Below are 72089 nucleotides of genomic sequence, written 5' to 3'. Positions count from 1 at the left end.
AGGATTGGTTTATTTCTAGCCTACCTTGCCTATCGATATCTCATCTTATGTAAAGAATTGTGATGAATGCCAATAAATGGGGAGAATAATTCTAAATATCGAGATGCTATTATAGTGTCAAATGGCTTTAGAGCCATTTGAGCAATGGGGTATTGAATTTATTGGGAAATGGATCCACCTTCTAGAGGTAATAATTAAGTTTTGGTGATTATAGAATATGTAACTAAATATTTAGATGTCAATGCATTGTAGTAGCTCGTGAAGATAAAGTTACAGATTTTCTCTATAGGAATATCTTTCAAAGGTTTGGAGTACCTAGAATTATAGCATCTCACAAAGGGCCTCAATTTATGTCTAACATGATATAATTATTCATGATGAAATATAAAATAACTCATAGAAAGTAATCTCCGTACCATCCTCAAGTGAATGGTTAGGTAAAACTTACAAACAAGGAACTTGAAAATATCCTAACCAAAAAAGTATCATCAAACTAACATGATTGGTTAGATCTATTAGAGGAAGCAATTTGAGAAGATAAAAAACATGAAAAAAAACTACTAATTTTTCTCCTTATGAATTAGTTAATGGAAAAACACCACTGATGTCTATTGAATTTTAATATCAAATTCTAAGAATGGAAAAGGACATTGGCATTCCTTTGTCTAGAGAAGAGAAAGAAAGTGTTCAACACTTAAAAATATTGGATGAAATAAGGTATGAAACATCACTTCACACATACAATATTCAATAGAAAAGAAGAATATGGCATGACAAGCATATTAAGAGCAAAAATTTCAAGTAGGGAGATTGGGCATTGTTATATGATTCAAAGTTTCATGAATTGAAAGAAAAATTTCATACATGGTGGTTAGGGTCATACTAAATTGATATAGTATATTCTAATCCTGTAGTACAATTGATCCCTATTGATGGTGAAAATAAAAAAATGCTAGTTAATGACCGCTGATTGAAACTCTAACATAAATTGTTCATAAAAGAAGAGTTTTTAGAAGAATTGTAGTCTTCTATAGAATTATTTATACCATGGAAGATATTTCTTCCATGATGATGGGTTTAGTATCAATTTTATAGGGGGGGAAATAAATAGAACAAATTAAAAACCAACAATGGTGATCCATTCTCCAAAAAAAAAACTTGGGGTGATTTGAAAACTAGAAATGGTGATTCATTCCCCTAGCAAGTTGAAAACTAGAAATAGTGATTTACTGGAAGCACTAGATTGTTCCTGATACCTCTGTATTGGAAAAGAGGAAATTGAGTAATAGGGATACCATGTTGTCAATCTCCAAGGTCACATGTGTTAACTAACTTATTTTTCATTTTTTAGAATAAGAGAACCTCCTGACGACATCTGTCAATATTTTTGCCACATGGAATGAACAAAAGGAAAAGAAAAATATCCCTAATATTTCAAAAGGTATGAATTTATTAAGTCAAGTTAGGAATTCATTGCTTATTGTTTATTATTAACTTTTAGCTCATTAACTAAGGAAATGCAAATATTACTATGATTAGTTGTAAAAATTTAATCATTCATAAGTGTACTTTAGGGAATTCAAAACCAACATAAACTATAATTATTATTCAAAATATTATGAAAGTGCATTGGAAAAGATAGACATGACATCATCAAGTACTCTCATATTTCAAGTGCTACCAAATTCTAAGTATATTTGATAATGTGATGTCAAGATTTATTTCATGCATGAATGATAACTTATTTAAGAAAATTCTCTAATTGATTAAAAGAAGTCATGATGGCAAGTATAGGGTTTGAAAGAGTAAAACCAATTCATTCTCTAGTACACTAAATTTCTTCAAACAAAAGTTTCCCATTTCTTGGTGTCTAGGTTGTGTTCTTAGAATTGTTTGTTTATACTATTGATCAAATGGGTAGAAAGAGGAAAGTAGAGCCAGAGAGATTGGAGTTGGATAAGGATTCAGAAAAATGGTTATAGAGAACTAGATAGTTAGATTTCATCTGCAAGTACAAGGGATTTTATGAAGAGCTAGTGGATGATTTTGTTCAAAATTTCCATGCCAATATTACTCTAGTTCGTGGAAAAAAATTTCATGTTATCATGAAGATAATAAACCAACTCTTAGGAATTCTAGCAAAAGGTGAAATAATTACAAAGAAGACATCAAATCTAGAAGAATTGGTTGAACAATTTAATAATGCTCAGGAACATAAAACATAACCAAAATTGATTTAAAGTAATTTTAATACAAAAGGAACTAACACGATTTCACTTTCTAAGCCTGCAAAACCTTGGAAGTCTAGTTGATGAAGCATATTAGTTACAATGGATAGTATGTGATGATACTCAGCCCTGGTTTGTAAATGTTGTGTCATATCAGTTATGGGAAACAAAGGCTAGAGATGAGAGTTAACATACCATAATTTTTATTCCATCAATTATCAACATTAATTCATAATGCAAGGGAAAAATTTAAGGTATTTTTATCTCTAACCATTTTTTTCTATTAGTGTAAACCACTTAGTAATTTACAAGGTAGAGTCAGAAGGTCATCACTATGACCAAGCTACTCTACATAGTGCGAGACATGTACATAAGATAGTATGTACAAAAAAAGTTTTGGAAATATAATAGGAGTAACTGAGAGGGGAGGATTGAATCAATTACTACAAAAATATTTCCTAGATCCCTTAGATATTAGTATAAAACAAGCTCTAAAAATTGAATACTGTTGAAGCTCGATAAACACACATAAAATGTTGTAACTTGGTAAGTACTGAATATGCTTAGTAAGTACTTAACATGCAAATATTTAAATGTTATCTATGACTACACTTACTTTAACTTAGTTTTAAACACATAAAATAAAATAGCATGAACACATTTGATAGTAGGATTTAACGTGAAAACCCAATTTGGGAAAAACCATCAATTGCAACTAGTTACAATTTTCAATCTTCTGAAGTGAGCCTTGTTAGGAGCTAACCCTATTAGAAGTGGCCTTCTTAGAGGTCTTAAGAAAATTTAGTATAACTACCACCTTGTTAGAGTATTTACAAATAGCTATTATGCCAACTCTATTAAGAGATTTAGATCACTGCTACAATGGTAGAGAGAACCAATGAGATGACCTAATTTGAATGCAACTAAATTTTTGATAAAAAATCTCTATTCCATCTTGTACTTGATCCTTCTTGATCAAATATAGATTTTTCACTTCATAAGGATATTCAACTTATCCTTCAGATTTGCTTCCTCTCTTCATCATTAAATCTTCAATACATTCATTACATCTTCACACTTTCACACTTTCAAATTCACAACTTGACCTTATACTTATATCCTTCATATTGTCAAGTTAGCTCATATACAACTTAGAATAATTAATATTCATCACCTCAGTCGGCTAGAACCAATAGATAAATAAATAAAGCTTAATATGCAAAAATAAGAAAATCCTTTGTTAGTTGACCTAGCTTAGTAGACACTAACATAGAAATGATTTCCTATGATAACCAATAGAAGCCCAATGAACACTACAAACTTTCAAAGATCCTTTGAAAATTGAGTGAGATCAGTTAACACTAGTTCTGTCCAACTTTTTTTCTTTAATTGAGTGAAATTTTTTAACACTAATCTTCTGCAAGTTTTCCTTTGATGCCCAAGTGAGCTTAGTAGACACTACCTTTTGAACTAGGTAAACACAAGAATGCAAGGTAGACATAGAAAATTGTCTTCACTGCTCAAGTGAACTTGGAATACACTAAATGATAATTATATGACATTTTTGTAACATCAAAGACAATACATAATTAATCAATTGTATTCAAAAATCTCCCTCTTTGGCATTGATGGCAACACAACATGTCATAACATAATACAATTTTGGAAAGTAAGGAGCATATCCTTAGTTATATTCATGAGAACTTCATCTATCAGTATGAGCTCTTTCTTTCATTGGATTCTCCCTCTGTTCACAAAAACTTTTTCCAAGTTCATTCACAAAACTTTCTACCTCTTACATTAAACTTGTCCTTCTTTGGAATGACAAAAATTTCTCAAAGATATGATAGTAAACTTCTCCCTCTTTGATAACATATGCCAAAGAAAATAACTCTATCATTATCAATATACCTTAAGTACTAATTCATTTGCAATATGCCCATGTCAATTCTATATCAACTAATTGATCTTCAATTATGCTCTTGTTGATGCATCACTAAATTTTATTTAGTGACCTTCAAATTGGGGAATGACCCCTAGCTTACCTCTTAGATACAAAAATGCATCCTTAGGTAATGATTTGGTGAATATGTCTACAATATGTTCTTTTGTATTAACATATTCCAATATAACTTCTTTATCCTACTCTAACTCTCTTAAGAAGTGATATTTTATAGCAATGTGCTTTGTTTTGGTATGAATCACTAGATTCTTTGATATGTTGATTGCACTAGTGTTATCATAGTATATGACTATTAGATCCTTTATCTCTATCTTCATTCCTTCCAACAATTGTTTGAACCAAACAATGTTAGAACAATTAACTGCTATTGCCACGCATTCTACCTCTGCTATGGATTGAGAGATGCAATTTTGTTTCTTGCTTGTAGAAGATACTAGTATTTTACCAAGAAAGAATGCTCCACCACTAGTGTTTTCTCTTTCATCAAGACTTCTTGCCCAATTAGCATTAGTAAATACTTTTAAGTCTAAATTGCCTCAAATTTTATACCATAAGCCATAGTCTTCAGTACCTTTCAAATATCTCATGATTCTTTTGATTTCCAACATGTGATTTTCTCTAAGATTTGTTGAGAACCTTGCCACCATTCCAACTACTAGAGAAATATCAGGCCTTTTCTGTATTACATACTACAATTTTCCAATCATTGATCCATATGTGGTCTGATCTACTTCTCTAGAATCATCATTCTTGGAAAGCTTGTGTCTAGTAGACATAGGGGTTCCAACTAGTCTTGAATCTTCTATTCCAAACTTCTTTAATATCTCCTTGATATATTTAGATTGAGTGATGTAGATACCATTATTGTTCTACTATATCTACAACCTAACAAAGAATTTTATCTCACCAAAGATGGATATCTCAAATTCTTTACTCATTTCTTCTAAAAATGCTTTGCACAAGTCATCATTTCCTGTAAATAGAGTATCATCAAAAAATATTTCTTCCAACACAATCTTCTTGTCTAGTCCTTCTTTGATATATAGACTACTATTATCATTTGTTCTTTGAAAACCAATTTGTACCAAGAAATTATGAAGTCTCTCATGCCAGGCTCTGGGAGCTTGCTTGAGACCATATAATGCTTTGTGTAACTTGAAAACCATGTTTCTTTTACTAGGATCTACAAAAACTTCTAGTTGTTCAATGTATACTTCTTCATTAAGAATTTCAATTAAGATTGCAGATTTAACATCTATTTGATATACTTTAAATCCTCTATGTGCTACATATGCTAGTAAAGTTCTAACACCTTCCAATCTTGTGACAGGAGCAAAAGTCTCACCATACCTTCTTATTGAGAATAACCTTTACATACTAGTCTTGCCTTGTTTCTTGAAACTTTCCCATCTTCATTTAGCTTATTTATGAATACCCACTTTGTGCCAATTACATTCTTATCTTTGGGTCTAGGAACAATAGACCAAGTTTTGTTCTTTTCTATCTATTCTATCTCTTCATTCATTTCTTCAATCCAACTTTCATTTTATAGAGCATCTTTGATATTTCTAGGTTTGAATTCAACAAGTAAAAAATTTAGCTTTTAATTTGCTTCATTTTACTGTTCCATTAGATTTTCTCCAATGATCTGATCAAGTGCATGATGCCTTCTGACATATCTTGCTAACATAGGTTCTTTGTATTTTGAATGAGTTCCATTGTCTTCATCATAGATTTTGGTATCAAGTGTGGGTCCTTCTATCTGTGACCTGAGTCCATAAGACTTGGTTCGAACTAACTCGATAGCATCTAACTGTGACTCAGGTCCTTTAGACTGTAACTCGGGTTGCACCATCTACAACTCAATAAATGTTGGAGATTTTGGGGACTCAAGAGATGATGTATCCTTTATTTTAGAAGATTTGGTAGGGCATCAAGTTCATATAAAAAAATCTTCTATAATCCTCTAGCTCCTTGTTGCTTTCTTCTTCACCATTTTCTGCAAACTCATCAGTTCTAACATATGCAGTTTTTATTATTTGAGTAGAAAAATTAAAACATTTGTATGCTTTACTTCTATAGGAGTATCCTAGAAATATGCCTCCATTTTGTTTTATATCAAATTTTCTTTTTCTTGACTTAGACATAACATTTTTTGCCAAATACTTTCAAGTAACTTACATTAGGTTTCTCGCCATACCATAGTTGATAAGGAATTTTGTTTGAATCTTTCTTCAACTGTACTCTATTCAAGGTATGAACTGTAGTGCTGATAGCTTCCTTCTAGTATTTGAGAGCAACATTCTTTTCAATCATTAGGGTTCTTGTACAATCCATGATAGATCTATTTTTTCTTTCAGCTATACCATTATGTTGTGGTGCACTAGGGGCTGATACTTGTCTTTTGATTCCTCTTTGAATATAGAAATTATTGAATTCATTGGAGATGAATTCACTACCTATCTTCGATCTTAAAAATTTCAAACTCTTTCTAGTTTCTTTTTCTACTCTTGCTAGATACCATTTTAACTTTTGAAAGACTTCTAAATTTTCTTTTAGATACATTACAGTCATCATTCTAGAATAGTCATCAACAAAAAGAATGATTTTTTTTCTCCATCATAACTATCTATTCCAATAGGTCCACATAAGTCTATATGAATAATTTCTAAGACTTTTTTTGACTGATAGTTTTTTCTTTTGAAACTAGTCTTTCCCAACTTACCAATTTGGCAATTCTTGCATAAACCCATATCAAGTTTCTTCAAACTAGGAATACCTCTTACACTTTTATGTTATCTTGACTAGATTATCAAAATTTACATGACATAATCTTTTATGCCATAGCCAACTTTCTTCTACTTGAGAAATAAAACATGAACAATCACTAAGATCTAGATAGAATAGACTATCTTTTATTTTTTTCTAGATCCAACCAGATTTTTTTTCTATCTAGTAGCTTAGCCTGTACATTCATGAATTCTATCTCAAATCCAATGTTATTCAACTGTGCCACACTTACTAGATTATGCTTTAGTCCTTCAACCCAATAAGCATTGTCACATACAAGTTCTTTAGTCAATGAAATACATTCTTTTCCTTTTATGTTATAAGGTTCATTGTTTTCAAATCTCACACTACCTCCATTATGATATTTTGTGTGTTCAAATTTTGTTTTATCTCTAATTATATGATGTGAATAACCACTCTCAATAATTTACATATCATTTTTGCTAACATGGGAGATAAGTGCGATCTTATCTCCTTCATCATGAGATTCATTTTTTATAGCAATGTATACCATTTCATCTTCACTTTTATTAGAATCTTTAGCTATAAAATAAGATTTCTTACCTTTGTCCTTGAAACTCTCTACAAAATTTTCTCTATTCAGCTTGGGAATCTCTCTTCTATAAGACATCCTAATCTTTAGCTTAGGTCCTTGAAACCTTCTCTACAATATCAATTGTTGGAAATATAACAGGAGTAACTAAAAAGAGAAGGGGTGAATCAATTAGTACAAAAATATTTCCTAGATCCCTTAGATGTCAGTACAAAACAAATTCTAAAAATTTAATTCTATTGATGCTTAGTAAACACACATAAAATTGTGTACCTTAGTAATTACTGAACATGATTGGTATATACTTAACATGCAAATCTTGAAATTTATCTATGATTACATTTACTTTAACTTAGTTGCAAACACAAAAAAGAAAATAGCATGAACACATTTGACACCAAGATTTAATGTGGAAACCCATTTTGGGAAAAACCACCAATTACAATTAGTTACTATTTTCACTCTTCCAAAGTGAGCCTAGTTAGGAGTCAACACTATTAAAGGTTATACAACACACTGTTAGGTGTGACCCTTTTAAAGGATTTAATCGCCCTATTAGAAGTGGCCATGTTAGAGGTCTTAAGACAATTCACTAAAACTACCACCTTGTTCGAGGATTTACAAATAGCTACTAAGCCAACTTTGTTAAGAGATTTAGATCACTACTACAATGGTTAGAGAGTAACAATGAAATGACCTAATTTAAATGCAACTAAATTGCTGATTAAAAATCAATATTCTAGATTGTACTTGATCCTTCCTAATGGAATATAGATTTTTTTCTCCATAAGGATATTTATCTTATCCTTAAAATTTGCTTCCTCTCTTCATCTTTAAATATTCAATACATTCATTACATCTTCACACTTTCACACTTTCAAATTCACAACTTGACCTTATATTTATATCTTTCATATTATCAATTCATCTCATATACAACTTAGAATAACTAATATTCATCACCTCAGTTGGCTAGAACCAATAGATAAATCAATTAAGCTTAATATTCCAAAATAAGAAAATCCATCATTAGCTAACCCAGCTTGGTAGACACTAACTCAAAATTTTTTTCCTATGTTAACCAACAGAAGCTTGGTTAACACTACGAAATTGTAAAGATCCTTTAGCAATTGAGTAAGCTTTGTTAACATTGGTTCCATCCAACTTTTCTTCTTTAATTGAGTGAGCTCAGTTAACAGTCATCTTCTACATACTTTCCTTCAATTCCCAAGTGAGCTTGGTAGACACTGCCTTCTGAACTAGGCAAACATAGGAACACTTGGTAGACATAGAAAATTGTCTTCACTACTTGAGTGAGCTTGGCACACACAAATTGATAATGATATGACATTTGTGTAGCATCAAAGACAATACACAATTAATCAATTGTATTCAACATAAATCTCTATAGAAGATGAGCAAGTAATCAGTGTCTGAGTAAATTCCATGTATATAAGAACCAAATGATATATATGTTCCAAGAAAAATATATGCCAAGCATTAGATGTTAACAAAGGCCGAGCATCAAAAATAGTAAAGGCTAATTGATGCAGAGTTTACATAAAAGTTAGGAATGGAACTGAGTTTTAGGTAAAATTGTTATTAGGATGAATTTGAAATTTTATTAAGTTTTGAAGAGGTTGTTACATAAAATTTACATGGCTGGATCATGTGTATTTATGTGTATGTTCAATGATCAGGATGAAGAGGCAAAATATGGAACCATCTAGAAGAGTTTTCATGAAATCTTTAAATAGAGATTATCTTAATGTAGATTAGAGACATGATGAAGGAGAAGAGTATATGTATGAACATGAAGCATTATACTATGATGGATTGAGAAGATAAAAAATCATTCAAGGATTCTTTTATCATCCAATAGAGCAAGTGGCCTATTCATAAGCAGTGAATATGAAAGGGAAAGACAAGCATTATCAGATTAGAGGACATGATATGTTAATAAGGAGAAGACTTAGAATCAGCTTACAGAGAAAAATAAGAGTTAGGGAAGAATCCTTATAGGATAGATAATATTTTATGTTCAAACATTATAACCTTAATTGATTAAATTTATTACTATAGTAGCAAATACTTTTGGGTGTCATCCCCACCACAATTTTACCTTCACCTTGTGATTGAATTGATTTACATGTTAGAAAAAGTTTACATTTATATTTTTACATGCACAAGTTATTGAAAGATGTGGATGATTTTGTGAAATGTATAAATTGTTATAGATTTTGGTTCCCCACCCACACCCACAACCCCCCCCCCCCTTAGTATCTAGTTTACTCATCCATAAATAAATAGAAGTAAGATACCAAGCACTTATCCATTCAATTTTGAAACACCATTTTATGCAAAATGAAGAAGGGGCAGAGTCATGGTATAATTTATTAACTGGGATATGAAGCAATAATAGTCATAAGGTTGAGAAAATAAAATGGAAACTTGAAAATAAGAAGAAGCAAAAGCCTACAGCTCAAGTGAAGTAAAAACCTAAGGTTCAAGGGAAGAAAAAATATAAATTGAAAGAAAATGCAACCATTGTCACTAGACATTCCCTTGATTTATTAAAACAATTTTAAAACCTAATGACCCATCTACTTCTTTGAAAAAGAAAACTAAGACCTTTGGCAAAATAAGGAAGAAATTTCTATAGCCTATTCCTAAGGAAGAACATGAAGAAAATTTTTTTCAAGGTGGAATAGAGCTAATTCAAGAAGTTTCCTTTGGACATGAACAACATGTGTAGAACCCATAATAATTTGATAACTCACTAGGAGTAACACAAGAAACTCCTATTGAGGAAATATTTCTAAAATAACATACCCTATAAGGAATCTAAAAGAACCCTTAGGGTAAGAGTCATGGTATAATTTATTAATTGGGGTAGGAAGTAGTAATATTCCTAAGGTTGAGAAAAGTAAATGGAAACTTGAGAATAAGAAGAAACAAAATCCCACAGTTCAAGTAAACCAAAAACATAACATTCAAGGGAAAAAAAAACATAAATTGAAAGAAAATGTAACCATGACCACTAGACATTCCCTTCATTTCTTAAAACTAGTTTAAAACCTAATAACCCATCTACTTCTTCTAAAAAGAAAAATAATACCTCTGGCTAAATAAGGAAGAAATTTATATAGGTTATTCCTAGGGAAGAACATGAAGAAAATGTTGTTTAAGGTGAAATAGAGCCAATTCAAGAAGTTTCCTTTGGACATGAACAACATGTGTAGGACCCCAAACAATTTGATGACTCACTAGGGGTAACACAAGAACCTCTTGTTGAGGAAAATATTTCTTAAATAGAACAACTTATAAGGAATCTACAAGAACCCTTACAAGAAGCTCTAAATGTAGCTGAAAGCCCTTTGAGAAATCCACAAGAACCCCCATATATGGAAGCTAGTCAAGTTCATGTTGATGTCAATGAGAAAAAATATGATACTTTGTATGACATTCCAAAGTATTCTGGCTCTATCCATGGTTCCCCTATATAAAGAGAGGTAATTGAAGTTTTTCATGATAGTAGTTCTAGTTCAGAAGAAGAATTTAAGGAAACAACCTCTTTTGAGCATTGAAATGTGGAAGACAATGTATTTTAGAGAAGAGAAGGAAAGGATATTTTAGAAGAAGATATAGTGGAAAGACTAGTAAGAAAAATTCTTACTAAAGAAGAGATGTTGTTGAGACAATCTCTTCTTCTCTCTTGAAAAGAGAAAGAACTTGAAGAAGAGAACAAGATAAGAAATGAGATATATGTCCAAATGTTTGAAAAAGAGAAACAACTCCAACAAGAATTAGAAAATTTAGAAGCTAAAAATAAGTCTAAGGAAAAACAATTGAACATGATGAAACAAGGAGTAACCCTCATTAGATAATAAATTGTAGAAGTTAAAAATGGGTGTGAAGAACAAATAGAGATGTTAAGGAAACAACTACAAGATACTAGGGCATAAATAGAATAAAAACCTTCCACTTCAGTAGCTCCACCAAGGTGTATGTTTCTTGTGGCTCAAAAAAAACCTTCTAGGTTATCAAAGAAAAGAATGAAGTTGAAGAAAGGGTAAATCAAGTTATAAAAATTGATGTACATTTGAATTTCTCAAAGAAACCTTCTAGAATTTATTTTGTTTTTCTAAGAGAAAATTTTTTCTATGAAACATTAATCAAATCATCTAAAAAAGAAAATTGGATTATGAAGATGATTTTGAATTCATGGCTGATTACACAACCACTATTCTTATAGTTCACAATTCAATGTGTAAATTTTATCTGCATGGAATTTTATTATAGTGCCATATTTAGTCTTTTCTCATCTTATATGTTTGAGATGTTCAACTTAGGGAATATCTCACTTATTAAAAATTAAATTGAATGGGAAGAAAGAAATGACAGGTTCCTGGAAATGTAGGAACGAATAGGTTTTCTTATAAGAGATTAATATCCTAAGACCAATCCATTCATATGAGATTTCAATGAACTTTCCCAAATTAGTACAATAGTTGAGGTTTATCAACAAAATTTACAATAAGTCTTATCAAGGATCCTTATAGTAGATAGCCTTGTACACACCCTAGTTGAAATTTGATATAATCTAAATGGTGTAATTTGAAAAAGAAATGACATTGCACATCATCTTCTCGAAAGGAAAAATTGTATCGTATAAAAAGCCATCATTTTATTTATAGTAAAATGATAGTGGTTATATTAGTCCTACTATAGTTTTGATCCTCTCATTGAGGGTTTCTATGTGAAATACTCATGTGTTATTTGTGTATGCGTATTTTTGGGATATTATTTGGTTTTACAATGTTTATTTTTTTGTTTGACTACTTCTTGGATCACTAGTGTTAAATCTTATTTAGTTTGGAGCTAAGGTCACTAGTTTCAAACTTTGTATAGATTCAATTTGGGATGATAATTGGTATTAGATCATATTCAATAAGAATAGTTAAGAAGCTCTTTCCACTAATGATGATTCAAAGGAAAAACTATGGGCATCCTTGACCAAGAGAAAGAAATTGGTATAGCAACTCAGTGAGCATGAAGCACTCATTGAACAAATAGTAGATAAAAGTGACCTAGATAAATGTGAAAGAGTCATCACTAATATCATGTCTACAAATGAGAATATTAAAAAAAAAAGTATTTTCCTAGTGAAGAAAGCTAAGGAAGAGACAACAACAAGAATGAGAAAAATGCAAGAAGAGATAGATAATGCATTTTGAGTAAAATTTGTAGCTGGGGAAGAGCTAAAAATAGATATAGACACTAAAATATAACTAAGGAAGTAGGAATAAATAAAGATTCACAAAGAGTATAAATGGAAGAGGATAAAAAACACCACCAAAAGGATAAGTTGATATAACTAACTAAACAAGTACTCAAGCTAACTAAGGAAATGAAGAGTGAAAATTAGAGGAATGAAAAACTAAGGAAGTTTAATGAGATTTTAGAGAAGATATATGAATAACTACAAGCTTAGAGGAGAAATAAAATTACCACCAATCTTGGATAGGAAGGTTAAACTAGGACTAATGTAGGTGAGTCCTATGAAGGAAACTACCTAGAGTTCAAGAAGAAAGGAAGGGCATTGCCAAAAGGTAAGAAACCTAGAAAACCCATGTTGTAATGCCCTAATAGGAAAACACAAAAGGATAAGACAAATTGATACAAATTTTGGAAAATATTTTTTCTTTAATAAATTTTTCTTGCTAAGTTCACTTAATCAAAGATGTGAAGTCTTAACAGGTTCCCTAATGTCACCCTTAAAAAAAATTACTTAATTTCCTTTCTAACATATATCCGTACTACTTAAGTTAATCCATCTATTAGTGTTACATATATTTATAATTTAATACATTATCAATCCTAATATCTCTTTCTGAATTAGGAACTAATTTCCTAGTCCTTACAATCAAATGTTTCTACTAAACATGCAATAAAGATACATGAAATAGATTTAAACCATCAACCATACATGTAAACCAAATCACTTTCTTTTCATTAATGACAATATGAAGAGTAAATGGTTCTTTATTTCATCATACATTCATATAAATACAAAATATATGATGTTATGACATCATCATAACTTCATTCATCTTTTGAATTAATACAATATGTTCACATTTCCCTTTATTTCTTGTCATGATATGATTTACCCTTATTACATATATTTTCATTTGATGATACATATACATATGACTTGTTATTTCATAAATTTATTTTACATTATAATATTAAATAGGTTTGTTGGAAGTCTTATTGGGAAGTAAGATAGTGAGAGGGAAAGGTGGGGTGTGAATTAGGATCTACAAAAATTTTTAACTCCTTGAAGAAAAAAAAGTATGTTCACCATTTTCCCAACTCATATCTTAGATCATATATCGTACAACCATAAACTATAAAACTAAAATAGATCTAACTATGCATCATCTCCGTCAACATGAAAATAAATGTAAACACATAACACAAATATTTGGTTACCTAGAAACCCTCAAAGGTGAAGCTAAAATTGGGGTGGGGATGACATCCATAAATCTTCACTACTACAAAAATAAAGTGTGCATAGGTGAAAGCACAAACCTATGTCACCCATTTCTAAAGGAAAAGGCTAACAAAAGTATAACTATTCACCTTCAATGACATAAAATTGGTATTATTATTTTGAATTTGAAAATGAAGTAAACTAATGAAATGTGTTTAAGATTATAATTTGTAATAATTATTTGGAATAAGAATTGATATATTTTCCTAATTTTTAAGGACAATTTTTTAGCTGCTGAAAACTGCTGAAAATTGGGGGTCTAGTTCCCACCACAAAACTATGACGAAATAACTTTATTTCTTGTTAATCTAAAACTATGTTATAGATAACATATATAGCTAGAACAATAAAAAATAAAAATCATGTTTGGACCTATATTTTCTCTTTTATAATGATTCAAATTTCAACTCACATGAAATTGATAGTTTTCATCTCCCACCACATTTTCAAAACAAATCTATTCTAACCAAGAGAAAAATTATAAATTCTAGAAGAAGACTCTCTCATCTAGAATGCCATATAATTTTTATATCTTTTGATATGATTTAATATTTTTTCTTTCTCAAAACTGACATATTTTTGAGTGTTAAAATACATGCTTATAGAATTTTTTAATTAAAGTATACTATATCTAATTAAAACATTATAGACACTATATGAGAATATTCTAGACTCTAAGTTCTATAAAATGATGTTTATTTATTATTAAAAAAATATCATATAAAATAGTAAGAGTTATCGAAACGCCACTTTTCTAAAATAATTTTATTTCTTTAGTAATTGGATACAAACTAGTATAAAACATGAATTTAATAGCTATCTCCAATTGGAAAAGTGTGAGACCATATATAACTTAGCTAGAGTAAATTTATCTAGATCATATGTTTTAACAAAATTGATATTTAGATAGAAATACTCAAATTTAGTCATTCTAATAAGTTCGCCTAAAAGGTGACATGGCTTTGTACTTTTACCCACATATTAAGGATACAATATTTAATCATTTCTGATGATCCACCCTATGAGAGGTCTCCCCTATTAGGAGCTTAAAAACATTATCCACTCTACCTTGATTAAAGGATTTAAAATCACAACTAATTAAGTAGTCTATTAGGAGATTTGAATAGGTCTGTTAAAACCACTCTATTAATAGATTTACCCTAATCCACTTGTTATAATGTCTCAGTACCTGTGGTTAGCACTTTGTTGCTAGATTATAGATCTTATCTTTCCTTGATTGATTTAATATCCTAATCTGATATACTCTATTCCTCCCTTCACTACTAGGTTTTTCTATCTAATCTCTTCTGTGGATCATCAAACTTAGCCTTCCTCGCTCTATCAATGACCTTCTCATGCATACATGATCAACGTATTGATTTAGGGTTAAATACCTTCTTAAATATTCAATTAGAGAAGGTTTTGGATCATAATCAACAATCCAAAGTTATCCCTTTTTTCACTTAGTCCTTCTAATTTTCTGATTACTTACTCTATCCTCATAGGGATCAATGTCCTCTGGCAAAATATGTAATTGTCTACTTATCTATCCCCATAATCAAAAAATACCACATAGAAGTCAGCCAAAACATAAGTGTTTGTATGATCACAAACATATATGTCAAAACTGGCACCTGAATATCCTAATACTGAACCATAACTAATATTAATGTTGGTCATTGACTTCTATATGCTTAGCAATAACTGACTCACTCGACATATATTGTCTTTTCTTTTCTTTTCTTCCTTTTCTTCACTCAACATATACTATGACTCAGTCTATAAAGGGGTGTTATAAAACCTTAGACTTGCTCAACTTGCAATGAAATATAAACAAATCCATGAATACTTGACCTTCATTGGGTAACTCGATCATAGTGATGACTGATCAACTCTTCATATAAAATGACTAAGTATTGGACACTAATAGAAAACAAGGATTAAAAATCAACAATCCCCTCCTTTGAAATTAGTGGAAAAACACTTTGTCATGACTTGGTATTCTATTCAAAATTACAAAAATAGATATCCCCCTTATATTGTGATTTGGTCTTGAAAAGGACTTCACTATATACAATATACATAGATGTCTCTCCAAAAATGAATATTCTTACCTATGATCTATGATATATAATATGTCCTTTATAGATCTCATATTTTCCCTTTGTAGTATGTATTTTACCTTTGTAGAATGTGTCATGATATTATTTTTGCCTTGTTTTTGACACTTATGTCTTGGGGTTTATAGGGGTCAAATTGTACTTATCCAAAAATGATTTGTGATTCCATAAAATCACCTCTAATCCATGATACCAACATGATTTTATTGAATCAATAACTTGAATCTAGATTTCTAGGTGAGCTACTAGATCAACTAAACTATTTGCAATAGAGAGATGTGGATCTCTCTTGACTAAGTCTTTTGCAACTAATAATTCCTTCTTCATGAACTACAAATGAGGTAGCAACACAATTTAGATAGAAATCACTTTGTTTCAAATGTTGTCATCTTTAGCCATCAACTCGGCTAACCTTCTTTGAGAAAAAGTCAATTTATTTAATTGGTTAGAGCTTGAACTTGCATCCTTTCTCAAAGAATGTGCACATGCCTTCAAATCTACTTGTAATTTATCAATAGATTATTGATTCTCTAAGGTGAAGAAATCAACATCATAAAGCTTTATATACAAAGAATAAATAGTTTTAAAAATCCCTTCTAAAATATTTACAAGATTTGAAAGTTCAACATGTTTTATTGCAATTTCTATTGAACTTTCTCTAGAACTTTGTGCTCAAAAATTTTCTCAAACCATCTCATCAATTTTTCATTGGTATCGATATCCTCATTATTAAATTTTATCAAAAATATGAACTAACTGTTCCAAAATATCATTCCTAATATGAATCTAAAATGCATCTACAAAAATGTCCTTGATATCATATAATACTTGTTTTTGCTTGAATTCTCTTCATAGTTGTTCTTGCTTTATCTTTCTACTTGGTAAGACTTGTAAAACTTACATTTGTTCAAGTGTCATTATGTAAATGTCATACTTGGGAAGTGCAATGAACTTGTCTAAAGTCACTAGAGTCTAAGGTGACTCAATATTCTTTTCTATTAATTATGACCTTGATATGTTGACACTCAATAGTTTGATCTGTAATTGTGTCCCTTCAACACTTAGTCTAGGTGTTTGTTGTCCTATAGAAGTGCTCTTCTACTAAGTAGGTTTAACCTATTGGATGGATGTAAAAATTCATGCTTCAGTATATATAGAAACAACACTTGACAACTATATGAGGTTTTGGATAGCCTCTTGCTCCTTTGGCTTCTTGGTGTCTATAGGCATTGATGGTTTATCCTCCTTTTGTCCCTCAATATTGGGCCTTGAGAAAGTAGTTGTAGATTGATTTTCTTGTCCTTGTTTATCTCCTTCATCATTATAAATAACAAGATTAACCATAGGAGGGGAATATTTAATCACTATTAAATATTTTCCCTAATACTCAACAATTACATCTTGAGTTGACTCTTGTTATCAACTATGACTAATGTAATTTTAAAATTATCAATTGGGGTGTTCATAATTGGTGCACTATCAATCTATGGTTAGTCCTAAATTTGCATTAATATTGGATTATTGCATGGAAGAGGAGTGTCTAAGGTTTTAAGTGCTACACTTTTTAGTTTTTCCTTAGTTAAAATATTTAGATTCTACTATTTCTCTTTAGGGATATCTTCTATGGTGACAACATCTTGTTGTTCACAGTCCTCTTCCTTTTTGATGATTGCCTCTACCAGATTTTCTTGTGCATCATAATCTTTCTTATTATCTAGTTCTATTATATCTTTAGCTTCTTATTCTTTCTCTTTTTCTACTATTGAAATTAATAACCAAACTCCTTTCTCCATATCAAAACACTTTTTTGTACAACATCCTCTACTTTATTCTTAAAAAATTAATAAGACCTAGTCTTGGGCACAAATTTCTTCCCAAAATCTCTTAGTGCAATATACATATGGGTTTTTCCTAAGTCTAGAATTGTTTGGGATAATGTAGCCTCTCTTATTTTCCTCTTTGTAGATAATTCCCACCTCCATTTTTCATCCAATTTATTGTTCAAGTCTTCTACAATGTCTTTTCTTAACTCTATAGGCATATATTTAAATTTTATCATCATATCTATCATATTTTTTTAATTTTCACTTGATTTTCCTTATCTAAAGAATCATAATGAATATGTTTGAAACATATTAGTCTTGCTAAACTTCTAATATTCTCAAATACTTGATCAATGTTTATTGGGTGGTCATTTGGGAAAATTTGACATTTACTCAAATCATTAGACTCATTTTTATCTCCTTCATCTTCCTCATCATTAAGCATAATGATCAGCTTCTTCTTTGTACTCTAGTTGGTCACTTTTTCAATTTACTTTCTCTTTGGTGTATCCTTTCCCTTACTTGGATTATTTACCAATGTTGTGCTTTTCTTTTTTCTTAGGACCTATAGGTAGTGCTGATTTGGATCCTTGCCTTGTGACTATCCTTCTTTTAGTTTTAGGGGAAGGAGGGGTAACAAATTTCTTCACATTCTTCTTAAATTTTTGCTTCACCTTGGGATCCAGTATCATAATTTTATTTTGATTTTTTTCATTGGGCTTGGGAACCACTAGTTCTCTTCCTTTAGACTCTTTCTCTTCTTTTGATTCCTCATCTTCTCCCTCACCTTCTAGTATTTGTAGGGATCCTTTGCCCATTTATCCCTCAAGATCAGCTATCATCTTTTTCCTCTTTTTACCCATCTTGGGAACTTTAGTCTACATTAGCATTTTGATCTTGCATGACTCATAATTTCCATAACGTTCAACAATCTTGTTAATTCCTTTAGATAACAAGGTAATAGTAGTTGTAGTGATTTCATCTACATTCATTTTATATTTTATTGGCCTCAACCATACAAACCTCAGAATTACAACTTGTGCATATTTGAAATCAGTTTCCACCATGAAACATATATCTTCATAATAGTGGTCTACAACTAATTTTTGAATCCTCAATCTATTCTTCATCTCCCCATAAATTCTTTAAAATAACCAGCCATAATGGTTTCAAAATTGTTACCCAATTTTTAAATAAGAACATTTATTTGCATGGTTGCAGTCTAGTTTTATCCCACACTATAGTTCTGATAGTTGCAAATGAATTTTGTACATAGAAAAATATACAAACCAATAGTGAACTAGACTTATATGATGTATTCTTGGCCTTCCTTATAGCTCCAAGATTCTCACAAAGTTGTGTCAATTGTATCTCAACATGATCATTACTATGATCTTTCTTCATAATCTTATAACCTAGGTCTATTACTAGGCATGAAACATTGTTCATTCATCTGGACCGATAGAGCTTGTGTGCAATCACACATACAAAAAATTCAATAATGGGGTCTTCAATACTATCTATTGACATTCCTTGACCATTCCACTTAGCCTTCATTTGATCTTTGATAATGTTTCTTGCTACACACCTCATTGTCTTAACTCAATCAAGGTTTGCATATCGTGTCACTTTGGTAGATTATTTCCTTATTATTCTTTATTGTTCCACTTTAAAAACCTTTGGAAAGGATAGGGTATGAGTAAGAGATTTCTAAAAAATGACCTTTTTCTCATCTTTTAGAACTCCATTTGCACACAATTTATCATCAGCATTTTTTAGTTCATAGTCTCTAATCTCTCTAACCTTACACATGTAACATGAATGAATTTCATGTACCATAATCACTCTAGGAGGAATATGATGTAAGGAGGCCAAGAAGAACTAGGGCCAAATGATCACCCAAAAATCCAAACCAACCTTGTAGAGTTAACACAATGGAAGCAAACACACAAAGATAAAAACACCACACAAAGAGAGATAACAACAGTTTTTATTGATTCATCAAATAATCAACATACATGCTTAGTTAGAATGCCTTCTAGGTTATGAATAGATACAATATACATTTAAGATCCAAGATCTAGCTTCAAACTCACACTTCCAAACACATATGCAACCAACTTTCTAAACATTCTAGTTATGCCTAACTCTAAGCCTAAACATCCTATTTATACTTGCCAAAATGGCTTACAGAACATTCTAGAACATTAAAAAAAAAAAAGGCCAACCCAAAAATGGTTTGCACACATCCCAAGAAAAGATATGATCATAAAAGTTGTGATCAGATTAAATCACACAAGTGAGCTCATCAAAATGTAGAAAGCACATCCAAAATGCTAACACTTGACATAAATAGGATCACTTGGCACATGAAGGATCACTCGGCACATGAAGGTTAGATTGACACACGTTGTGGAACTTGGCACACATTGTAGAGTGATATGGTATTGCACACTAACCTAAGTGTTAACATGATGTGGGATAACTTCAACTCAGCTTCTACTACAAAATTACTAGCACTCAGTAATTGTTGTAACTTGGCAATGACTGCAATTCAGCAACAACTGGTAGAATGAACACAAATGAGAAGGACAACACATCAACTCAAGATGCTCCTGCATTAGACAACCAAAGTAGAAATAAATGATTCTCTTGAATCATGAAAGTGTTACAATTTCAGCTAAATCCAACTCAGATTGAGAAATCCATGTAGCATCATCAACTAGTTTGTTTTTCCACTTCATCAAATATTCATTGTACTCTTTTACTCTTGTGCTTTTACCAACTCTCTAATCCAATATTTGTTCAATCCCTTCAATCTACTTCTTAGGATAATCATTAGGTACAAAAACTTCATCATTTGACTCATGGTACTTATATAGATCAGCAACATTGAATATATGAGACATATTCATGTCATCAGGTAACTCAACTTCATAAGCATTTCCATTGTCAGACTTCCTCAAGATCTTACAAGGTCCAAACTTCTTCATCTTTAGCTTATTGTATGGTCCAAAAGGATATCTTCCTTTCTTCAAATGAACCATAATCTCATCACCAACTTCAAAAACATATTGTCTTCTAGACTTATTAGCATTCTCCTTGTACTTTTGATTACTTTGTTCCAACTTTAACTTCACTTCCTTATGCAAAGGCTCCATAAAATCAGCAAATTCTTCTCCTACAACACTTCTCTTTTATTCACTAAAAACATACCTTAAATCTGATACTCCTCTAGGCTTCATTCCAATAACAATCTCAAAAGGTGTCTTCCTTGTACTTCTATTCATAGAATTATTATATGCAAACTTAGCTTTTGTCAATACCATCTCCCAATTATGTGTTTCATCTCCAATTAAGCATCTTAGAAAATTACCCAAACTTCTATTCACAACCTCTATCTATCCATCATGTAGAACTAAAATTCAACTTAGTACCCATATTCTTCCACATAGTTCTCCAAAAATAACCAACAAACTTATTGTCTCTATCAGAAATAATACTTCTTGGTAACCCTTACAATCTAACAATCTCTTTGAAGAAATGTTTAATAACATATTTAGCATCTGATGTCTTCTTACATGGTATAAAATGAGTCATTTTAGAAAATCTATCCACAACAATAAATATAGAATCATATGCCTTTATTTTATTAGGAAACACAAGAATAAAATTCATACTAATGTCACTCCAAGGTTTCTGAAGAATAGAAAGAGATCTATGCAATCCATTATTCTGACTTACTCCTTTTGTAACTTGACAAACTCCACAACTCTTCATAAATTTTTGGACATCCTTATACATCTATGGCCAATAATACTTCTCCTTCAACAAACTTGATATCTTATCAAATCCAAAATGTCCATCCAATCCACCAATATGATTTTCCTTAGTCAAATTCAACCTCATATAAATTCCAAGGATACACAACTGAATACCTTTGAACAACATACCTTCTTGAATGAAATATTCATCATACTTACTCATGTGATCTATTAGATTTGGTGCTCTACACTCTCTCCATGCCTTATAAAAATCAAGATCAGTATCATACAACTCTTTCATTTTATCAAAACCAAGAAATTCAACCTTCATTTTAATGAACAAAGAATACCTTTTGCTCAATGCATCAGCAACTTCATTAGTAACTCCACTCTTATGCTTAATCACAAATGTAAAGCTCTACAAATACTCAACCCACTTCATATGTCTTTGAGTCAATTTATGTTGACTTCCCAAGTACTGTAAAGCTTTATGATTAGTATACTACAAAAACTCCTTAGGAATCAAATAAATTCTCCACTTCTTCAAAGCTTAAAAAATAGCATAAAACTCTTTATCATACATAGAATACTTCTTTTTAGCATCATTCAACTTATTACTAAAGAAAGCAACAAGTTTATTGTCTTGATGTAATCCAACTCCTATTGCACTACCACTTGCATCACATTCAACTTGAAATACCTTATTGAAATTAGGCAAAGCCAATACATGTAACTCAGCAACATTTTCATTTCAAAGTCTCAAAACTCTTATCAGCTCCATGTGTCCACTTGAATTCCTTTTTTATCTCCTCTCATTTTCTGTTTCTTAGCATTACAAATAACACGAAAATTCTTTATAAAATTTATTTAAAAACTAAGCAAATCATGAAATGATCTCACCTCACCCATATTCTTAGGTGTAGGCCATTCCAAAATTGATTTAGCCTTCTTAGGATCCATTCTCAAACCAATAGTTGAAATAAAAAATCCCAAATACATAATCCTTTCTTGCACAAAAGAACACTTTTTCAAATTTATCACCAACCTCTCCTCTTTCAATCTCTACAATACTTGTCTTGCATGCTCAAGATGTTCTTCCTTAGTCTTAATGAATATTAGAATATCATTCAAATAAGCAATCACAAATTTATCCAAGAATCTTTTGAGAACTTCATTCATCAACCTCATAAAAGTACTAGGTGCATTAGTCAAACCAAAAGGCATAACCAACTATTCATACAAACCATCTTTTGTCTTGAAAGTAGCCTTCCATTCACCACTTTCTCTGATTCTAATCTAATGATAGCCACTCTTCAAAAAAAATTTGTTAAAATAATTTGCTCCACTCTAAAAATCCATTATGTCATCCATCCTTAGCATAGGAAATTTATATTTCATTGTGATCTTGTTAATATCTTTGGAATTAGTACACATTCTCCATTCTCCATTTATTTTAGGTGCTAATGCAATAGGTACAACACATGGACTCAAAATTTCTCTAATCAAACCTTTCTACAACAACTCATGCACTTGTTTGTTAAGTTCTTCATTCTCTTTACATGTTGATCTATATGGTGCTTTTTTCATAAAGCTAGCTCCAAGAATTAGATCCAAACAATGACTTATATTTTTCACTAGTGGTAAACTATCAAGAATATCCTCAGCAACAATCTCTTTATACTAATTCAACAACTTTATAATTTTTTCTGGTACTCAGCTACCACTATCTCCTATCACTTGGTCATTGTATCCAAACTCAGTCCTCTAGGAATTATGGAAAAACATACATGATTCTTCCTCACTTAGCCTCATCTAGACTTTCAATCAAAGGTAGAAATATTTGCTTCTTCCCATTCACCCAAAAAGTATATTGATTCAATCTTCCATCATGTACAAAATATCTATTGAATACTGCCAAGGTCTACCCAACAAAATATGGCAGCAATCCATAGGCATAATATCACATAGAACTTCATCAAAATAATGTCCAATCTTGAAATTCACAATGCATTTCTCACTTACCAATATCTTATGATCATCTTTGATCCATGAAACATGATAGCGATTAGGATGATTTAGCCTTTGTAACTGCAACTTTGTAACTAGCTCTTTTGATGCCAAATTTGTATAGTTTCCACTATCAATGATCACCTTGCAACATTTATTGACCATCTTACATCTAGTCTTGAAAAGACTTCTTCTAAGGATAGGTTTCTCATCACTTCCCTTATTACATAAGGTTCTTGTCACCATCAGATTTTCTCCAACCTCAGGTCCAATCAGTGAACTCTCAATCTCCCCTTGAATCACAACATTTCTATTACCTTGCCCATTTTTAGAGGATCTACATTCAAAGGATCTATGACCTTCTTTACCACATTTCAAATAATTATCATGAAACCCACCTCTAAAATAAGAATTACCTCTTCCTTGGTAAGAACTAGTACCTCCTTGGCAAGAACTATGACCTTTCCACTTGGTCTTGTCTTTGTCATCATTCTTCCGTTCATATTTGCCTTTATCCTACATAGAACTTTCAAATCTACCACTTTCACTATAATATCTACCTCTGCTTCTCTAAAATCTACTACCTCTACCTCTTTGACTTTATTCATGCTTCTTTGTCAAGATCTCAACTTTCAAGGCATATTGATATGTTTCTTCCACACTTCCCAATTTCACGAAACTTAGTTCATCTTGAATTATAGATCTCAATCCATTTAGATATCTTGTTATTTTCTCAACATCATCATCCACATGTCCAAATCTGATGTCTAGTCTATAGAATTCCTCAATATACTCCTTCATAGTCATATCTCTTTGTCTCCAATTTTGCATCTTTCTCAAGAAGATAACTTGGTAATTGGTAGGAAGGAATTTTCTTTTACCTTCTTCACCATCTTCACCCAAGTTCTAATATTTTCCTTTCCTCTCCTTTGTATATTAGTTTGCAAATGCTCCCACCATAATGAAGCATGACCTTTCAACCTATTAACTACAATCTTCACCTTCCTATTATTAGAAGTGTTTTCATACTCAAAGAACTTCTCCATATTAGAGATTCAATCCAACACAACATTGGTTTCCAATTTACCATCATAAGGATCAACTTCTACAATAGGCTTTGAATGTGCCCTAGAAAATACTCTCAACAATCTTTCCTCATCTTGATCTTCTTCTAGTTTTGAATTAGGGTTTGGTGTTACTACTTCATCATCACTCACATCCTCAAGATGTGCTCCTGTCCTTTGGGCTATATCCATAGCATCTAACCTAGCTACAATTTATCTCAATGTATCTAGTATGACATTATCAACATTTCCTTTACCACAAACCATCTTTACAAATCAAGTTCCTAAAAGATCATAACCCTCTACAAGTTATAGGTCAAATCTGTAGATCTAAAACTATACAACCAAATCCTCATAGGGGTTTAAATGATCCAATCTCCATAAGGATGAACCTCAACCTCTAATATCACTTGAAAAAAAGAGGGCAAGAAGAAATAGGGCCAAAGGCTCACCCAACAATCCAAACCAACCTTGTAGAGTTAAGACAATGGAAGAAAATGCAGAAAGAGAAAAACACCATAGAGAGAGAGAGAACAATAGTTTTTATTGATTCATCAAATAATCAACATACATACCCAACTGTAAGGCCTTCTAGGTTATAGCTAAATACAATATACATTCAAGATCCAAGATCTAGCTTCAAATTTTCACTTCGAAACACATATGTAACCAACTTTCCAAACCTTCTAGTTCTTCCTAACTCTAAGCCTAAACACACTATTTATACTTGCCAAAATAGCTTGCAGAATATTCTAGAACATTACAAAATTGAAAGGCCAAGCTAACAATGGTTTGAGCACATCCCAAGACAAGATATAATCATAAAATCATGATCAAAATTAATCATCCAACCTAACACAAGGAGGGAGAGAAGAACTAGGGCCAAATGCACATGCAACAATCCAAACCAACATTATAGAGTTAACATAATGGAAGCAAATACACAAAGAGAACAAACACATATAGAGAAAGAGAACAACACTTTAATTGATTCATCAAAATATCAGCATATAGGCCTAGCTATAAGGCCTTCTGGGTTACAAATAGATACAAAATACATTCAAGATCTAAGATCTAGCTTCAAATTTGTACCTACCAGACAAATATGTAATAAACTTTCCAAACCTCCCAATTTTTCTTAACTGTAAGCATAAACACCCTATTTATACTTGCCAAAACATATTATAGAACATTCTAGAACATTACAGAATAGAAATACAAACCCAACAATAGTTTGTACACATCCCAAGACAAGATCTAATCATAAATATCATGATCAAAATTAATCATGCAAGTTGACTCATCAAACATAGAAAACACATCCAAAATGATGACACATGACATAAATAGGGTCACTCAACAAATGAAACATCACTTAGCACATGAAGAATCACTCAACACATGAAGGACATCTCAACACACACCATGGAACTCGAAATATACTACAGAGTGAGATGGGATAACACACTAACTTGAATGTTAACATGACATGGGATAACTTCAACTCATCTTATACTGAAAAATTACTAACACTCAACAATTGCTACAACATGGCAATGAATGCAACTCAACAACAATGGGTAGAATGGATACAAATGAGTAGGATAACATGTCAACCTAGGATGCTCCTACATCAAAATCAATGACAAAGTACCTAAAGTGTCTCTAGTCATCACAATGTCGGGGTATGCCTTAAAATTTGGTGGAGGGCATTGATCATTCATCACAATCTATGTGTTTCTTTCCTTCAACATCTCCTTATTGGTTCCAAATGCAAATGATGTCATTTTGAAATAGGTTTTTTAAAATAACTTCAAAAACTTAGCTCATCTCGTAAGTATTACTTGCTTTTCTCTACAATTTTTCAATGACATACTATAGATTTGCACAACATTCCATAAAAATCACTCTATAATCACCTTTGAATCACTCTAAAGGTTCATAATCATCTGATAAATGAGAATGTTCTTCAAAACTTTGATATAAACCTTCAATCTATTGAATTAGGTCTTTAATAAATTCTTCATACTATGTTAGGTCCATTACAACTATCTCAGCCTTCATATGAAAGTTTTTTCACAAAAATTTCCGTTGCTCAATCTTCATTGCCATTCACATGCTTAGATCGATAAACATATCAACTTAGTTTTGTATGGGAGCTTGGTTCATATAGCAATACTTGGTTGTTACTAAGATGAACTCTAATACTTAGCATCTATTATGCATATGGTTTCTTTTACTCAATTCTTTCCTTATATCTTCCCTAGTGCATCTTAATTTAGTTAGATATGGACTTTTAACATATCTATTATTAGGAACTATTATGTAATTTATCATTCAAGTGTATAGTTCCTTATATATCTTCTTTTCTTAATTAGAAGTAGTGCAATCACCTGACCCATTGGATTGGGTGACCTTGGCTTCACTTGCTCCACTACTTTCCACTTGTACCTTGTCAAGCCAATATAACACCCTTTTAGTTGAAGGATTGGACATCCCTTACTACCAAAGTAGTATGATGGTCTTCATTAAATATCAATCCAAGAGCTTGAAATTGAGGTGATGTCTACAAAGTATATGCTCTAGCCTCTGCTAAAAGTCACTACTACCTTGAATAAAAAAACCATTAAGGAAATCTATTTTATCAAAAAGAAAGACAACTATCTTATGACTAGAAGGAAACTTAGATAACTACTTAACCATACATCTATGCACCTACTATAGTAGGAACAATAACTGGCTCTATTTCTAGTGGCTATAGGAATAGCAGTTCTAAAACTAACTTAGAAAACTAATTTGAACTCCAATTACTAAAGTAAACTCCACCTTCTACGTGGGCCCCCATGGAAGAGTGAAGAAAAGATTAACTGAGACTAAAGTGTAGAAATTTAGTAAACTCATGTATTCATTCAGTAGACAACATTACACTTACTTGAAGAAAAGAAGAATATAACTGATAAATTTCATCTAACTCTATTTGTTCATTCCCTACTTGACCTTTTAGCTATAGACAAGGTCTTATTTAAAAGATAGGAAAATAAGAGATTCCTACAATCATGACTTCCTCATAAAGGATAGTTTGTTGCAGCTCAAGATTCATGCAAACATGAAACATGATAATAAACATTAGGTATTTCCTTAAGTTGTTATAAATATAGAGTGTAGTGGATGTTGGATCTGGTCTACTACATGACTTAAATGATTCCAGGAATTCAGGTACCGTGCAATAGTTTCTCATTAAGAATGCATGTTGACTAATTGATCACCATGTTGACTTGCTTTCTTGTAGAGCCACCTCATCAAGTCCCTTATTGTTTTGTTGAACAATTTTTGGTTGTAATGGTGCCACAACACACCTTCTTTAACACTTGTGATTCCACAATACTAGACCTTCACTTAAGCTATTTTAACAAATTCTGAGTTGGCTTGGATACCTACGATCATCATTCAATGCACACAAGACTTCCTAGAAATACTTATTTATATTTATTAATTTATAAAGAAAAAGCATTAATATTCAATTATCAATCTTTGCAATCTCTTTGGCTGTAGGAAGATCTACCCATGCTAAACATTCATGAAGAAAGATTTCTATCAATAGAATGAAACTTTTATGAAATAATTCTAATTATCACTTTTATGCCATATGTTCATAACTTATACATCAAAAAGTACAAAATATTATACTTACAGTATGACAAAGTTTAGCATGTTATAAACAAATATTCATAAAAAGGATTAAAAAGACATCTATTTCTTTATGTCATCATTTTTCGCCCAACCAACCTGATGTTGGTCCCTTCAACATTTATCAATTTCTAATTCTCATCCATAGTCTAAGATCATTGGTGATTTTTTCAATTGATTCATTAGCCCTGTTGTTAAATTTTTCATAATTCTAATTTAACCTTTCCCATTTCTGATCGTTAATGGCCATATTATATTCAGCAAAAGAGTCATGCTTTCTAGGAATAGGATGTAGGAGTATTGGTGGTTCAAAATGAAGAGGAACCCAATAATTTTTTGACTTCTGCCTAGCATCATATTCCTAGGAATCCTGCTAATAGCCATCCCCTAATTTTGTAGAGTGTAATTCCCTTGTTTTCAGATCTTGTGACAATCAGACCCATCTTTGAGTAGACACCCTTATGGCATCAGGAGCAATTTTGGAACAATGTTGTTCCTAATGTAAAAATTTCTATTCTCCGACAAGGTAAATCTTAGTAGCACCACTTGCATTATTTTAAATAGAGAGCCAATCAAAGAACATCCTATAAGTATTTTGTGCCTCAGGTCAAATGTATCGTGGTTCCAAAATTTCTTTTTCCCTATAAAGGGCTGCTTGGTCCTCTTGACTAATCTCATTTTGCATCCATGACATGATTTCTCTAAACTGTACATCCCCTACATACAATAATGAATTGCAATCTTTGTTATCTAGAATAGCAAGGTTATGGACATATAGTTCATAGAGGAGATTCTACAGATCCATTGGGATTGATTTGAATACCGCATAAAAATCATGGGCAGTGTGCAAAGAAGGATTTAACCCTTGGACAATTTGAGACAATTGAAAATTAATCATTTATTCCTTTAAAAATAGTGTGTAAACCAGGGATGGTGATGTTCACTTCATAAGCTCTAGAATGAGCTCTGTTACCTTTGTGACATGTTACTATAGGACCATGATTTCACTATCTTTTTCTTCAATTTTTTGTGCCTATTCTTTTATAGTTTTGAGCAATTGTTTCCTCTCCAAGTCTCAGTTTGACTTTTCCCATTGCAATTGTTCATACAAACTAAGACTAGTTGTTAATGGAGTAGAAATGTCTAGTGGTGTGTGGTGACAAGCAACATGGCATTCATCTTTAGAGTGGTGATGAGAAATAGGGTTGTCATCTTAAAAGTGGTGATGAGCAACAGGGTTGTCATCTTTAGAGTAATGATAAGCAACAAGACTATCACCTTTTTCTAAAGGTACAGTGGCTATAGTATATGGCACCATAGCCTTATTGGTTTGAAATGTTTCAAAAATTTCTTGAACTATTTCCTATGCAAATGATGGGTACTCTTCTAGTGGAAAATCTCCTTCCTCTTTTTCTTGTTGTTCAAAACTAGACATCATTTCCTCTAAAGAGTCTATGCCACTATCAATAATAACAAAGCTCATATTAGGGTTTTTTGGCTTTAGAGAAGCTTCCTCAAGAACATTTTCATGTTCGGGAGTATGAATTGCATGCTATAGAGATTGTGTAGGTGTATGGATTGGAGATTCTAAATCAACACCTGTAGGGGTAGAGATTGTTTGTTTACCCTTATTATTGATAGATTTTCCTCTATTAAGGTTAGGTATAGTTTCCTATGGCACTAGAGGTGCTTCCTTTGAATCTTTCCCTATGGTATCCATTTGTGATTTTATCCTCTTAAAGGTGGAGTTCTCTTTTTCATAGTCTTAGGTGTAGACATAGAAGCTAAAGCTTCTTGAACTATTTTAGATACTACCTTTTTGACTCCTATGATAGTTTTCTCTCTTGTCCCCATTCCTTTCCCTCTAGGTCCACCCCTTTGGGATCCCATTATTTTGAGTTTTACAAAATCATCCCATGTCCCTAGATGTTTCCTAGTCATTTCCCTTTCAATTATGACTCTTATTAAGCAGTGATGGGACACCAACTAGGTCTTACCTTGTTGCACATAGGAATCTTGCCTTTTAACAATATTGTAAAGGAAACTAGGAGATTTATAGGATAATTATCATGCTGTAAACTACTCAAAATCTTGAAATGAATACATGCAAATAGGTATATCACCCTTCACAAGTAGAATACCTTATGATAAACTTAGTAGGTTGAATGAATTGAAGGGGAAGAAATAACCATAATGTAACTTGCTTCTTATTTTCCTCCAGCAGAGGGTCTCCATGCACTGTGAATTGTGCCTTTGCAACTCATGCATCCATGTCTTCTATCCATCATTCCCTATATGTAGGTAGACTAGTAGCCTCTACCACCACCTGTTCTATAAATTCTATCCCGATACCCTTGACATTTGCATACCCATCCTATAGTGTATTATGAAATTACAACAAAATTTCTTCATCAAATTGTTTGAGGCTAAGGTAATAAGCTGACCAACCCCATTGTTGAAACAAATTTCATGTTGCTAGGTTTTCCTACAAGACTCTGTGATCCACTAGTTCATGTTGCTAAGGTTCTCCACCCATGTTATCCTTTAAAGAATGTTATAGCTAATGAGTTCAACTATGGGTGATTGAAAAGTTTGAGCAAAAATAGCTACAAGGGTTTCAGTTGAAAAAATGGCGTATTGGCAAAGAAAAACAATTTTAAGAACTTCAAAACATCATATCCTTCAGTACTATATGATGATATTTTAAGCACCAAAACATAATGAAGATAAAGATCATGATCAAAACATATGCCATATTAATGAGAGGTTATGTACTTTGTGTTAAACCATAATTTAATGTTTGTTTTTAAATTATTTCTTGCACACCATAGAAGTACAAAGGACTGCCAGCTCATCATTGAGGTGGCCTTTCCCTCGTACATCATACATGCCAAATTAAGATCAACTTATGATTTTGATTTTCCCTCCCCCAAAAAATTAGAGGCTGGGTTCCACTAAACCTTAGAGATTACAAATTTTGGAAATTGAAATAAATAAATAATAAATTAAATAAGTGTAGAGGGGTCAAGTGTAACTAACTTGATATGTGATAGGAAGGGTGCTCCAAGTAGTATCATAGTAGATAAATTAATGAAGTGGAGTGGGAATGAAAAGACAAGAAGATGAGATGGGGTGAAGCAAAAAAGGAAATGGGTTTCACATAAAATGTGAAACTTTTATTATGAATGCCTTGAAATAAATTCAAGGTGCTATAGGTGTTTGAGTGGAAGACTTAGACAGAGTGGCTATAGGAAGTAATGTTTCTGTTGTGTTGAAATATTGAAGAAATTCTTCTCAGTTTGCTAGATTGTGGTATAGCTTCAGGCAATGCCCAATAACCAAAAGTTTGAACTTGATCAGATCAATTGTTGACAGTTGAACTACTCCATTGTTAAAAATTGCTACAATTTCATATGGAACAAACCATCTAGTCTAAAATTTCCCTTGGTGATGCTAATATCTAGAGTCATACAGGAGTGTCCAATCACCAACACATAATTCTCTATCTTTGATAAATTTGTCATGCCATTGCTTCCACTAACTCTAAATTAGTTTTGTGCTATGAAGGGCTAACTTTTTCCTTTCATCCAACTCATTGAGATGAAAAATGTGATCCTATTGTGCTACAAGAAGAGTAATATCGAGTTTCAAAGTTCTCCATAGAGTCTTATACTCAGATTCAATGGGCATGATAGTTGTCTTCCCATATAGGAGTTCAAAAGGTGTAAAACCTGTAGTAGATTTCCATGCTATTCTATATGCCCATAAGGCTTCAAGAAGTCAAGCTGCCCAATCTTTCATAAGCAAGGACACTATTTTAGTATGTTTTCCAGCTCTCTATTTGTCACTTTAGCCTATCCATTAACTTGTGGATTCTACAGGGAGGATTTTCCATGTCAAATTTTGTATTCCTCCATGAGAGCAGCTATCAAATTAGATGTAAACTAAGGGCCTTGATCTAATTGTAATACTCTTGGAATGCCAAAACCTTGTAAAGTTACATTCATATAGGAACTTTGCAATGTTATTATCATAAGGCTACTTCATTGGTTTCATTTCTGCCCATTTGGTGACATAATTGGTGCATCCTAGAATGTAACTCTTCCCTTCTAAAGGTGGCTTAATAGGGCCAACAAAATAGATCCCCCATTTATCAAATGGTGCTACCACTATTTGTGGCTGCAAGGAAATTTTATCTATTTTTGTTGGTCAACCCATTCTTTGGCATTTGTCATATCTTTTGGTATATTGAGCTGCATCCTTGTGTAGTGTGGGCCAATAGTAGCCTATATTTAAAATATTTAATGTGGTTCTCTTGGAAGAAAAGTGGCCACCACAGGCCTCATCATCACAAGCACGAAGAACATCATAAGTCTCATCCTCTCTAAGACATCTTTGTGTCACTGAATCTGGTCCAATATAAAACATGAACCCAGAGATCCATGAAAAGTTGAAACTATTCTCTACCAACAACCACCTTTCCTTTGCAAATAAATGTGAAGGTGTCTTACTAGTTGTTAGGTAGTTGGAAATGTCAACATACCACGGGTTTTGTGCTGACAAAAGAAAAAGATACTCATCAAGAAAACTATCTTCTATGGTTTCAAGATCATCAGATGTTTGAAGATGAGATAAGAAATCAGCTACAACATTCACCTTACTTGGTTTTTCGATGATGGTAATGTCAAAATTTTGCATTAACAGTAACCACTGAGCCAAACATCCATAGACTGTCAATTCATTCATCAGATATTTGATAGTGAAGTGATCTATATGTACAAATATCTAGTAGCCTATAACATGATGTCTAAATTTATTGAGAGCATAAATTATAGCAAGCAATTATTTCTCAGTTATAGTGTAATTATATTAGGCTCCTTGAAGATTTTTACTAATATAGTAAATTGCATGTTCCACTAAATCCATTTTTTGGCCAAGCACTACTCCAATGGTGTGATCTGAGGCACCAGTATGTATGTGAAAAGGTAGCTCCCAATTTGGTCTACAGAGAACTAGTGTTGTTGAGAGGACTTCCTTAAGCTATAAGAAGGCTTTCATGCAATCAGAATTCCATATGAACTATGCATCTTTTTGAAGAAAATTATACAAAGGAGCTACAATTTGACTAAAATCCTTGATAAAATGCTGACAGTACCCTACATGTCCTAGAATACTCTTGACATCTTTCAATTTAGCTAGTAAAAAAATTGTTTGTATAACCTCTATCTTTATTGGATCCACTTCAATTCCTTTGGGGGAAATAAAGTGCCCTAACACCACACCTTCCTGCATCATCATGAAAATTTTTCACTGTTTAAGAATAGGTTGTAGACTTTACATCTTTGCAAAACCTTTTCCATGTTTTCTTGAGCTTCTTCAAAGATCCTCCCATATTTCATGAAGTCATCCATATATATCTCCAAATAGTCTACAAATATGTCAGAAAAAATACTAAGAACAACTCTTTGGAAAATTTTTGGTGCATTGTACATACCAAATGGTAGGAGTGAATAAGCAAACATTCCCCATGGACACATGAGTGTGGTCTTGTCCTAATCCTCTGGTGCTATCTATATTTGATTGTAGCCACTAAACCCATCCAAGAAGGAAATGTAATTCTTTCCTACAAGATTATCAAGAACTTGATCTACAAATGGCAGTGGGAAATAATCATTCTTGGTAGTTGAGTTGAGTTCTCTATAATCTATACAGACTCACCATTTTACTCCCTTTTTTGGAATGATAACCAATGGTGAAACCCATTGACTATCCAAACTAGGATAGATAAAGCCAGCATTGAGAAGATTTTGGAGTTCATTTTTGACAATATCTCGTAATGCTGGGTTTATCCTATGCTGAGCTTGTATTACAAGTTTGCAATTAGGACTTATATAGATCCTATGAGTATAGAGTGCTAGGTCCAAACCTTTCATAGCTGTATAATCCCAACCAAAAGCATCTTGGTATTTTTGTAACAGCTATAGAATATCGTGATGTTGTGCTTAAGATAAGGATTTTCTTAAGTTTAGTTTTCTCCTTGGGGAAATTACTATTTTAATTACTTTTTTAACCATTGAAATCTGAACAATTGGTGATGAGTCTATTTCATGTGGCAAGAGTGAGTGTAGAAGCTGTGCAGACTCAGAATAGTGAAGTTTAGATGGCAATGGTAGAATATTTTCTAAAACACAATCCTCTTTGGAAGATATCTCAAGTTGTATTACATACCCATTTAATATGATAGAAGAAATGAAATCATCCTCCTCTTTAGTTCTTAAAAATGAATCCCTTGAGATCATCATCAATTGTTTAATAGAATTTGTGTCCATATGAAAATCACCTAAATCTGGCTAGACAACTTGATTATCCTGCAGCAAAGGCTGAGCAAGAGAATACAAGGTTAAGTTTTAAGTGTTCATACCATCTGAAATGGTCATTTTCCCTAAATATCATGCAATATAAGCATCTATTGTGGTTAACCATGGTTTCCCTAGAATTATAGGACCCTCCAACACTTTTTTTTGGAGAGAGTACCACAAAATCAACTGGGTAATCCCATGAATGTAGTGTAATAGTGGCATCTTCTAACATACCATCAAGAATGATGGTTGAACTATTTGCTAATTGCATAATTGTTGGCATTTCTTTGAGACTAATGATATTTAATTTGGACATGACTTCCTTGGTCATTACATTAATAGATGCTCCTAAGTCTATTAGGACATTCTACACATCTTTTCCTTGAATGACAAGTGTTACTACTAGACTTTTGGGGTCTGCATACTTGGGTATCTTAATGTTATCAAGCATAAGATCAGAAAGCTAGCCAAGGACATGGATAGTTTTTGGGTCCTTTTTCCTACCTAGGTTTTTAGTACAAGCTTCTTTGAGAGCTTTTGTATACATGGGTACTTCCTTCATTGCATCTAGCAATGGAATTTTTACTATCATTTGTTTGAGCTATTCAAGAAAATCTAGTATAGTTTAATTTTCAACCAATGAGTCTTGCTCTATTAACCTACTATGAAATGGTGGTTTCTTTGTTGTAAGAGAGATCATGGCTATAGGCTCTTGAACTAATTCAGCAAAGGTATCATCAATTTCTTTTGTAATGGGTTCTTGAGGTGATGTGAGTGTCATCCTAGACTGTAAATGAATTTCATTTAAGGTGATGAAATAGCTTTTCTATTGAATTAAAGGCTTTGCATTATTGGGATTAGGTGTAGGCTATGTAGGCAACTGTGGCTATTTTAGAGGGGTTGTATTGACTATAGGAGGCATTAAGGCTTGCTATTGAGGAGGCTATATCAAGGCTTGTCGATGTTGTTGCTACTAGTTTTGGAGTTGCTGCCAACCCTGGTCAGGTTGCTACCAACCTTGCTAGGGTTGATACCAACCCTAGCTAGGCTAATACAAACCTTGGCTAGGTTGTTGCCAACCTTGCTAAGGTTACTATCAACCCTAGTTAGATTGCTACCAATTATTATAACCACCATGTTGTTGTTGTTTCCATTGACTATTACCACTATAATTATGAAGTGGTTCTTTGGGAATACCTGATCCTGGAGCCCACGGCCTTCATTGAAAAACATAGAGGACTTCTCCATCTTCATCAATTGCCTTGAATTTAGTAGGCACATGCTATGACTCCAAACTGGCAATAGGCTTGCATTGGTAGTTATGTTTCATTTCTCTATAGTGAGGGCAATATTCTACTAACATAATGTCAGCATCCTCCTTCTTCCTCTATGCTTGCATGGTGTCCAGTTGTGTAGCAACATCATTAATGATGTCTTGCTTGAAATCTGATAAGAGGTTTGACAACTTTGTCTTGGATACTCTAGCACTAGGAGATTTTTGGAGTAAGTCCCTCAAGCCTCATCCTTTTTTTATTGTTGCTCTGTAATAGTTCAATTTTTTTTTCCTAATTTCATCCCATGTCTTATGTGTAATGTCACCTCCAGCCATTAAGTCTAAGGCTTCCATTCTCCTCTCATGCACTTCTTTTAAAAAGAGATGCTTTTGGGACTCCTCATTTAGTTGATGCTTTGTATTATGCTGCAAGTTGAACATGAATCATGCAACATAGTCCTCCAAAGGTTCATCCTCTTGTGAAATTTTGAAAATGTCATCCCCTTTTAAGTCATGGCTCCTGCAATATTCCTTATATTTAGCAAGGAACAAGTTACTCATAGTTGGCTAATCTGTCATAGCATTAGCACCTAGACTCATAAACCATCTCAAGGAAACTTCTCTTAGAGTTGATGGAAACAACTTTAGTTTATGAGCATCTACGGTGTAATCATAACTTTGGCAAAGAATATCAAACTCAAAGAGAAAGTTTTATGGGTCTTAAGTAATGAGTCCATAGAACTTTGGAAGGGTAGCTGAAGGTATATTTTTTAGATTTTGATTACCCTACTAAGTGGGAATTGCAAAGGGAAAGGTAGGCTAAGCTGCTGCCATTTGTGGATTTCCTAGTGGTGGTTGCTAAATGACTAAAGATAATGGATTATCTTGATAATTTGGCTCAAAAAAAAGATCATTTAAATGAAAAGATTCTTTAGATGTGACTAGTGATTGTACTTCATCAAGTGCTTCTAAAACACATTCTCAAATAGTTCTTCTTTTTCTTCTCTTTCTTCTACTTCAGGATCATGGTGAAAGGGATCTTCTTGATTGAAGTTTGGAAGAAATCTTCCAAGTTGGTCTCTTCTCCTATCATGAAAAATACCAAAGAATGAAACTAACTAGGTGACTCAATAGTGGAAACTAGACTAACATGATCCCCGAAAGTGGCACCAAAAATGTCAAGCCAATATAACACTTTTTAGTTGAAGGATTAGACATCCTTTACTACCAAAGTACTATGTTGGTCTTCATTAAATATCAATCCAAGAGCATGATCTTGAGACGATGTCTACAAAGTATATGCTTTAGCCTCTACTAAATGTCAATACTACCTTGAATAAAATAACCATTAAGGAAATCTATTTTATCAAAAATAAAGACAACTATCTTATGACTAGAAGGAAACTTAGATAACTACTTAACCATACATCTATGCACCTATTGTTGTAGTAATAGTAACTAGTTCTGTTTCCAGTGGCTACAAGAACAATAGTTCTAAACTTAACTTAGAAAATTGAGTCTAACTCCTAATTGCTAAAGTAAACTCCACCTTTTGTGTGGGCCCCAATAGAAGAGTGAAGAAAATATTAACTTAGACTAAAGTGTAGAAACCCAATAAACTCGTGTATTCATTCAATAGAAAACATTACACTTACTTGAAAAAAATAAAAAATTAACTAATAACTTTTGTCCAGCTCTACTTATTCATTCACTACTTGACCATTTAGCTATAGACAAGGTCTTATTTAAAAGACAAGAAAATAATAGATTCCTATAATCACAATTTTCGCATAAAGGATAGTTCGTTACAACTCGAGATTCTTGCAAACATGAAACATGAGAAGAAACATCAGGTATCTCCTTAAGTTCCTATAAATACATAGTGTAGTGGATGTTAGATCTTCTTTGCTACATGACTTAAATTATTCTAGGAATTTAGGTACCATGCAATAGTTTCTGATTAAGAATGCATGTTGACTAATTGATCACCATGTTGACTTGATCTCTTGTACATCCACCTCATCAGGTCCCTTATTATTCTATTAAATAGTTTCTAACTGTAATGGTGCCACAACACACCTCCTTTAACATTTGCAATTCCACAACACTGGACCTTCGCTTGAGCTATTTTAATTAATTCTGACTTGGCTTGGATAGCTGTGGTCATCATGGAATGCACACAAGACTTCCTACAAACATTTATTTATATTTATTAATTCATAAAGAAAAAAAAATTAATATTCAGTTATCAGTCTTTGCAATCTCTTCCACTGCAGGAGGATCTACCCATGCCAAACATTCATGAAGAAATATTTCTATAAACAAAATGAACCTTTTAAGACATAATTCTGATTATCACTTTTATGCCATATGTTCATAACTTATACATCAAAAAGTACAAAATATTATACTTAAAGGATGACAACGTTTAGCATGTTATAAAAAAATGTTCATAAAAAGGATTAAAAATACATCTATTTCTTTATGTCATCATACCTTTTTTGTCCATATATGATTCAACTCATTCCTTACTTTCTCAACATCAATTTTTACTTTTCCCTTTATGTGTTCATTGCTAGGTGTTGGTGTTCATGTCCTAGAACTCTTGCTAACATGTCCAACCTTATGACAACTAAAGAAAATTTAGCTTCCATTTAACCATTTTTTGTAATTGTGTCTAAAATGTTTCCTAATGCAATTTTATAGGATGTAACCATATTCTTCATAATAATGACAATTGTACCATGTGTTATAATCCTAGTTATGAGAATTACTTTGCTTAGGTGCATGCCCTTTCTTCTTGGATGTCTATTTGGATTTTACCTTGTGTCCATAGTTAGGTGCAGCAATGTCCTTCAAATCTGGGTGTAACAGGTGTATTTCTTACCTTTGGCTTACATTTACATTCTTGGTGTCATTGTTTTTTGTAGTTAAAACAATATATATTAAATTTAGGCTTAGGGTTTTTCTTACCAATATTGTTTCTACAAATGTTTTATGTGTGACCCATTTTTCCATAATGATAGCATGTAGGTTTTCTTTTCTTTGTCTTTCCATTCCTTTTTTCTCCACTCTTTGATGACTCTCCTTCTTTAGTGGATGGCAGATGTTTGGAATATCCCCCTCTAGAGTTGTCACAAGGTGTTCTTGGTGATCTCATCAGTTCATCAAAATATCTTATAGCTTCATTTGGTTTGTTCATTCTCTCCATTAGTTCCTTCTTATATCTTAACTCATTTCTCAGTTGGTCACATTGTGATCTCATATTTTCAATCGCTATATCCTTTCTATTTAGTTCTTGATTTGCATGTAGTAATTGATTTATCATGTCTAGATTGTTGCTAATGAGATTTTGCACACAAAATTTCCATTGATCAAGTTTGATAGCCATTTTTCTCTTGTCTTCTTATGTCATGAATTTGTCTTCTTTAGATTTTTCTTTTTTTCAGTCACTCCACATAGCCTTACTGATTTTATTTCATGATATCTCTTCAATCCTCTGATTTCTTCATTCAAAATGGTGTTCTTCTCCAATATGTCTTCTATTTGTGTATCACTTTTACTAGAATTACTATCTTCAAACATTGCTTTGGTATCCACTATTTGATAGACTGTACCATTTTGTTAAATACCCATCTCTTTTATTTTCTTTAAGGATTTCTACAACTTCTCTCTAGCTGCTTCAACCTACTGTAATATGATCTGGATATCAAGCATATGATTTTTAATGATTTTTCCCAATTTGCAAGCCTTGATCTCTAAGATCTTAAAATCAAGCTATTAGATTTATTCTAAGAGAATGGGGCTCTGGTACCAATTGTTGGAAGTCTTATTGGGAAGTGAGATATTGAGAAGGGGGGTGAATCAAGATCTACAAAAACTTTTAACTCCCAATGTAAGTATATTCACCATATTCCCATCTCATATCTTAGATCAATTCCATACAACCATAAACTGTAAAACTGAAATAGATCTAACTATGCATCACATCCATCAACATGAAAATAAATGTAATCACATAACACAAAGATTTGGTTATCCTAAAACCCTCCAAAGTGAAAGTAAAACTCGGGTGGGGATAAAACCCACAAATCTTCTTTACTACAACAATAATGTGTGTCTATTAAGGCTACAATGTTTGATCACTTCTAGTGATCTACCCTGTTAGGATCTTACAAGACTTATTTAGTCTACCTTGATTAAAGGATTTAAAGTTACAAATAAGTAAGCACTATGTTAGGAGATTTGACTAGGTCTATTAAAACCACTCTATAAAGAGATTTACCATGATCCATTTGTTAGAATGTCTTAGTACTTGAGCCCTTGGGTATCACTATAATTCTAGATTAAAGATCTTCTCATTCCTTGATTGATTTGATCTCATAATCTTATATACTCTATTTTCCCTTTTCACTTCTAGGTTTCTCTATCTAATCTTTACTTCTGATCATCAAAATTAGCCTACCTCACTTTTTACTTGACCTTCTCACACATACATGATCATCCTTTTGATTAAGGGTTTGATGTCTATTTAGATCATGATCAATGATTCAAAATTCTCCCTTTGGAATCTTCATCCTTTTAATTTTCTAAATGGTTACTCTCCCTTGCTAGGGATTTATGTCCTTTGACAAAATGTATAATAATCTCCTTAGTTGTCTCCATAATCCAAAATCTTTTATAGAAGTCGGCCATAATGATTTCCAAAAGTGTTTGTTCCATCACAAACATAAATGTCAAAATTATTTTACTCAGAAATTGAATATTCTAACACTTGGTCATAATTTATATTCATATTTTCCCTCAGCTTCTATATGCTTGACAATAACTAGCTCACTTGGAATATATTGTCTTTTCTTTTCTTAGCTTCCTTGTCTTTACTTGGCACACACTATGACTCGGTCTATATATAGGTACTCAACAACCTTAGACTTGCTTGGCTCATAATGAAATATAAACAAATCCATGAATATTCAACCTTTATTGGGTGGCTTAGTCACAGTGATGACCAAGAAACTCTATCTACAAAATGACTAAGTGTTGGACACTAATAGGAAAAAAGGCTTAGAGATCAACAAGGATCCATTTAAAGCCATCCATGAAAATGTGATTAGTACCTCAAAAATATTTTTCCACCCAACCACATGGAACCATGAATGGTCCACTCCCCTAAGGTAAGAGATAAGACCATGATCTAGATAGATTATAATCTAAGGCTTATACCCAAAAAATCAAAGTACAAAGATATCATAAGGCTAGACAAAGCATAATGCCTAAAATGAAATCACAAGGCAAATGGACAATTAGAGGCAAACATAAAGTTATGTGCTTGATGAAATCTAGGTGAGTGGATCATCACATAGCCCTCAAATGTTGGGATCAACATCCTGAACAAATTTCACCCTACCACGTTCGAGTCTTATACATAATGAAATATGGTCCTAGTACTCCAATATTCCATACAAAACCTTATCACACTTTCCTTAATGTTGGGATCAAACTCCTTAACCATTTTCACCATATCACATGAAGGCCTTATATAGGATGACATATAGCCCTAGTACTCCAATAGGAAAAAGTGTCCCAATATCACTGATTTTGATAATGTGTTAACCAAAACCCCCAATAACTCATTTATTTAATTAATAGTTTTACTTGATTAGAAACTCACATGTAGAGCCATCCTTCTTATGATTTTGGTCTCTACTATGTAGGATCTTCTAGTGACCACTATTGGGTCCTAGAACCTATGGCAAGCCACTCACCTAGGTCATCTACCTTACTCAGAAATTCAAAACCAAAACCATAGAAAATTTAAGTGTACAACATTCTTAGGGTCTAATATCCCTATTTGAAACAAAACCTCAACACATTATATATGTATTGCAATCGATAAACAATAAAAAAGAAACAAATACTATAATCATATGCCTTTAAAAGAATTTTCAATGTTAAACATAAATGGTATATATCACATAAAAATTTGACATGCCTCTAGTGTTATAAGAAATAATTGGGAACATGAGAACTCAAGAAAGAGGTCAAACTAGTTAAGAATCCCCAAATCAAGCATATATAATTGCAAATCATATAATAGAAACATGTAGCATGCACAATAAAATATGGATACGAGCACATGAAATATATCACAATACAATATTCCATGACTTGAGTTGCCAACAACCCTCTAACAAAAAATAATATAGTTGCAAAAGACTAGTGGTAAATACCATAGGAAAATACATAGCAATTTTCATAAATAGAAACTCAAAACATCTAAATAACTATAGGAATTAAATATACAATTATAATACATAAAGAGAAGATATAAATAGATCTATATTTATTCAGATAAATGTAAGGAAACTTGCAAGAAAGAATATACCTATTTCCACATAACCCATAATAGATTTGAAATAAATATGCAATTGAAATCCACATGCAAGAGAATAGACAACATACCTACAAAAAATGTGGCACAAGATATACCTTGGGAAACACTCATTGAGGGAAAAAAAAACCCAGCCTCCAAAAGCATCCATCACCGTGTATTATTTATCAAAAGTATCTTTGCAATACAACCATGGAAGCCTTCAAATACATAGCTATAACCAATAAATCCATGTGAACAAGAATGAATCCACACATCCCATGCCATGCTTCCAACCTTCGCAAATGCTCCTTTGACTAACCTATCAAGCTTTATCTTATTCAACTTTCCTTTTTTTCCTTTTGCATTTTTGTCTTCTTGTTTTCTGTACAACTGGCCTTGTGGCTTCTTATATAGTAGAAAGTCTCACAAAACAACCAACTGGTATTACATAAATCATGTTATAAAACTATGTGCTACCTAACCCACTAACCCCACATTTAATGTTGGACATTTAATTTATTTTCCCTAATGTTAAATAATTAAATCAAATATTATCAAAATGTTACAATATAACTCATCAAGTATATCCCATGTGAATTTTTGCATGTTGCATGTCCATCTAGGTGCTCCTAGGTGTGACATTACATAATAAAATAAAATAATACAATATAAAAATATCATGCTATTCCAAGACACATAATCTCAAGAATCTCCCACTTGTTGTATACATTACATACGATTAATCTATAACCACATAAATGAACAAGGAAACAATCCCTCCTAGAACTTCCACCATCATAGATCAAAGTACATGAAGGGCTACATCCTAGTACTAACAACAAAATCAAAGTATCCAACATCTCAAACATGAATGGTCCTACCTCTTATTATGCCACTGCCACTAGACATACATAGAAGTCATCCAAAGAGAAATCCACCCAACTTGTTACATTAGAAGATCATAAAATCCTATACCAATTGAAATGTCAAGCACAAAAAACTTGATCCAAAGATAATCACATGTATGTGTAGTTGTCAAAATATCCATAGATGACATAACACCCACAAAAAATTCCAAACTAATCCAACTATCCATACCTGAAAAGGTATACCAAGTGAATCTCAAATCATCAACATATCCAATCTATAACTTGCAATCACAAGCCTCAAGAGAAATACCTAGCACATATATACCAAGAAGCTCCCACTACAAAAGATGATGTCAAATTTGTAACCAATTCACTCAAAACATCTTAAAGAAGTGAATCCATGTAGTATTAAGGACATCTATAATACATAAACATATATCCTACAAGAACAACTCTTATAGAAAGTCACCAACACTCTCCCAAGTTCTCCACAACCAACAAAGGAAAGAGGTAAAGGAACAACCATGTCATCTCTCACATGACATAAATGAAAAAAAACTAGTGCTAACAACATCTAACCAATTTAAAATCCAATTTAAGTGAAACTAAACAACTAGGGAGGTAACCAAGACCAACTAGAAACCATGCAAATCATAACTTGTATCATGTTCTTCTACACATACTGCTAGATGTAAACTATGAAAGTATGAACTCCTCCATCAAAACCCAATGAAGAAGACACAATAACATGCAAAAAAAACCATATAACTAATCATTTATGTAAGCCTTTCACAAGAATATTAAACTCATAAACTATTCCTAAACCAAGGAATAACCATTCCTAATCCAAGGAATATTCTCAATATAAAACCATGTCCCTAAATCAACTAGAATAAAAACATATGCAAATGGAGATGAGAAATGCTAAACCATATCTCAAATGAACCCTCCAAAAGTAACTCATGTACCATAGCTCAAGATCCACATCCATGAAAGATACACATAAATAAAATGCAACTGAGATAAACAATGGGCTATACCTCTCAAGTAGCAAACTAACAAGTAGACCAAGAGTGGGGAATGAGAATGCTCACCAATGTATCCAAGTTTCCAACAAAGAATTATCTAAGAACAATCTCCTCTCAAATCCATATTAGGTGAATTCCCATTATACTTCCTATTGAAACTATCAACTGTCCCAATAAATATTTCTCTAATCTAAGAGAAATCAGCATCACCACCATCTCTAAGTATCCATGAGCACCTATAACCAATAAATCTATGACAAATCCAAATGCAACATAGAAACATCATGAAGTATTGAACAAATGATCATTGTACTCAATACCAAGAAACAAAACCAAGATCAATGTCAAAGTTCCTATCATGACCTCAAGAACATAAACATGGCAACATGATCTAAACCATCTCAACCAAAGAGATAACATGCTCCATCTGAACATACTATAACATGTCAAAAATCTAAGCACATATCAAGAGTATTCCATGACATAATAATGAAACCATCTTAATAATAAGGATAACATGTCAAATGAAAGCATAAACTAGACCTTTACCAAGAACCCCATAAGTCTTCAAGATGCAACCATCTCCAAACACTATGAAGAAAATGATTTCCATATACCATGAAGAACCATCTCCATACACCATGAAGATAGCCAAGAACCCCATTAATCCTCAAGCTCCAACTATCTTCACACACCATGAAGATAACAAGTACACCATACAAATGTCAAAGATACTTTTGTAGCAATAGGATAAAAGAAAAACCTTCAACATCTACAAACACTCAATAAATATATCAGTATAAAAAAATCTCAGTCAATTGCGGTACTGAGTCATTAATGACATCATAAAATCCATCTCCTACATGAAGATCCTCCAAGTCTACACTCACAACCAAAGTTTCAATACCAATGAAACCAAAATCTCCAAACCAAGAAGATACAAACCAAGCCATGTGACTAAGGCATAGACAACCCAAATCCAAGCCACCAGTGTGACTATACATCAATATTAATGAAAGATCAATGTCCAAAGGCAACCCATAATTAAGCCATAAATGCAACCTGTAAGTATAGACCACTTACAACATTGCACAACTTATAGATCCAACTGTTGGAATATTCAAATATGGAAAGAATACTGATGAGGGGGGGGGGGGGGGGGGGGGGGTGAATAAGAAGTATTACACTTTATCCAATAAAACTTTTATTTGAAAGTAAATTACATGCATGTAAATACATCATGAAAATATGAAACTAAGACATGCATCAACAACACATAACATTGAAATTTGGTAACCCAAAAACCCTCCAAAAATAAGAAGGTAAAATTGGGGTGGGGATGATACCCACAAAAATTCACTGTAGTAATATTGTTCAACCACTTCTAATGGTCTGCCCTATTAAAGGCCTACCCTGTTAAAGGCTTTACACTGTGTCAATAGTGACTTGGTTAAAGGATTTACAAACACTTAACATGAAGTGTCACCCTATTAAAGGATTTAATCACCTTTTGATAAGGATCTACAAATAGCTGTTAAGCCAACCTATCTACATAGGATTTCCTTTCTAATACAATGGTAAGAGAGTATTAGGTATTATAAACCTGATAGTTTGCAATCCTTGATTGCTAAATGCAGACACTTGTTCTAGCTCTCTCTCTGATTTCAATCCTCTGAGATCTAATTTTTGTTTGTCTCCTTTGCTTTGTTCTGATCAACAAAATATTGAATTATTGCTCTTACTCTCTATTTCTTCTTTCACTAAATTCCACTATGTTTTCCCTTAACACTATTCTCCTTCTCTCATCATCATTATAGTGAATATTTTGTCTTCCTTAAAAAGACTTCAAAGACTTAGGGTTAGATATGGATCTATGATCGTCATTGAATCTCAATTTCCCACTCAATACTTCCCTTTTTGCTGATTGGTTGCATGCCTTTCCAATTTTCCAATTGGCTGCATGTAGATTGCATAGGAAATGTAAAAGATTCGTTCTTATCTCTAGATCTTTTGAGATTTACATTATGTCAGCTACAAAAATGGTTTACATCATAGTTTGTACAATTACAAACTCTTATGCTGATATCCTGAGTTGCTCGGCTCCTGAAGCATTACTGGTGCTCGACACCTAAACAAAACTATATCACTCAGCACCTTATGTTACTCAGTACTTGAATAACTCAGCACTTGATATCACTTGGCATTTGATATCACTCGACACTTGATATCACTCGGAACTTGATATTACTTGGCACCTACTCTTTACTTGGCATGTATAGTGAAAAATAGTTAAGTGTATTGACACTCAGCTGTCAAAATTATTCTTTAAACCAACAATCTCCCCCTTTGACATGAGTGGCAAAAACACTTAACTAAGATCCTATGATCTTGGCATTATTTCATGCATCCTCTTATTTGCTTCAAAAATTTTAGAAACAAATAACAATGTACCTTATGACTCCCTGTGAGTTGATTATGCCTTGTATACTTAGTGACTTCTGTCTTGTTTCTGCATTCTGACTAATATGTTATATCAAAATTTGTCAAAAATTCTCTATCTCCCCCTTTCATCATACTTGCCATTTCATTCTGTACTTAACTCCCCCATACTTAATCTCTACTTAACACTCCATACTTAATATCTACTTAACACTCACTTCATATTTATTCTCCCCCTTTTTGACACTTATGTCAAGGGTCTTATAAGGAAATCCCATACTTGGCCAAAAATGTACTATTTACTTCAAGGAGTACCTTCAGAGCTGCATCCCAATTTGCTAGTGCAAAATCCAATGACTTATGTTGGATGGCAATCTCTGCTGCTAGGTGTACAAGTCCATCAGTTGTAGAAAGATTGGGGTCTTTCTTGAGGACTGTCTCTGCATTCATTTTCTTCTTGTGAAGTATTTCCAAATGAGGAGTAATAGAGGATTGAATTTGCATCAATTTAGCTTTTTTGGTTGCTTCCTCTACTGCTAAGACAGCTAGCTCTCTTTGTGTGTGAAGCGATTGGGAAAAATGCTTCTCACTCTAAGCTGGATTTGTAGGGAGTTGCATGCTAGAAATCTTCAAATTTTTCTCCAAGCTCAGTATCTTCTGGCTAGTGTCCTGTGTGAATGTGAAAAAGTTACACAACTTGTTGTACAGGGAAAATATGTTTCCAAGTACAGTTTTGACTATTTCAATTTTCTTAGCTAGCTCTACTTGTGATAGTGCTATATCATCAAATATTTTCTTGTTGACCTTACCTTGGAATTTTCTTTCTGACCATTCCAGTAGTTTGGCATTTGTTTCCTAGTCTTCACTAGTCACCTGGTCAACTATATTAGATAGTTGCTCTACAATTGGCCTTGACTCATCTAGAGACTATAAGCAGAAAGCTTCTATAAATATGTCTTTGATTTCATTCAAGGTAAGCTTGTGCTTGTGTTCTCTTCTTAGTGCTTCTTGTCTCCTTCTTATGTCCAATGCACTCTGAATTTTATTGATCTTCTCTTCAGTGAGAGTGTTGGATTCATAATATGGAATCTTTATTTCTTCATCAAGCTTAGGAATTCCATAGTGAAGTTTCTTGACTACCTTTGATGAGCTTGAGCCTGGTGTCCTGATTTGTAATTGTAACCTATCGGTGCTCGATTGCTGAAGAGTCTGTGTTGGAGTACCAGATTTGGGTAATGCAACCAATGTTTGTATTGAAGACTCCTCCTTCTTGCTTGTCTCATCTTTTTCTTCAGCTTGTATATCCTTTTAATGACCACTAGGTTGGGTTGACCTTGCTGGCTGTTCAAATTTTTCTTTAATTTCCCCTACTGTTGTACTCGACATCTAAAGTGTGTCAATGACTACACTTGGTGGAGGTGGTGGAGGAAGGAATAGAATACCAGTAGGTTGTATGATCAAAGGTGGTTCTTGTGTTTTCACCTTGACTATCTTTGTTTTGACTACTAGATTTTGCAATTCATCAACACTAACCAATACAAGATTTGAACATAATTTTGCTACTAGTGTTGATTGGTCAAGGATTTCTAAATCCTCTATAGTTAATGGATTGATGTTTGGACTTGAAGTGTCTGTAACATCCTTGATTTTGATAATCTCTGTAGGTGTGATGGTGGCATGAGGAGGACTAGGAGGGGATACTTGTGTGTCATGCACACTTTGATCTTGTTGCACAGCTGTATCTTTCTCTTCTTCTTTCTCCTATGTATGTGCCTTTTCATCTTCCTTTTCTTCTTCAACCTTCTTCTCCACTTGTTTCTTTTCTTTTCCTTTGATTCCTGATGCCTTCATCTCCTTTATCTTGACACTTGCCTCTACCTTATATTCTTCATTATACACATCTTCTATTTTCTTATAAACTATCTTCCACAATCTTGTGGATTTTGCAACTACCTCCTCAACTTTGTTCTGTAAAATGTTGAAAGCTCTATGTTTGGGAGTGAATCTATTGTTATGCCTCTTGACTACATTTGTTACTTGATCCTTAGTCAAATTAGGCAACAATCTAGCTAATGTTGATTCCCTTATCTCCCTTTCCATTTGTAAACAAAAATGCCATTTATCCTCTACAATTTTGTACAATTCTTTAGGTATTGATTCATCTAATTCTAGAGGTGTGTGCTTATACTCAACCATCATAGCATACACTGATTCCTCTAATTTATTTTGTTCTTCTTTGGTGAGCTTAGAAAAAGTTAGGTTCTTTAAACCTTTCAAATCATCATTCTTGATCTTTGAACATAATTTATCAATAGTAGTCTGAGGTTTGTGCCTTACCACTTGAAATTGGCTATTGTCCTCTGACTCGGTCTTCTCCTCATCTGTTTGAGGCTAGGCAACAAATTTTCTTTTCTTCTTTGGCTCGATAGCAGTCTTATTTGAAGTTTTGTTCTTCTCTCTTGCCTCCTCTTGGGCTTTTTGTGCTACAGCCCTTGTAGTAGGTCTCTTTGGTGCTGGAGCAGCTACTTTCTTTCCCTTGGGGTGAGGAGCAGGAGGAGTTGTGGCCTTTCATTTTGTGACCTTGGTTTCAACTTGTGCTTCCTTGGCTTCTTCTTCCTCAACACTTTCCTCTTTATCTTCTCCTAACCCTTGAGTCAGACCTTGTGGTTCATCTCCCTCATCTTCAATGTCTTCTTCTTTCTCTTCTACTATTCCTTCTTCTTCAACACCAAATTTTTGTTTGATTTGCCTTACCAATTTTTCTTTCTTCTTTACTGCTGAGGCAGTTTTCAAATCTATTATTACCCTTGATTTTACAACATCATAGGTTCCAAAGGCTTTTGAATTCTTATCAACTTCTTCTACAAGGAGGGCTATTATTGCTGCAGAGGCTTGATCAATGTCAAGTTCATAGCCTACTAGCCTAAGACATCTTACTCTAGGTATGATTGCTTGTATTTTGGTATAATCAATATCTACAAGAAAAAAAATGTCTTTTTCGTATTTTTCAGTCAATGAAACTGAAATCCTCATTCTTTGTTTCATGGAATGTTTGAAGTCCTCAAAGTAACTAGTCATTTGGGCATCAAAATTATCACCCATCTGTTCAATATATCCATTGATTTTTTCAACAATTGTTTTGTTTGGACTCCATCTCACCTTACCCATAGAAGGGAATTCTTTCATTAGATAGAAAAACATGCACACCAAAACTGATCCAAAATTGCACTAAGCTCCCTTGCTCTTCCTTATAGCTCCTAGATTCTCATTAATCTATTGAAACATGAGCTCTGCTAGATCATAGGTATGATCTTTTTTATTTAATTTGTATGCAACATCAACTACTATACAAGGCACACTGTTTAATGTACTTGACTGATAGAATTTGTGTGAGATGATTCTCATAGAAAAATCCACTAGGGGTTCTGTGATTGTATCAATAGTCATTCCCCTATTATTCCATTTAGCACCCTTGTTTCTCTCTATTACTTCCCTTTTGTCACTACGTAGGGTCTTTGGCCAATCTAGGGTTGGAATACTAGTAACTCTATGAATAATTCTCTTGGTGAATTTCACTGGCCCTGTTTCTAACCAAAAAGGCTCCATCATGTATTCTGCTCAAAACTATGCATACCCATTCAACTTTGAAAACAATAAAAAATTCTAGGGTTTTGGTCAATTCTTTTCTCTTGACTATTGAGAACTCATCTTTCAGTATCTTGTTCTCACATAGCTTTTCATATGCATTGTGAATTTCTAAATCTCTTATGGCTCCAATTTTGTAGTTATAGCATCTATGAACATCTTTGACCATAACAACTTTATCAGGAATAACTGATAATGCACCTGTGGGATTATTCTTATATGCAACTTCTAGAATGGGCTTGAATTTTGGTTTCTTAACTTCATTACTAACCAACTATATCTCATGACTCTCTTTGCTCTTAGTGGTTCCAAACCCAGATTCCATTGTTTGCCAAACTAGGGTTTATAGTTTAAACAAGTTTATGAACACTACGTAGCTCGGTACTTAAGTAAAATACCTCAAATCGATGAGACTCATGCTGAATCACTGTGGAAATCTTCACAAATGGCTTCTAAGCTAGCCTTGATCTTCTACGCTCTTCTCATCTTTGCTTCATGTTTGAATGGTAAGAAATGATCAAAAATTGAGCTATGTACTCTTCAAAATAGAGAAATTAATGCTTAGTGTGTTGACAACTGTCTACTTGGCACCTAAAGGATTTTGACATGACTTGGCACTCATTGTGTTTTACTTTGATTAGCTCCCATTGATAATTCATAGCTTAGCATCATCTATCAACTCGGTCGCTATTAGCAACTCGGCACTTGAAGACAATTTTGGTAGATTTTGCAAGACTTTTAATTTTGAGTTAGCATCTTTGCTTATGCTGATTTCTTCTTTGCAGTTCTTCTATGTCTTGGGATTGATGTATGATGTTACTTAGTTTATCAATCCCACACACACCCATTCTTACTTAATTAGATGAAGTGTGGTCACTTGACTCATTGGGTGAAGTGATCTCTACATTTGATGTGTTGTACTCATCTTTCTTCTTCCATGTCTTATTCATCTCACTTCTGTTGCGTTCAACATCTATCTTTGCCTTTCCATTGTTGTACTCAGAACTTGGTGCCTTTGACCTTGTTGGGAAATTCCTGCTGACATGACCAGTTTTTAAGCAACTGAAACATGTGGTTTGACTCAACCATCTTTTATAGTTCCCCCTGAAATGTGTTCTTATGCAATTCTGGGGTATATGTCCATATTGTTGACAATAGTGACAACTGTACCTGGTGTTGTAAGCCCAAAATTCATGGTTTGATGTCTTTGCTAGTTGATTTGATGTCCACATAGGATTTGATCTGCATTCAAAAGCTCTATGTCCATATTTCTTGCAATTATGATAGTGACCCTCAAATCTTGATGTCTTAATGGCCTTGGTTCTACATTCATATGCTTGATGACCTTACTTCTTGCACTTATGACAATAATTTACATTCTTAGGCTTATCATGCTGATGGGCATTCTTGCTTCTACATACATTATATGTATGTCCTTTCTTTCCACAGAAATGACATGTAAGTTTGACATTTTTACTTTGTCGCTTCTTTGTTCAGCACTCTTTGATGATTCTCCAACTTCAGTACTATTGTATCCAAGTCCTAATGTATCATGAGTTGATCTTGGAGATTTCAGTAATTGCTCAGAATACTTGATGGCTTCATTGGGTTTGTTGAAGCTTTCTAAAATTTCCTTTTCTCTTCTTAAGTCATTTTGCAATTGTTCATTCTGCATCTTTAGTGTAGAGATCTCAATGTCTTTCACATTAAGTTCATGATGAAGGTTCATCATTTGGGCAAGTGTATCCATCTGCATGTTTGAGATCCTTGTTAATTCAGTACATTTTTTGTCAAGTCTATTTGGAAGATTCCTTTTGTCATTTTCCATCATGACTTTATCTTCAACTGGTCTTTTCTTTTGTTCAGTAATTTCACATAACATTATGGCATGTGATTCATGTTCCATCTTGAGAGATCTTATCTCATCTATTTGAACTTTTTTTTTCTCCATTAGTTTTGCAATTGCTGCATCAAACTCTTTAGTATCTCCATTGGAAAATATATTTGTGGTATCAATCTCCTTGTAGTTTATCTCATTTTCAGCTATGGCTAAATCCTTCCTTATTTTCAATGAGTTTCTCAACTTATCTCTAAATTCCTCCAAGCTATGCAGAGCAAGTTGCACATCTATCACATGATTTTCAATGATCTTTCCAAGTTTGAAAACTTTCATCTTTAGATCTTTTCTTCCAAGCTGTTAGGCTTTTTCTTGTGAGAACCTAATCTGCTCTGATACCAATTGTTGGAATATTCAAATATGGAATGAAAATATGAAACTAAGACATGCATCAACAACACATAACACTAGAATTTGGTAACCCAGAAATCCTCCAAAAATAAGAAGGTAAAACTAGGGTGGGGAGGATACCCAAAAAAATTCACTGTAGTAATATTGTTCAACCACTTCTGATGGTCTTCCCTATTAAAGGCCTACCCTATTAAAGGCTTTACACCGTGTCAATAGTGACCTGGTTAAAGGATTTACAAACACTTAACATGAAGTGTCACCCTATTAAAGGATTTAATAACCTTTTGATAAGGATCTACAAATAGCTGTTAAGCCAACCTATCTACATAGGATTTCCTTTCTAATACAATGGTAAGAGAGTATTAGGTATTATAAACCTAATAGTTTGCAATCCTTGATTGCTGAATGCAAGCACTTGTTCTGGCTCTCTCTCTGATTTTGATCCTCTGAGATCTGATTTTTGTTCGTCTCCTTTGCTTTGTTCTAATCAACTGAATATTGAATTGTTGCTCTTACTCTCTATGTCTTCTTTCACTGAATTTCATTATGTTTTTCCCTTAACACTATTCTCCTTCTCTCATCATCATTACAGTGAATCTTTTTTCTTCCTTAAAAATACTTTGAAGACTTAGGGTTAGATATGGATCTACGATCCTCATTGAATCTCAATTTCCCACTCAATACTTCCCTTTTTGCTGATTGGTTGCATGCCTTTCCAATTTTCCAATTGGCTACATGCAGATTGCATAGGAAATGTAAAAGATTCATTCTTATCTCCAAATCTTTCCAGATTTACCTTATGTCGACTACAAAAATGGTTTACATCATAGTTTGTGCAATTACAAACTCTTATGCTGATATCCTGAGTTACTTGGCTCCTGAAGCATTATTGATGCTCGACACATGTTGTTTCCTAGATAACTCAGCACCTAAATAGAACCATATCACTCGGCACTTGATATCACTTGACACTTGATATCACTCGGCACTTGATATTACTTGGCACCTACTCTTTACTCGGCATGTATAGTGAAAAATGGTTAAGTGTATTGACACTTAGCTGTCAAAATTATTCTTTAAACCAACACCAACAAGTCATCATACATATCCAAAATAAATATTAATAACCATATCATTCAAAGACCAATCTAAAATATAATCTAAGTATACAATGACATCGAAATCGAATCTCTAAAATATACAATTTCATAAACTCGCAATGTTACTATAGTCAATACATATCATAAGTTGTTAGGATCAATATATTACCAATTAAATCATGTCAAACATGCACAAAATTTAAAACAATGTGTATATATCTCCAAGAGCTTTTTGTTGACCACTTGAAGTCCATAATCTGACTCTATATGCTTAAGTTATGCCCTAATTTGTGCTAAAAATAAAAAAGCATCTAACTTTCTAGATCTTAAAACCTAACTAAATGTCATAATCAAAAAATTAAACCTATACCATGTTGTAGTGATTTGAAATACCTTTCCAATGACTATAAGAAGTCTGACATCTGATATCCCAAGAGAAATTTATGGTCATTTTACCAAAACAATATTTTTACCACTTTTGTTGCAAATTGTTTTTATAATGAAAATTCCAGTGAGATTAAATTTGATGACCATTTTTGGTTGAAACTGAAAACCTTTTAAATTTTCTATCAACATGGGCAAACTACAACATATTAAATATTAAAATTAATGGAAAGTGTCGACCCAAATCCAATGGTGAGGTCTATTTTTTCCTAGGAGGTCATTTCTACAAGCTACCCCCTAAAACCCTCATTTAAATGAAACATCCAAAAAGTTCATTTTTCCAATAATTTCACATGCCCAAAATCTACCAACATCTCATCATAATAGAAAATCTAGAACCCTCAGATCTACAATAAATAACTACAAAACCCATATATCTTGACCTTTCTTTTATCCCCTCATGCATTCCCATGGATTCAATCTAGCTTTACAAAAATACAACCATAGCTCTAATACAACTTGTAAGGAAATTGTAAGAAAGAATATAACCATTTCAACATAACTCATAATAGATCTAAAATGAATATGCAATTAAAATCCACATGCATGAGAATAGATAACATACCCACAAAAATGTGAAATAGTATATACCTTAGGAAACCCTAAATAAGGGAAAAAACCCATCCTCCAAAAGAATCCATCGCCATCTATTATTCAAGAAAAATATCATTTCAATACAACCATGGAAGCCTTCAAATCCATAGCCACAACCAAGTAATCCATATGAATAAGCATGAATCTATATGTCCCATGTCATGCTTCCAACCTGCCAAAATGCTCTCTTGACTAACTTGTCAATCCTTATATTGTTCGACTTTCCTTTTTTCCTTTTGTCTTTTGTCTTTTCATCTTTCTCTACAACTACCCTTGTGGTTACTTATATCTAGTAGCAAGTCCCACAAAACCACCAAGTGGTACTACATAAACCATGGGCTAAAACAATGTGTTACCTAACCCATTGACCCCACATTTAATACTAGACATTTAATTTATTTTCCCCAATATTAAATAATTATATTAAGTGTTATCACAATGTTACAATACAACTCATCAAGTATATCCCATGGGAATCTCTACATGTTGCACATCCATCTAGGTGCTCCTAGGTGCAATATTACATAATAAAATAAAATAACACAATATAATAATATTATGCAATGTGCGCAACACACATAATCTCAACAATAAATAATGCATTTAATGATTTCCAATCTATACTTAAAGTCCTACAAAGATTCAACAGAAGTAGGAGCAAGGAGACAAATAGAGTAAAATAAATCCACCCTCTCCACTTTCACAAATATCCATTGCAAAAATAGAAATCAAATGGTAATAAATCCCTCACTCAACCCTTTAAATTTTGATATATAAATATGTCTTCCAAAAAGGAAAGAGACTTATAAATTCTTAAAGAATTATACTCACAAACTCTCCCTCACATATCATTATTTTTTCTCTATAAAAATATTCATAAAAAGTACAACCAATCTTTCTTCTATTTGTCATTCATTTTCCCCCTTCATATTTACATTTTCAACCACATATATATGTTCTTGAATATCTGCTGTCATACTCCTTTAGGTAAAGAGACACCACCCCTTAAAATAAAATTAATTTCAAAATCCAAAATTTCTTTAGTTTATGTAATTAACTACTATTTTATAAGTTATTTAGGCATTTTAGGGGTAAATTAAGACTCTTTTAAGGGTACATAATGAATAAATAGTCCACAAATGATGTAAATACCCTCTCTTGTGCTTTATCACCCATTTTAAATTCTCATCATTGTGTTTATGTTTTGGTCTCATATTCATCCACATGGTTAACACCTATTACCTTTTTCTCTTGAATGCACATTATTACTCATCTTATAAACACTTATGCTTTTTATTTTATCTAGTTTAGTTTATTTATTTTTTATATTCTCATAAAATTCTCTTTATATCTAACTATATAAATAATTCACTCACAAATATCTTTTAGCATACACAAATACTTAAATACATTAACTATGTAATAGTGTATACTTATGTAGGTATACATGTGTGCACTCATTTATGCTTATATAAATATACCAAAGAAATATCATATACAATATCAATTAAAATACAAATATCTAGATCATCGATACATAATCATAAACACTAGAATACACTAATCAAACCATTAAAAGAAATGATATAAATATAATCCCCGGACTAGCTGACTGAATTCAAATTAGATTTCTAAGGATATGACAAGGCCTATTATTGGAAACTAGAATTGGAGAAATGGTTTTGTTGTCATTGATTTTAAACCTATTGGTAAGAAAAAGTGTTAAACCTATTGGAGAGATGTTTACTAATAGTTTAGAGTGCCATATCATTTGTGTTGAGATATGATTGAAAAGATCATTGATAAGAGATATTGTTAAGAGGGAGACTATGTGTTTCAATCATTGTTTGGTCACTGATGTCAAACATGCTATTTTGATCACTTAGTTGATTGATGAAGAGGATTTGATCAATAAGAAGTAACAATATCACCTAGAGGAAAGGTTGAGTTATGATTATGTAATGAAGTACAAGGATTAGTTAAGAAAATGATGACATGATGTATTGGTGATCTACTTAAGGTTACAAAATGTTGGTTGCACTTGGAAAGTTTAGAAGAACAAGTTAAACAAAGTTTGTCTACCAAGCTCAATTGAGTGGATAGTAGGTGTCGAGCAAAGTTAGTACAAGTCAAGAAAAAAATCAATTGGAGCAGAGTGAAAGAAAACTCTAATGGATGCCGAGTAAAATAGTTGATGCCAAGTAAATCTTAGTTGATGTCAAGCATTAGTAAATTTAACTAATGTCGAGTAATTGTATAGTTGATGCTAAGCAATGTAGTATGTGCCAAGCATCAGAAGATTGATAATGTTGAGCCATTGCATTGTGTTAAAGATTGAAGATTCATTGAATCTAAGCCAACAAGTTTTTTTCATTGAAACTTGTGAAGGAAGAAGATAAGGTTGATGAGCTAGTGCCACAAAATTTGATGTAAACCATTTTTCGGAAAATTTAAATGGATTCTAGGAGAATTTTCTATAAAAAATAAGATATGGGGTAGATAAATTATATCCTACCTAATCTATCTAGAACCCTAATTTGGATGATGGAAAATGAGTGGAAAAAATCCTAATTTCCTATTTATAAGAATGTCTAGTCATGAAGCAAAGGTGGTTGTTGTCATGTGAAAGAACCTAAGGAGGAGAAGGAATTAAGGGTTTTGCTTCATGAAGTGACCCAGGAGAAGAGTCTGCAATGGCATATTAAGCAAGAAGGCTTAAAGAGATGAATGGTTCAACGGTGAACAAGCTATCAAAGGTGAAAAGTATCAGGGCTAAGGAGAATTGAGGAATGAATAGAGATCTGCAAGAGAAGTTGTAAGTTGTATTAGATCAAAGATCTATTGTTACTCTTAGCAATTATATCAATCTAGGGTAAATATTTTGGATTAAGGTTGACCTAACAATCATTCGAAAATCCTTTAGCTAAGTGGCATTCCAAGTGAAGGCCTAAAGTCCTCTAACAAGGCTCATTTTTAATAGGGTGATTGAAATCCCTTAACCTAGTCACATTTAATAGTGTGTATTGTAACCTTTAACAAGGTTGGCCTTTCATAGGGCATCACTTTAGAAGAGTGAAAAGAAGTAGCATGTTACTAGTGGTTTTTCCCAAATTGGGTTTCCACATAAATAATTGTTTCAAGTGTGTTGATGAATGTGTTGTGTTTCATGCTTTACATTTCTACAAGTTGATTTGATAGTAACATACAATTTTTAGTAATTACCTAATGGATGCATGCATGGGTATGAATGTTTTATGGGTTCACTAAGCTATGAAAAGTTTTATTTATACATATGGACCTTAAATAACTAATTCACAACCCCCACCACCCACCCCCCCCCCCCTTAGTTATTCTAAAGTATTTCAGCAAGTGGTATCAGAGCCATTTGCTTAAGAGGACTAGTTTTAAGGTACTAGAAGTTAAAAGATCAAGATGTCAAAAAGAGAAGTACTCAAGCTCAATAGAGATAATTCTCTTGCATGGAAAGTTTGATGAAGCTACACCTTGGAGGAATTGGAGATCATGCACAATCTACCATTATAGTGGAACATGTTGGTCTAGTTGGAGTCCTAACTGTTGAAGATATGAAGAAGAAGAAAGAACACAATCAGGTGATGTTGGAGATTTCCTCAGCCCTAGGCTATGCCAAATTTGATGATATCAAAGTCTATGACACTGCAAAGAAAATGTGGGATGCCCTACACACCATCTATGGAGGAGACAAAAATGTTCAAAGAACCAAATCTGAGAGCCTCAGATGTAAGTTTGATGATATGAGAATGGAAGAAGGTGAAAATATTGTTCAATATGTAGGTAGGATAAAAGAAGTTGTTAGTGAAATAAGAGGAGCTACTAGTCATATAGATGATGATACTATGTTAAGTAAAGTCTTCAGAACATTACTACCTATTTATGCTATTCAATTTTCTACAATTCAAGAGTTGAGATGTATTCTAGGAAATGATATAACCATTGGAGGTTTGGTAGGTAGACTCACTAATTTTGAGCTATCTAACTTTGATAATTATAGACCTGAGATTCTTGAATCTACATTTAGAGCCACGTTGTTATTGAAGGACTCTAATGAGATGAAATAGAAGAAGAAGAAAAGAAAGATAAAACTTGTACCTAGTGACAATGATATAGATGAGGAAGATGTTGAAAAATTGAAAGCACTACTAGAAAGAAGATTTCACAAAGGTAAAGGCAAGTTTAAAGGTAAGTTACCCATCATTTGTTTCAATTGTAATGAGGTTGGTCATATTGTTGCAAGATGTACATGGAAGAAGAATTACAAAGATGGTAACAAGTAAAAAAATAGAAGAGAAGATGATAGTAAAGATTACAAAGACAAAGGCAATAAGTCATGCTACATTGCTGAAGAAGAAAACAAGGATGATTTTGATGAAAATGATGATGAAGTGGTGTATGTTGCAATGAAGGATGAATCTGATGAATATGAGGTGACTACACTTGTGACTTGTGTGAAAAACAATGATAGATGGATCATTGATAGTGGATTCTCACATCACATGAATGGAGATAGAAGTAATTTCATTACCTTAACTTGTTATGATGGAAATAGTGTAAGATTTGGTAATGATGGACCATGTTTGATAAAAGGAAAAGGTTCTATCAAACTCACATACATGATTTCATGTGACAATGCTTACTATGTTGAAGGATTAAATTATAAATTGTTAAGTGTATCACAATTGAATAATTTGGCATGTAAGGTTGAATTTGGAAACAAAACTACCAAGATATATGATGGAAATGGGAAACTAGTTGGAAAAAGTGATCAAACTAGAAGTAATCTATTCTATCTTGATATAGAGGATGCTACTTGTTTCGTTGCAAAATTTGATGATGTATGGCTTTGGCACAAGATATTATGTCATGTTAATTTTGATAACTTGGTTAGTATCAGTAACATGAAGAAATTTAGAGATTTCCCTAAGTTGAAGAAACCTGATAATGTAGTTTACGAACAATGTTAGCTAGGTAAAATGACTAAGTCAAGCTTTAAGAGTAAAGCTTATACCTCTAAAGAAATACTAGATATTGTTTACACTAACTTGTGTGGACCAACTAAAGTGAAAAGCTATAGAAGAGATAAGTACATAATGTTATTTGTTGATGATTATTCTAGGATGATGATAGTTATATTTTTTAAATAGAAATCTGATACTTTTCAAATGTTTAAGTGGTACTTGGCAAGAGTTGAGAAAGAAATAGGTAAAAGTCTAAAATGCCTAAGATTATATAGAGGAGGAGAATTCACATCAAATGAGTTTGAGATGTTTTGTAATGATAGGGGAATCAAAAGATAGACATCTACCCCTAGGACCCATCCAAAAAATGGGATTGTTGAAAGGAGAAATAGGTCCATAGTGGACTGTGCCAAAACACTTATGATGGAGATGAATGTTGCTATGAAATACTAGAGGGAAGTTGTAAGTACTATTGTATATACCTTGAACCATATGAAAATCAAGAAAGGTAATCATTCAACAACTTTTGAACTATGGTATGGATATCCATCCAATGTAAAATATTTTAGGGTATTTAGAAGTAAGTGTTACATTCTAAAATATGTTAGGAATGGAAAGCTTGATGTAAATAGTGATGAAGGTGAATTTTGATGAATTTACAAAGGTACATGAGGCTGAAACTATGAAAGAGCCAGAAGAATACAAATCATTTGTATACTTTTATGAAGGAATGCCTGCTGAAGAAGATGTTGCAAATCAAGTTACAAATCAACAAAAAGTATCAGTAACTGTTGAGTCACATCCTATATATGTTAAGTTGTATTTAGGAATTGAGCTATATTTAGATGTTGAGTTATAGAATGAAGAAGATGCACATTCTGATTTTGAGACAGTACACATGAAAGAGATTCTGAGATACCTGACAGAGATGTATACAACAATTTTGAAGCTGAAAGAAAAAATGAGAAAACAAGAGCTAAGCCAAGATTGTCTAAATATGTCAAAAGACATCATCCTATTGATCAAATCATTAGAGATAAAAATACTAGGTTAATGACAAGAAATAGATTGAGAAGAGAATCATGTTTGTTAAGCATGAAGGAACCTAAAACAATGAGATATACATTAGAAGATGTAGACTGGTTCAAAGCCATGGAAGAAGAAATTGAGTAGATAGAGAAAAATAAAATATGGAGTCTAATTTCTAGACCAGAAGACAAGAATGTGATTGGCACCAAACAGGTATATAGAAACAAGCTATATGAGAATGGTGAAGTCAAAAGAAGAAAAGAAAGATTAGTTTGCAATGGATATGCAGAAGAAGAAGGAATTGACTAAGGGGAGACATTTTCTCTTGTTGCTAGAATGGAAAGATTAGTTTGCAAGGGATATGCACAAAAAGAAGGAATTGACTAACAAGAGACATTTCCTCTTGTTGCTAGAATGGAAGGACTAAGAAATATACTTTCTTATGTTGCATACAAAGGTTTCAAATTTTATGACATGGACGTTAAATCTACATTTCTAAATGGCATACTAGAAGAGGAAGTTTACATAGAATAGCTAGAAGGATCTATTGATGATAACACTAAGAACATGGTATGTAGACTGCACAAAGCCCTATGTGTATTGAAGCAATCACCAAGAGCATGGTATAAGAGACTTCATACTTATCTTGTGAAGATTGGATTTGAAAGGACTAATGATAACAACAATCTATACATAAAGATAGAAAAAGGCAAAGGTATTTTAGTATCTAAAATATTTGTTGATGATATCATATTTGGAGGACAAGATGCTTTATGTAAGGATTTTTTAAATTAGATGAAGAGGGAATTTGAAATTTCTATGTTTGGAGAAATCAAATTTTTTGTGGGACTACAAGTATATCAAATGAAGTATGGTATATACATCACTTAATCAAAGTATGTCAAAGAAATATTGAAGAATTTTGGATTAGAGGATTCCAAACCAATAAGTACACCTATGGTGACAAGACAAAAGTTGTCAAAGAATGATCATTTAGATGAGTGAATCAAAAATTATGTAGGTCTATGATTGGAAAATTGCAATATGTAGTACATAGCAGACTTGATATTGCATTATCTGTAGGGATAGTTGCAAGATTGTATGTTAATCCCAAGGAGAATCACTTAATGGCTATGAAAATAATAATGAGATATATAAAAGGAACTAAAGAGTTTGGTCTACTACAAGAAGAAATAAAATTTTTAATTAAGAGCCTACACTAATGCTAATTGGGTTCAAAACATTGATGATAGAAAGAGCACCAATTGAAGAGCATTTTTCTTAGGAAAGAGACTAGTTACATGGACTAACAAGAAATAGAGTTGTACTTCACGATCTACTATTGAAGCTAAATATGTTGATGCTGCTGTAAACTACACAAATATTGTATGGATCAAAGAGCTACTCAAAGTAATGAAGGAAGAAATCATAGAGCCGGTGATACTTTATTGTGATAATACAAATGCTATCAATATATCAAAGAATCCGGTGATGCACACAAAGATAAATCACATTGCAATCAAGTATCATTACTTGAGACAGTTAGTTCAAGACAAAGAAGTGAAGATGGAATATGTTAACTCAAAGGAACAAATTGATGATATCTTCACAAAACCATTACCTAAGGATGCTCATGAGTATCTAAGAGGTAAACTAGGGGTGATACCCCTATCAAAGGTTATTTAAGTGATAAAAGGAGTGCCCTACATCAAACAAGATGATATTCATATAATAAAAATTAATGTATTGGATCTTACTTTAGGAGCTGCCTAAAGTAATCACAAAGCTAAAATTTCAAATCAGTCACAACCAAGGTGATAAAGGGAGAAATTGAAGAAACTGTAAAAGATTATATCTGCATGTTTTAAGATGACAATTTTTTTTTGGGTATATGTCTTTGGCATTGTTTTCAAAGAGGGAGAAAGTAAATTAAACTAATCTTAGGGGAGATTTATTAATCAAGAGCCATCAAAATAAAGAAGGAGATAGTGTGAGAGATTGTTGTTAAAGAAGTTGAACAAGACTGATGTCAGAGGGAGATCGAATAATTGCTGATTAGAAGAGGGCACATGATTGATGAAAGAAAGTGAGATAAATCCTAATCTACCTAGTAAGAGGGAGATAAAAGAAGGAACATAGAGGGAGTTATGAGAAAGAGTTTTGTAACCTAATCAAAAGATGGAAGTTGCTGATAGAGGGAGAAATTTCAATACAAGTTTTCTTTTTGGTATTGCCTTACTATTTTAAACTAGTTAGAATTGAATAAGATGTTCATCCTTTGATTGACTTGGTTGATTAGTTTGGTTTTCCATCAATGCCAAAGAGGGAGATTGTTGAGATATGATTGAAAAGGTCATTGATAATAGAGATTGTTAAGAAGGAGACTATGTGTTTCAATCATTATTTTGTCACTGATGTCAAACCTACTATTTGCTAGTAAGACAACTCACTGATGTTAAACCTGCTATTTGTTGGTAAGACAACTACTTATAAGATTCAAGTACTATCACTTAGTTGATTGATGAAGAGGATTCAATCAATAAGAGGTAACAATAACACCTAGAGGAAAGGTTGAGTTATGATTATTTAATGAAGTACAAGGACTAGTTAAGACCACGATGACATGATGTATTGATGATCTACTTAAGGTTACAAAATGTTGGATACACTTAGAAGTTTTAGAAGAAAAAGTTAAACAAAGTTTGTCTGCCAAGCTTGACTGAGTGGATAGTAGGTACCAAGAAAAGTTAGTACAAGCTGAGCAAAAGGTCTATTATAGTCAAGTGAAAGAAAACTCTAGTGGATGCTGAGAAAAATAGTTGATGCCGAGTAAAGTTTAGTTGATGCTAAGAATTAGTAAACTTTAGTTAATGCTGAGTGATTTCATATTTCATGTTAAGCAACATAGTATGTGTTGAGCATTAGAAGATTGATAATGTTGAGCTGTTGCATTATGTTAAAGATAGAAGATTTTCCAAATCTAAGCTGACAAGTGTGTTTCCTTGAAACTTGTGAACTAGGAGGAAGATAAGGTTGATGAGCTAGTGGCACAAAATTTGATGTAAACTATTTTTAGGAAAATTTAAATGGATTCTAGGAGAGGTTTCTAGAAAAAATAAGACATGAGGTAGATAGATTGTATCCTACCTAATCCATCCAAACCTTAACTTGGACAATGGAAAATGAGAAATAAAATACCCTAATTACCTATTTATAAGAATTTATAGTCATGAAGCAAGGGTTATTGTTTTCATGTGTGAGAACTTAAGCAGGAGAAGGAATTAAGGGTTTTGCTTCATCAAGTGACCCTAGAGAAGAGTCTGCAATGGCATGTTAAGAAAGAAGGCTTAGAGAGATGAATGCTTGAAGGGTTAACAAGTATTTAGAGCTACAAATTATCAAGGCCAAGAAAAATTTAGGAATGAACAAAGATCTATAATCTATAAGAGAAGTTGTAAGTTGTATCAGATCAAAACTTTATTGTTACTCTCTAACAATTGTATTAGTCGAGGATAAATTCTTTGGATTAAGGTTGACCTAATAGTCATTTGAAAATCATTTAATTGGGTGGTATTCCAAGTGAATGGTCTAACATCCTCTAACAAGACTTTCTTTTAATAGGGTGATTGAAATCCCTTAACCAGGTCACATTTAACATTGTGTATTGTAACCTTTAATAGGGTTAACCTTTCATAGGGCATCACTTCAAAAGAGTGAAAAGGAGTAGCATGTTACTATTGGTTTTTCCCAAATTAGGTTTCCATGTAAATCATTGCGGTAAGTATTTTGATGAATATGTTGTGTTTCATGCTTTACATTTCTACAAGTTGATTTGACAGTAACATACAAGTTTTAGTAATTACCTAATGGATACATGCATGGGTATGAATGTTTTATGGGTTCGCTAAGTTGTGAAAAGTGTTATTTATACATCTAGACCTTGGATAAATAATTCACTTCCCCCCTAGTTATTTTAAAGTATTCCAACAATTTGATCCATGAAGAGGATTTCAAAAGAAGAGATCATGAGATAACCTAGTGAAAGGTTGAGTTGAGATGTGATAAGTGTGATGTAAATTCAATGGGCACTTGATATGTTAGTATCTGGCAAGATAATGTGTTATTTAATCAATACATGAAGTGAAGAAGACATTTGGATGAATCTTAGAGTTGAAATAAGTCAAAAGCATCAGCTTGAATCACTATCAATTTTGGTCGGTCAATGAAGGAGGTGAATTAGAAGATTAAGGAACATAAGTAGAAGTTGAGTGGTAATTATTACCAAGAAAATGAATGAAGAAGTGTTAGTATTGACCAAGTATAGTAATGGTCAAGTGAGAATTTTGATGTTGATTGAGATAGTATAGTGTATGTTGAGCTACACATTGATGAATGAACAGAACATAGTGATTGCCAAGTGACAATAGTAATTACAGTTTGAGAAAGAATAAAACTTGAGGCTAACATAGTTGGAAGTTTTAGTTAGTCAAAGTGAGTGGAATATAAGGATTGGTGAGCTAGTAAATTTAATGCATGAGGAGAGTTTCTTAAGTGTTCAAAGGAAATAATTTTATCATAAGTTTCTAGAAGAAGGAGAAATAAAGGATGGAAGGGTTTGATAAATCTAACCTAACCCTAAGATCAACGGTGATGTTTAAGAGGAAAAAGATCAAAATTACCTATTTGAGGTGGTATAAGAGATTTTTTCCTAGTTTGGTTCATTGTTGATTGGTGATCTTATGGAGAAGTTATGAAGAGTTGAACAACAAAGGTGAAGTGTGAAGATTTTGGTGAAGAGTAATTGCTTGAGGAGATGTCGGGAAAATTAGTGATGGAGATATCAATGGAAGGTAGATAATGAACCGACAGATGAGTTAATGGAGATCTAAATTCATAAAGTGAGTTGTAATATATAGATCAAACCTACTATTACATTCTAACCATTATATCAGTCACAATCCTTTAATCAATGTTGAACACACAGTCATTTCATAAATCCTTTAATCAAGGTGACATTCTAATGGAATGATCCAAAGTTCTCTAACAAGGCCAGTGCTAATTTGCATGATTAAATCCTTTAACAGTGTGTTGTATAACCTTTAATAGCGCTAGATCTTAACCATGCTCACTTCAAAAGAGTGAAAAATGGGTAGCATGTTACTTGGTGGTATTTTCCCAAATTGGGTTTCCACATTAAATCCTAGTGTCAATGTATTGTTTTCATATGTGGATATTATTGGTATGCGTGATTTATCTTAAAGTAGTTTATTTATTGAAATTCAACACATATAAGGACAAAGAGTTAAGAAATTGCATGAAAAGTTATTTTTCCAATGATATTCTATATAGACAAAGTGCATATCTAAGATTGATTAATCTATTTGAAGCTAATAAAAGTTGAATTAGTAAATTTGGGCCTGAGGATAATTGATTCACCACCACCCCCTCTCACATATTCTAAATCATTATCACAATATGGGTCGTGGTTACATCTCCTCTTTTATAACAACTAGTTTGAGGATTTTGAGGCATGCTCAAGCCTATGTAGAAAGGTGGAGTCAATGTTTGGTACTTGTAGACACCTTTGTCACCAACCAACAAGAAAAAATACACATGCATATATATAAACAGTCCAGGGTAAGAGAAAGAATATGAGTCTCAATTCCATGGAAGTCCTTTTCACAGAATGTGATCTATTCCAAATCAAGTACCTGTTATGGTTTGGTATCCTAATCCATTATCAAAAATCAAGTGCCCAATTCTTGAGTACAAATTGGGCTATCAACAGTAAATAGGTGCACTATTTCAAAAATTGGGTGCCTGACTTGTAAAAGCTTATATCCTATTTTTTTGGGCATTGTTTTGTCATTTGTTTTGGTGATAGCTACTTCTGAAGATGGGAGCCCAATTTAGCCATCCGACTGACCCTCCCCCCCCCCCCCCCCCCTTCCCTTGGGCTAATTTTTTCACTCTTCTACATATTTTAATTTGTTTTATATTATTTTATTTCATTATTTTCAATTTTTTTCTTTACAAATTGTTTAAATTCTTTTGTTCATGATTATTAGTTTTATATCTATAGTTAGATTTTCATTGTATTTACTTTAGATATTATTTTCTTTGAAAAATTTAGTATATAAAACATAGAATATGTAAATTGTAAATAAAAACATAAATCATAGGTTTAATTGATACTGAAAACATAAACTATAGGTTTAATTTCAATTAAAAAGCATCAAATTTAAGTAGAAACATAAACATTAGCATTAGGTAAAATAATAATAAATAAAACACATTAACAAATTAGGCAAAAAAATTAAAAATCAACTTCATCGCACAAAAGATATCTAAATTTGAAAATTGTAAACTTAGAAAACCAAAAAACGTAAACATTTGTGTTCATTTCTTGTTGTCCTTGAGCTCCTCCCTATTAGTGTAAATCCATACCCTAAATTTAACACTAATCCATTTAAACCCTAACTAAATAAAATAACATTCTAAAATTGTAAATAGTGATTGTAAATGTTAAACCATAGTTGTCAACAACAAACCATAATCCTATCCCTAATTACAAATGCTAAAATTATATTTTAAATGTTAAACCCTAACTCTAATACTAAAAGCTAGATCATAATATTAAATGTAATCCTAACAACACTTATCCTAAATGCTAAATTTTAACCTTAATTCTAAATGGAAAAACTTTAATTAAAAAATGTTAAATCCTAAATCTTAACCAACATATATTAATGCTCAATAGTAAAACCTAATTTTTTATATGTTAAGTTCCATAATTTTAAATCCTAAGCCTAAAATTAAATGTCAAGCCCTAATTATAATTGTAATTTAAAATTAAAAAATATTAAATGTTAATATGTAATCTTAATTCTAACCTTAAATACTAACCCTAGTTATCATTTAATGATCTAGAATTAAGGTTTAATGTTGAACATTTACAATTGGGGTTTAACATTTAGTATCATGGATTGTATTCAACTTTAGATTTTAATTAGGCTTAGGATTTAGGGATAGGGTTAGGACCAGGATTTTAAAAAATTGAGATTAGAATTTAACATTTAGTATTAAAGGGTTAGGATTTAGCATTTAGAATAATTGTTTAACATTGATGATTAAGGTTATAATTATGATTTAGCATTCAAAATTAGGGTTCATGTTTAACATTTATAATTATGGTTCATTATTTAGGATTATTTTTAGGATATGATCTAGGGTTTACTATTTTAGATTTTGAGTTAGTATTTAGGACTATGGGTTAGAAAGTTGGGATTCAACATTTATTTTTCATTTAAACCCTAACTAAAAACCTAATTCATATACCAAGTGTAACCATAACCCAAAATATAATATAAATCCTAACACTTTAGAACAAAAAGTCTAAGCACAATCATAACACTAACTATATTGTTAACTCAAATCATAAACTTAATTGTTATGCTAATCATAATCTAAGCCCTAAACCTAGCGCTAAACATAAGTATTTATCTCAACTAAGACTGATTTTGATACAACATTTTAATACAATTTTTTTAATGGGTTTTAAGTTATGTGGAAGTTATTTTAGATAATTTTGTGTTCATTTCATTTTATTTAGAGTTATCATTTAAATATTTTAGTTTATTTGAGGTTTTAGATCTCCTTATAAAACCTAATTTTACCTTAATCCAAAAAATAATGTGTACTGTTAAGAATTGTCATCGTCAAATACTATAATACATATTGTAGCCTTTAAGGTTGACATCAATGGAAACACATAACACTAACCAAAATATCATATCAATATTTGTTGCTCTAGCCATTGGCATGCATAATCGAAAACCTCAATGGTCGAAACCATATTCATGAGTTTATCAAAAGTCATAATATTTACTATTTATGGTGAATATGTTAGAGTAATAGAGTTTTTCTTATTAATTAAATCATATTGTTTTAATTATTAATTCACTTATTATCTCTAGTTTACTTAAGCTAAACTTTAGGCACATAATAATTAATTTTTTTATTAATTATTATCATGCAACCTAGGTTTTACTCTGTTAGGGGTTTGATCTCCTTTTATAAGGATTGATCTCTTTGAAATTTATTCATTCACTTTTGATAATAGCAATTTCTCTTTTTTTTTATCAAGAATGTCTCATCTATGGATTTGGAAATTCCAACCTCCATAGCTTTTTGCTTCTCTCTTTCTCTGCAATAGGTGTTTACATGCAAGTTACTCTTGGGAGCTGTGGGGTTGATCTTTCATCAACTTCAACATTGTATCAGAACTCTAGATCTTCATGCTACTATTATGTTTATGAGAGGTCTGGCTTGGCTTTTAGAGATTTTTTTTTTCGTTTAGAGGGTTTAATTTTTTAGAGTTATTTTCTATTGAATTTGGGAGGTCACTAATTTTTGGGTCACTTTGAGCCCAAACAGACATCATCATTGACCTCAAAGCACCCAAAAATCCTTATTTCATATAAAAATTTCCTAATTTGGACACTGCTAGAATTTGAGGCTAAAAATTATTGCTCCTAGACTGTGCATGTTTCCCTATGTGGTGATTTTTTTTTTTTCTACATGTTTCTCAAGGTGCTGATTTTCTATTTTTTTACACACAAATCATGATTTTTATTGAAAAAGTTGAATTTTTGGCACATTTCTTGAAGAACCAATTTCTAAATCTTAAAATGCAAATCAAGATTTTTCAAAAATTAAAATTTTTCACATTTCCGAAGGCAATAATTTTGTTTTCTAGTATGCAAATCAAGATTTTTTAGCACACAAATCAAGACAATTTTATTATAGCACTGTCACTCTTCCTGAGACAATTTTTGATAGTACTGGACATACTTTTTAAGGCATTTTGGCATGGATCCCAAGGTGGTAAAAAAACATTTTTTTCTTTGTCATTGCTTTTTTGACCTACATGTGGTGTTTTTGCCATAACTTGTTCATCCAAACTCTATTTTTCAATTTGAAAGAAGCACCACAAAGCTGATTCTAAGCCTGTCATAATGGTTAGTTTATTTAGACTTTTCATTTTTTTTAGTTGGTAGTTTATGTAGTCAAAGTTAGGGGTTTTATTTTTCACCTTGGGGGACATATCTTGAGATATTCTATTTTCCAAATTTTGCTCCAGGCACACCCAATTCTATTTTTTGATTCTGCATTTTGATGGACATCTTGGTTGTTTCTATAGACACCTAAAAACCTTTAGAAAATAAAGTATTTTCATTTTCTGAAAAATTCCTGATGACATCATCATTTATTTATTAATTAATTATTTAATTAATTTATTTATTTTTATGCCATTAAATCCCTTTATCTTAATTAAAAATATTTAATTAATGAATCCCTCCCAAAAATGTTTAAATCTTATTTAAACATTATTTTCTTATTTATTAATTATTTAATTAATAAATTGACCAAAAAACCCAAAATAAATAAATTAAATTATTTTTTGCCCAAAACTTGGCCAATTTCCTTAAGACCACTAACCTCTTCCAAAATCTTCTAATCCTTCTTTAATTTTGATTAAAGGCTAATCCCATCATTTCCTACCCCTAATCCCAACTCAAAATATTTAATTAAGATTAAATATTAATCCTCATGTTTATTAAAAAGTTTTAATAAATATCTCCTCAACCCAAACCCTTGAAATAAATAAAACTTTATTTATTTCCTAAAAATATAATTTATCCTCATCCTAAGAAGTTCTAGACTCTTTTAGAAAGTCTTCATCCTCATCCTAAGAAGTTCTAGACTATTCTAGAAAGTCTTTATCCTCATCCAAAGTCTAGACTCTTCTAGAAGATGTCTTTAAACCTAATCCTAATCCCCTCCTAACCTTGTCACATTCTCTAAAAATGGGTTAAGACTTACTAACCCAAGCCAAAGTTAACAAATATCTCCTCCTTTACCCACCCTCATTAAATGCCATCCACTTGCCTATCTCTAAGCTAATCCTAGACCATCCTAATCCATCCTCTAATCATTTGCACAAGCCTAAGCAAGCTTAAAACCTTCCAAATCAAGCCCAAGTCGAAATTCCTCTCATCTCCCTCAAAATATCTCAACCATAAAACTTTATGAAGTCCACTAGGCCATAAATGACTCTTCCAAGCCCTTTTATTGCTCTTACAAGCCATTATGAGGGTCTTTATGAAGATTTTATCCCTTGAGCCTCCTTTGTTGACTCATCCTTCCCCTTTCTTCCATCCTCTCACCATGTGACATGTGTCACTCCTTGATTGGTTGTAAAGAAGCACAATCCATGTGCTCTACTCTCATGCAATCTGAGCCCTCCATGAGTTTTTTCCCATCCTTGCATCTTAGCCCTCAATCCCTCAAGCCTCTTGCCTATAAATTGGATCCTTCCCCTTTGCAAAATAACATAATCCATGAATTAAAGTCATAATGCCATTTTAAGAAGCCATTTTACATCAAAACCATACACTCACACCCAAATTCCAACTCCATTTGAAGCCCTTTTTGAAGCATAAGCTTGAGCATACATCCTATCTATTTAGACAAAGCTACTCAACAAGAGATCTTCTCACTAAGAGAGCGCATTAATGGATCATATTCTCAATTGAGAGCTCATCTTAGTCTATCTTGAAGTTTATGAATTTTGTTTAGTTTGTAGAAGCTTTATTTAAATTTGCTTTCTATTAGCATACTAACATTGCTCATATACAGTTTCAAGTCTAGGGATCAATTTTTTTGTTTTGGATGATTTTTCATGGGTTATAGTATATATTGTATCAACCTTTTGTCTCTTTTGATATTTGTTGACACCTTTTTGTACTATTTTTTGAAACATGTTGAGATAAAATGCCATCTATTGCATTTTGGGATCTTGGACATGTTTGTGTTTTATTGTACTTGCACTATATTATAGAGTGCCTTGGGGGGGTTCATATTGGCCATCTTTACCATCTTCATTTTTCAAGTGAGTGTTCCTTCCACAATATTAGCCTCGTGATTTGTCAATAATATGTTCCATTATAGGTGTTTGTACTTCTTTTGCACTTTTAATGTTCCTTGTTCTTTTTTCAGCAGGATATATTGCATTTAGTTTCAGTGTTCATGTCTTACCTCAAGGGGGTTTTGTTGATTCTATTTCTTTCTTCG

Source organism: Cupressus sempervirens, chromosome 9 (genome assembly GCF_028749045.1).
Source record: "Cupressus sempervirens isolate cs-2001-9-10 chromosome 9, ASM2874904v1, whole genome shotgun sequence".
NCBI classification, from domain to species: domain Eukaryota; kingdom Viridiplantae; phylum Streptophyta; class Pinopsida; order Cupressales; family Cupressaceae; genus Cupressus; species Cupressus sempervirens.
The sequence above is the reverse complement of the archived record's forward strand: the minus strand, read 5'-3'. Positions refer to the sequence as shown.